This window comes from Alnus glutinosa, chromosome 5 (genome assembly GCF_958979055.1).
Source record: "Alnus glutinosa chromosome 5, dhAlnGlut1.1, whole genome shotgun sequence".
Lineage (NCBI taxonomy): Eukaryota > Viridiplantae > Streptophyta > Magnoliopsida > Fagales > Betulaceae > Alnus > Alnus glutinosa.
The window spans coordinates 3873206-3939593 of NC_084890.1; the positions used below are offsets into that span (position 1 = coordinate 3873206).

At 36.6% G+C, this 66388-nt stretch overlaps 6 protein-coding genes and 2 pseudogenes across 6 annotated transcripts; all 8 read left to right on the plus strand.

Moving 5' to 3' along the window:
- The first annotated feature begins 10687 nt into the window (after positions 1-10687).
- On the plus strand, positions 10688-15623 carry LOC133867960 (cysteine-rich receptor-like protein kinase 10). The gene is made up of 7 exons (XM_062304749.1): positions 10688-11488; positions 12873-13010; positions 13163-13278; positions 13603-13813; positions 14130-14367; positions 15030-15180; positions 15274-15623. Exons 1-7 carry the CDS (start codon positions 10705-10707, stop codon positions 15583-15585), a joined length of 1950 nt encoding a protein of 649 aa, XP_062160733.1. The 5' UTR covers positions 10688-10704; the 3' UTR covers positions 15586-15623.
- A 1680-nt stretch (positions 15624-17303) lies between these two features.
- On the plus strand, positions 17304-18219 carry LOC133868271 (putative cysteine-rich receptor-like protein kinase 9). Its single transcript, XM_062305084.1, has 2 exons — positions 17304-17387; positions 17509-18219. The coding sequence occupies exons 1-2, from the start codon at positions 17304-17306 to the stop codon at positions 18217-18219; spliced, it is 795 nt and encodes a 264-aa protein (XP_062161068.1).
- Positions 18220-18688: 469 nt separating this feature from the next.
- LOC133868062 (cysteine-rich receptor-like protein kinase 10) lies at positions 18689-29736 on the plus strand. Its single transcript, XM_062304864.1, has 7 exons — positions 18689-19477; positions 27828-27965; positions 28076-28195; positions 28280-28492; positions 28623-28860; positions 29174-29324; positions 29419-29736. The coding sequence occupies exons 1-7, from the start codon at positions 18700-18702 to the stop codon at positions 29734-29736; spliced, it is 1956 nt and encodes a 651-aa protein (XP_062160848.1). The 5' UTR covers positions 18689-18699.
- A 1907-nt stretch (positions 29737-31643) lies between these two features.
- Positions 31644-35411, plus strand: LOC133868064 (cysteine-rich receptor-like protein kinase 10). The gene is made up of 7 exons (XM_062304867.1): positions 31644-32539; positions 33399-33536; positions 33633-33754; positions 33840-34050; positions 34236-34473; positions 34678-34828; positions 34931-35411. The coding sequence occupies exons 1-7, from the start codon at positions 31693-31695 to the stop codon at positions 35264-35266; spliced, it is 2043 nt and encodes a 680-aa protein (XP_062160851.1). The 5' UTR covers positions 31644-31692; the 3' UTR covers positions 35267-35411.
- Positions 35412-37334: 1923 nt separating this feature from the next.
- LOC133868272 (cysteine-rich receptor-like protein kinase 25) lies at positions 37335-40312 on the plus strand (annotated as a pseudogene).
- A 1224-nt stretch (positions 40313-41536) lies between these two features.
- On the plus strand, positions 41537-44307 carry LOC133868273 (cysteine-rich receptor-like protein kinase 10; annotated as a pseudogene).
- A 915-nt stretch (positions 44308-45222) lies between these two features.
- Positions 45223-46512, plus strand: LOC133868274 (cysteine-rich receptor-like protein kinase 25). Its single transcript, XM_062305086.1, has 2 exons — positions 45223-46242; positions 46434-46512. The coding sequence occupies exons 1-2, from the start codon at positions 45404-45406 to the stop codon at positions 46510-46512; spliced, it is 918 nt and encodes a 305-aa protein (XP_062161070.1). The 5' UTR covers positions 45223-45403.
- A 408-nt stretch (positions 46513-46920) lies between these two features.
- On the plus strand, positions 46921-48267 carry LOC133868063 (PR5-like receptor kinase). Its single transcript, XM_062304866.1, has 2 exons — positions 46921-46951; positions 47061-48267. The coding sequence occupies exon 2, from the start codon at positions 47198-47200 to the stop codon at positions 48209-48211; it is 1014 nt and encodes a 337-aa protein (XP_062160850.1). The 5' UTR covers positions 46921-46951; positions 47061-47197; the 3' UTR covers positions 48212-48267.
- Positions 48268-66388: the final 18121 nt, after the last annotated feature.

Genomic DNA, 66388 nt, shown 5'->3' on the forward strand with positions numbered 1-66388 from the left:
AACTGGGCAGTAACTGGGCAGTATCAACGTATATGGAGGCTGGGCTGGGCTAAAATGGGCTTGGCTGGGTTTTTATAGAAATAGAAATGGGTCCACTAATAACATAACTGAATTTTCGTCCTATTCAGAGGTATAATTTTTCGTGGATGTTTTTATACTCTTCATGAAGTCTAAAAATTATAAAATTCGGAGGGTAGTTAGAGAACTTCGAGACGAGCGTTCTGGATTTTGAATCGACGAAAACGGAGTTCGTTTGACCCTATTTTCGTTATTCCAAAGTTTAAGGTTCGTTTGAGTTTTTATCAATTTAAAACTATAAATGCTTCTAAATGAATATTTTATTTCATAAATATTCATATATATATTCTTTTACCTTATTGTTAGGTTTTAAACATATTTTAAGATATTTTATTTAATATCTTAAAATACAGGGCATTACAATAACGATGCCAAATGGTAATTTTATATATATATATATATATATATATATATATATATATATAAGGAAAAGTACACATATCCTAATTAAAGTACTACTCAATTGTCAATGTGCTCTCCTAAATTACATAAAAATGTCAATATCCCTCCTAAAGCCAACAAAAAGACAAAAATAACCCTAAAAAAGTTTCAACAAGACAAATATATATATATATATATATATATATATATATATATATATATATATATATAAAACTAAAACTAAAAACCAAACAACTTTTTTTTAAAGAAAAAAAAAATTGATTTTTTTAGAAAAATAAAAATTATAAAACGAAAAAAATGAAAAAAAATCCAAGGGGGTGGCCAAAATTATATAAAACAAAATCTAAAAAAAAAATATTGTAAAACCTTGGTTTATATTTTTTATATTTTCGTTTTGTTTTTAAATATTTAATTTATTTTTTTTAAAAAAAAAAAATTGTTTTAAAATAATTTTAAGAATTTGATAATTTTATGAAGGGTATTTTTGTCATTGAGGGGACATTGACATTGTTTGGTAGTTTAGGAGGGGACATTGACACAATTGGTAGTTTAAGGTCACATAGACAATTGGGTGGTAGTTTAAAAGGGGTATATGAACTTTTCACAAACTACTCTCAAATCAATAGACTAGGTAAAAGCATAAACTTGATACACCAAATATTTTATGTTGAATATTTCTCTTGATTCTCTTTGCACGTTCTTGTGCCTTTCACAAAAATATTTATAAAACTTGAGTCTCGCAGTTTTTCAACTTACGAATTGGTGAATTCTATCAAATATCAATCAATCAACGTGTCATTTATGCTTCACTATGGTCCTTTATTTACACACTTGGATTTACAATTATAATTGGAGTAGGAGATAAACTACATTTGTAGTAGAACTAGGACTGGAGTCATAGTAGAATTAAGATTGGAGCCATAGTAAAACTAGGACAGGCCGGAGTCATAAAAGAACTAGGACACCTAGTCCTAACCCTATGGTGCATGACCAAGGGGAGAAAATTGAAAAAATAAAGATTCCTTTGTACGTGTGTGATCAACCAACCAACCAAAATATAAAATGTAGAAAGTAAATAACAAGTTATTTAGGTGATGAAGTGGAAATTCTTTGTACCAGTGAGAAAAACCCACTCCGAGGCAGCTAAACCCAGGAAATTCACTATTCAGAAGAAAAAGCTAGTTACAAAGCAGACGTACTCACATACCCCTGATGCAGTAATCGTACCTTTAAATCTGATACATATTTATACGTCAACGCCTCTCAACCAGACCTCCTATTTGAAGGGTTCTTCAATGGACTCCTTTAGCTTAGAGTTCATCTTTAAGATAGACTTCAAAAGGTTGATCAAATCACACAAATACTCTAAGAGAGTTAATACATCTAACAATATTTTCCTAAACACCCTCTCTTAGCACACATGAATTCTATACTGAATTCTTACAAATACACTGCTTCCAAGCCTCTTTAAATAGTCTTCAAAAATCATAATTCTATACAAACTTGGATTTCCATAAGCGGCGTCCGGACAGTGCTTGTGGTGTCCGAACCTTTATTTGAATCTTCAGTAAGTTTTTGATGCGTGTCCGGATCAGTAACCTTGGCGTCCGGACGATATCATGAAAACCCTTTCTTTGTCCGAAGTCATCGCATTTCGTTTGGGCCCTGTACAAACGGAGACTTACTAACTTCAGCGTCTGCTGGGCCGTCCGGACCTCTTCCGGACCTTGAGCTAGTGACTCCACAGTCTACTGTAGCATTCGGACCCTGATTGGACACTGAGTTTCTGACTAGGGCGTCCGGACCATGGCAACTAGGCTTCCGAACGATCTACTGGGAAAACCGACTTTCTGAGCTGTAAATCTTCCAAATTCTTTCCTTCACCAAGATATTTCATTCTTAGTGAAATTATGTGCAGATTACTTCATTGTTCAGCCCTTTCCATCTTGTAACAATTCTTCTGGAGTCCTCTTGCATTACGATGTCTCTATTTTGGAAGTCCCTGATATGGAAATCCAAGATATAGAGGCATTTTTGTCAACCAAAATTTAGGCAACAAAAATAAACTAACAAATTCCCCTTTTGGCCATTTTGGGACAAAAAATGACTTATACCAAAAATAAAGATTACCCTCCTTTTTTTTCTCAAAAGGACAAAGGGTAAACAGAGTAATAAGTCAGAAAAAAAAAATTAAAAAAAAAAAACCACAAAAGGTTGAAAAATACTAAAAATAAAAAAACTGAAAAACAAAGTGTAAGTGACACAACACTTAATTTTCCTCATCATCAGATTCCAAATATTGAAGGCACTGCTCCACATTGATGTTGACCTGATCCACTTTTGAATCCAACACTTGGTACTGCTCACGCTAATAGGTGTCCATGGACTCTATACGCCTTGAGATCCGGTCTATTGCACTCAAGATGGCATCACTGGGAGGAGTTGCCTGAGAGGAAGATGTTGATGGCTCTGGTTGAACTGGACGAGGTGGAGGAGCTGGCTCCTTAGGCTCCCAGTCTATCAGAAGCTGAGCATCAGACTTCATTACTGTCTTCTTGCTGAAAGGTCCTTCTGGTTTGTCTTCAGGCTCATAAGATGGAATGTCTGTCACAAACCGTTTGCAGATTGTAGTAACTAGTCCTCCAAAAGGTAATGCAGATTGATTATCCTCTTGTGATTCCATCATTGTCTGGATGATATGCTTGCATAAACAGAAGGGGATACCATTGACAATGGCAAACAAAAGTCTGGCTCTTTTGAGAGTGAGGCTAGAGTGATGAGAGAGAGGCCAGATGTTCTGGAGCAGTATGCGAGCCGTATGTCGCTGTGGATAAGGCAGCCAGCCAATAGGAAGATATGTCTGATTGGGTCCCCAGAGTTGTGCTCCAGAAGGAACAAGGAATGCTAGCAATTCTTCTTAGGAGGGGGCATTAGCAAGACTTGGGAAGGGACTCCTAATAGGATGCACCAGAGGGATGCCAGTTAGAGCTGATGAGATCAGGATCAATCCGAATTTCTACTCCCTGAACAGTAGTCTTAAGCATCAGCCACTGCTGTAGAATATCAACTGTCTCCAAGTGAAGATAGAACTCACGAACTCTTTGGATAAGTTTTGGTGGATGTGAACAGGTTCGTCCACTCATTATCTCTGAAGATCTGATGAATAAAGTCAATTGGAGCCACCATCACATCTTGTTGAACAATTGCCCGCTTTATTACAATGCCTTTTTTCTCCATCCTTGCCTTGGCAGCAGCAAGTTTAGTCCTTGATCTCTTGCGGGATCGGCCCTAGGAGTCGGTATAAGACATTTTCCTGAAAAAGAAACATAGAAATATCCAAGAAAAAAAAAAAACCGAAATATCCAAAACACATGTTAGATAATCCAGTAATATGCCAAAAAGAAATCAGCATTATAATAGCTATAAAATGCATGCTTTTTCAAAACAAAATTGCCCATGCAAAAACTAATGTAGGATAAGAATAACATATGCATGCATGCAATAAAAAGCCAATTTAAGCATGTCATAAATAATGCCCAAAAAAAAATTCCAATCCTAGTAAACAGCAAGAATATTCCCCATGCAGACATTATCTCAAACAAATATCTCAATAAATTCCAATAACCTCATAAGTTCGTAACCCTATTTTCTAGAAAGATGTTAAGCCAAATAAAATATAAGTAGAGATAAAGGACATACCTGGAATAAAAAAGAAGATGAGATAAGGCACTAAAAGTCGAAAAGTATCCAAAATCACGAGAGAAATCGAGAGAAAACAAGAGAAAATCAAAACAAAAATCTCAAGTCAAGGAAAAAAAATGCGGCAAGCAGCGCAGGGAGAACAATATAAAACCCTAAGGTCGTGCGTCCGGACGGCAATCTCTCAGACTGACTGTCCCATGCGTGTCCGGATGCTTAGCCACAGCCATCCGAACGTTCCACACAAAAAAGCTGAAAAAAGAAAAAGAAAAAATAGCAGGCAAATGAATTTTTCCCTAAAATTAGCTTAAAAACACGCATATATTTAAAACTGATAACACAGTCAAATAGAAAATCAAAAATATGCAAACATATAATTGAGAGTCAAGTAATTAATGAGCCAAAAATTCTCTGCAGATGAAAAATTTAAATATTTTACTCAACTCATGCTTTGCGTATCGTGTGTGAAAGATTTCTCAGTAAGGTAATGTGTTCAATGATAAGGTTTAAAACAACTGAATTTTCTAAATGAGAGAAAATTTCAAGTTTGATGAGTCAAAAGTCAAATCTTATCTTACTAAGGCTTAGTCACCCTTATCTGATACACTCCCCCTAAGAATCAACACTTTTTCTTTTACTTAGTCCGTTAGTGGTCATCTATTTCCGCAATGATTTGGTCACTGACTCTTTCTATATGGACAAATGCAAGAATTTATTTAACAGCACACTCAGTTGTGGATCTTTTTCTATCCAAATTTTCTGAGAATTTTAATACTTTTATTGTTTGTGCTGTAACCTAGAAAGAATGTCAGAATTTTTATGTTATAGGTTCAACTTGCAAGTTGGTCAATTTGACCATCTTTGCAAAAAAAAAAAAAAAAAAAATCTCTCACAAGAATTTCCAGAAGTTAAAAATTAGAGATAAAAAATTTACCTGAGGGGAGCTTTGGATAATGCATAATTTCATCACATGAGAGGAATAGACTATCTAGCATTTAGATGCGCGCAGCAAAGAAACTCAATAGATGTCAGACTAAAATCTCAATTATATATAAGCATAGTTAATCAACACACAATAAACTGAGATATCAGGTAAAAATACATGAGATATCTGAAAAGCTAAACAAAAAGAAAAATAACTTTTGTTACTACATCTCCCCCCCCCCCCCCCCCCACCCCCTTTTTCTTATTTTGTTGAAAAAAAAAATTACAAAAACAACAAAAACATGCCTTTGAGAGAATAAGACAAAATCTAATTCTAGCATGTTATGTAAAGACAAACCTGTCCTCATAGAGAGGTTTGAAATTACCAAGACAAAAAAGCAGCAGCACGATGTGCTTTTTCTGTCATCTTTATGAAGACTTGCAGAAGATTCTCTTAAAACAACAAGAGAAGAATGAGGATAAAATGAATAGTTCCAATCAGAGATGCATAACATACGCAATATATGACAATGAAATCAAGATGCAATGCATAAATTCGACATACTCTAGGATTAGGAACCATGATCCTAGACATGCCATGTACGCACCTACTAGGTGAGTCCACTTCCCCTCAAGGGGTGAATGGTTTCATCTTTCCTTACCCATAACTTCTTGACTTTTGGGGCAAGAATGTGAGCCTTGTCCAGTGTGTCCAATCTGCTTAGGACACTCTTGGGCTCACGAGGCTTTGTCTTGAAACACTGGGATTTGTTGTGTCCAGTCTTACCATACTGACAGCAAGTATGAACAAATCTTTGGGGATGTGGCCGCCGATACTGAGGAGCATGATGTGCGTTGGGTGCTTTGGAGCCTGATTTTGCTTTCTTGGGTTCTTGCTTCTTGACCTTAGGCTTCTGAGCACGGAGCTGTGGACAATGAGGTCAGATGTGACCGTTGATGCCACAATGATGACAGATGGGTTGACTTCTTTTGTTGGGAGGCTTCTTGACTGGCTCTGTATGAGCTTTAGTTTCATCACCAACTATGCCCTTACCCTTATCCATACAGGCATTCTGAGGCTTGTCAACTTTAGGCTTCACAAACAAAGTTTTTGAAGACGAGACAATGTTGGAGACATCAGAAGTAGTAGCGACAAAGCCTAGACTAGTCTTGTTTGATAAACACTTTTGTTCTGACAACATCTGGGCTAGCTTGTTGTCTATGAATTTGTCCAACATCAACTGAGCTTCTACCAATTCATCATCCAAGTCCTTGATCTTCCGTAGTAATGTGCTTTTCTTTGTCTTTAACATGTTCAGCTCTAACACATTCTTTTGGTGTCTCTCTCTCAGTTTGACAAACTTGACAAACAGAGTCTTGTAAGCCTCCTTAAGTTCTTCCTCATCATTACTCTCAGAGTAATAAGACTTGGACTCCTCATGATCATTATGTGAAGCTATAAAGGCTAGAAATTTCATATCCTTGCCTAGAGTCTCTTTTTCTTCCTCTGAAGCATCGCTGAGAGTGACATTGAGAGCCTGTCCTTTTGCATGCTTGAGATTCCTGCAATCTGCCCGCATGTGACCATAGCCTGAACATTCATAACATCTAGGGTCTCTAGGATCCTTCTTATCGGCTTCATCTTGAATTTCTTATTCTTCATTAATTTTCTGAAATTTTTGGCAAGCATGGAAAATCCCTCCTCTTCATCTGTTTCTTCATTTGAAGAACTTTTGCTTTTGCTTTTTGATGCTTTGAGTGCTATGGACTTGGCCTACTTGACAGGGGGCAGGGAAAACTCATAGGTTTGAAGAGACCCTACGAGCTCCGCGATCTTCATGGCATCAAGATCCTTGCTTTCTTCAATTGTGGTCGCCTTTATTCTGAAATGCTCAGGTAAAGATATGGGAATCTTTTTAATGAACTTTGCATCCGAGATCTTTTTACCAAGACTTACTATGGAATTTCTCAAATCACAGATCTTGATATAAAATTCATTAAAAGATTTGTCTTCTAACATCTTAATTCCTTTAAATTGGGAAACCAACATTTAAAGTTTGACAAATTTAACAATTTTTGTGTCTTCATATGTGGTTTCCAATATTTCCCATGTTTCCCAAACAGTTTCACAATGTGAGATTCGTGAGAATTCAGATCGTGAAAGAGCTTGGCAAAGGACATTTAAGGCTTTATCATTGGAAAGCCGAGCATTGGTTTGAATGATAGTCCATTCAGCAGTTGTTGCATCCGGTGGTGTCCATCCATATTCAACAATGTGCCAAACGTCTATAGATTTTAAAAAGAAACTCATCCTTGCTTTCCAATAGCCATAATTTATGCCATCAAAGACAAGAACGAAATTAAGATTTAAAGATATGTTAGAACAGAAACTGAGTTTAGGATAGCACTCAGGAAATTAATTCAAACACGAGTGAACCCGCTCTGATACCAATTAAAAAAAAAATAAAGATTCATTTGTGTGTGTGTGATCAACCAATCAACCAAAATATAAAATGCGGAAAGTAAATGACACAGATATTTTGGTGACGAAGTGGAAACTCTTTGTACCAAAGAGAAAAACCACTTTGGGGCAGCTAAACCCAGGAAATCCACTATTCAAAACAAAAGGCTAGTTACAAAGCAGTCGTACTCGCATACCCCTTATGCAATAGTTGTTCCTTTAACTCTGACACGTACCTATATGTGAACGCCTCTTAACCAGACCTCCTGTTTGAAGAATTTTTTAATGGACTCCTTTAACTTAGAGCTCATCTCTAAGATAGATTTCAAAAGGTTGATCAAATCACACAAATAATCTAAGCGAGTTAGCACATCTAACAATATCTACCTAAACACTCTTTCTTAGCACGCATGAATTCTATACTGAATTCTTACAAATACATAGCCTGCAAATCTCTTTAAATAGGCTCCAGAAATCCTAATTCTACACAAACTCGGATTTCCATAGGCGGTATCCAGACAATGCTTGTGGTGTCCGGACCTTCACTTGAATCTTTAGTAAGTTTCTATCACGTGTCCGGACCAGTAACCTTGGCGTCTGGACAATATCATGAAAACCCTTTCTTCGTCCGCAATCATCACATTTTCGTCCGGATCCTGTGCGAACGGAGACTTACTGACTTTAGCGTCTACTGGGCCGTCTGAACCTCTTCTGGACCTTGAGCTACTAACTCCACAGTCTACTGTAGCGTTCGGACCTTGATCGGACACGGAGTTTCTGATTAGGGCGTTTGGATGGTTTGTAGGGAAAGCCGATTTTCTCAGCTGTAAATCTTCTAGATTCTTTCCTTCACCAGGGTATTTCATTCTTAGTGAAATTCTGTGCAGATTACTTCTTTGTTCAGCCTTTTTCATCTTGGAATAAAATATTCTACAACAATTCTTCTGAGTCCTCTGGAAAGGGTTTTAACCCTAGCCCAGTACTAGTCACTCTTAAGCATGGGCTTGAGTTTTATCCCTTAGACTCAATACTTATTTAACTCCACTTAAGCCTTTTGGAATAAATTCCAAGAGTCAAAAACTCTTTAATTGCTTAAACCATTAGGAAATAAATTTCTAAGACCAATTATCTCTAAGTAATTAGTCACTTAGGAATTAAATTCATTTGGCCATGTTTTATCAAATAAAACAATCAAATAAATAAATGCATAACCGAGGCTCAAATCAAATATTCAATTTATATCACCTCAACGAGGGACCTAAAAGGAAAAATACAATTAGCTTCAATAGGTTTGTGACAATATCACATGATACTATTAATTACAATTGATACCACTAAACAAACGTGACTGCACTTTAATATGTATTTTTGATTTAATGAATTAATCATTGTTATGTACTTATTTATTACATATTACCCCTTAATGGAATCATTCCCTAGCTAAACCAATGTCAATCTGTTGCTTTGTTCACTACATTTTTTTTCTTGATAACCTGATTTAATTATATGATTTTCCTTTTTGTACCCTATGAGATTTTATCTCACCTTGCACAAAATAAAGTTTTAGTATATCCCACCGAAACACTTTGGCTTGAGCTTAATGATAGTCATTTTTATTAAATATACATCAAAGGGAATATTCATTATTACTTTGTTCTTATCAAATAATTTAGTTTCCTTTTCGAAAATGGTGTTCCCATACTGCTATATGCGATCACCCTATGCATAGATATGTTGACCATAGATTGATCTCACTCATGGTACATCAAAATGACCTACACTTTACATCTGAGTTCACAATCATCTTAGAATTTTGAGTAATTATTATATGTCAAGGGAAATATTCCTTATTACTTTGTTCTTATCAAATAATTTAGTTTCCTTTTTGAAAAGGGTGTTCCCATACTGGTATATGCGATCACCCTATGCACAGATATGTTGACCATAGATTGATCTCACTCGTGATACATCAAAATGGCCTACACTTCACATTTGAGTTTACAATCATCTTAGAATTTTGAGTAACTATTATTTGTCATCATGCTTGTACATCCTTCTTTAAAATATTGCTCTAGCCTTTCAGACATAATATCCTTGGGCAACGAACAACTAGCTACACAACTTGTAGCGGTCGAATTTTAAAGCAATGTATATAAATAAGATGGTTGGGACGGGCAGCAACCGGGCCTAATGAGAAGTCTCTTGGTGTGACGCTATTGCAACCTTTTCGGGTTGGGAATGCAATCGAGGCTCGTGGGAGGTCTCTTATTGGTGCTTGGCCGCAGCCCAATTCAACGAGAATGTGATCGAGAGTCTCAGTGGCTCAATTAGTAGCACTCGATTGCAATCGCGTTCAGATAGTGCTGCGACCAGTCGTACCGCCCTCCAATCTTATTCAAAGGTCCAATTATATCACGGTTTATAAATTATTATGTGTTTTTTTTAGGATATACAAAATACATATTTTTTTAATAATTTAAATATATAAACTTTGTGCTTCTCATGTAGTGTAGTAAAAGATTAAGAGATACCTTGTATCAAGATTTGGTGTAAAACTCATATTTTACAGATCCAATAAGTGGTTGACACGTCGGTTTAAAAACAAAAAATTCAATCAAGTAATGATTCTTGCACAATTTTTACACAACTCTAATTAATTTTATTTATTTATTATTTATTTTATGATAAACCATTAGATTTATTTTCCTATATGTGGACCCTAAATATTCAATGGTTGATCTTAAAAAAAAAATTGTTAGAATTATGTAAGAGTTGTGCAAAAAAATTACTCAATTCAATATAAATGAAAACACCAGATTTATAAATGTAAATTTTATAAACTCCAATTAATTCTCCTGCCCCATTTAGATTTGGATGTTGTAAGAGCAACTTCTTCCGTCCACCCTGGTCCCTGGCGTATCTTTTAGGTTTGGAAAAAAGATCTCTCCGAGTCTCCGTCTACCTAGAGGAAAGCAAAATAATCAAAGCTGCTTTTGTTGACCATAGTCAAAAGGCCCCAATTGCATCTCTGATCACCACCCGTGTCCTCGTCAAATCTGCATCTCATTGATGAAACAAACATGGAATGGAAGAGACTGCAGAGATCGATCGATTAACTGATGAACGAACCCTGCCCAAAAATGCCTTCTTTCAAATTTCTTATATTCCTTTCGTCTCTCTTGGTGATTTCGTTGCTTAGCCTTGCCAGTGGCAATGAAGCAGCACCCACTTACAGCTATCACTCTTGCTCAGGCACAGCCTTCACCGACAACAGCACCTACCAATCCAATCTCGACCTCGTCCTCTCTTCTCTTTCCTCTAACGCCACTCTGGTCACTGGGTTCTCCAACGCCTCCGCTAGCGAGGTCTCCGGGCTATTTTTGTGCCGTGGCAACGTCAACACCACAGTCTGTCAAGACTGCGTCGCCAACGCAGCCAAAGAGATACTACGACGCTGCCCCTTTCAGATTGGGGCTACAATATGGTACGACGAGTGCTTGTTACGTTACTCCAACGAATCCATCTTCGCCACCATTAACGACGGGCCCAGGACATCCCTTTCCCTGCTGAACACGCGGTTTATCCTAGACACAGAGATAGGCCGCCGCTTCAACGACTTGCTGGTCAGGACAATGAATTCGTTGGCGACTCTTGTGTCGAATTCTTTGACGGGAAAGAAGTTTGCGACGGAGAAAGAGGAATTCAACAGTTCACAGACGCTTTACAGCCTTGTGCAGTGCACGCCGGACCTGACTGCGTCCGATTGCAATATATGTCTCCAAAGCGCCATAGGAGATCTTCCTTCGTGCTGTTATAGAAAACAAGGCGGAAGGGTTCTGCTACCAAGTTGTAATATTAGATATGAAGTGTTCCCATTTTACAACTTCACAGCTGCTTCGCCTGCATTTCCTCCTCTTCCTCCAGGTATGAAAAGAGATTGTCCGTGATCCACTCAATTATCTCGATCTCTAGGTTATTAGTAAGAGATCGATATGATACCTTTACATTAAGACGTAACCATGTATATGCCTAAATAAATTTTTTTTAAGTAACCATTAGAACAAGTAAATTACGATGGATCCTTATCCATAAAAAAAAAATCTAATTCTCAATGGCCTTTTTTTCCAAATCTTTGAGTTTTAAAAATATTGTATTATTTAAAAAATAGGGAAAACCACACTCCCTTTAGCTATCAACAAATTTGTAATGTCCCTTCCAATTTAATTTTTACTATGTCTTCCAATTTATCATCTATAATGTTTTCATGCGTGTTCAAAGTGATAAAAATAATACTGTTTAAAAAAAAAGTAATATTTGTTGGATAACTTTTATACAGCTCTAATAAATTTTTTTAAATATCAACCATTGAATATTTAGGGTCCACATGTAGGAAAATAAATTCAATGGTTAATCATAAAAAAAAAAAAAGTAGTTAGAATTGTGTAAAAGTTGTGTAAGAATTGTGTAAGAAACATTACTTGTATTTTTATTTTATTTTTGTATTTTTTTATAAATTGTCTTTTTTTTATTATTATTAAATATGTTTTTGTCAAAATGTATCAAAAGGAGACATATATTAGAACCAATGATAAATTGAGAAATATTGCAAAAATTAAAATTGGGAGGCATTACAAATTTGTTAGTAGTTAAAAAGAGAAAATATAGGCTCTCCTAAAAATTGGAAAAAAAAAAATAGTTTCTCCTAAAAAAAAAAAAAAATTTAATAATCAATAATACATGGGGTTTTTTGGTTTTTCAATTGAAAGAGAGTCACGTCACGTCTATTTCTCGTTTACCTTTGAAGAGTACGTCCTTAAAGACAAAAAAGTTGAAATCATATTTAATTTTTGTAGAATTACACTTATTTCTTCAATCTAATAATATTAATTTACGGAGTAATTCTATTTACCACTCTTTGCTCTTATGAAAGAATATGTAGCATGATTTTCTAATAAAAAATCAATTTTCATACTCCAAATGTTAAAAAAAATCAGATGTACGTATAACATTACTTCAATTTATAATTTCTCCTGATATTTTAATTTAATTAATATATCTTACTATCGATATTTTGAGATTATTAATATATATATATATATATATATATACACACTTCCAAAGTATCCTTTGCCTCCACAGTATAAACTGTAGCTCTTCAAGCCAATTTACAAACCACAAACCACAGCTCTTAGGCTCTTGCGCCGCCATTCTCCCATTCCCTTGCTTTAGAATTTATTCCCAATCAAAAGTCCATTAGACTTTCTTCGTTAATCTGTAGCATGCCAATGATGCATATTGTTGTATGCAGGAGGAAGCAAAATGTCGTCGCTGACAATTGTCGCCATTGTTATCCCAATTGCTGTCTCTGTGGTTCTTTTCTTCATTGCCTATTCCTTACTTCGGAGGAGACCAAGGAAGAAACACTACACTTTATCCGAAGAAAATGGTGAAGGAAAAAAAAAAAATCTTTGATCACGAAATAATTAATTTTATTTTATTTTATTTAAAAAAAAAAGTCTTTGTGGTGTCAAAAATTTGCAATTGAAATCTTTTCATTTTAAGAATTATTGTATTTACTGTTTGGATGTTTAGTTGGAGATGAAATTACAACCATAGAGTCCTTGCAATTTGATTTGGATATAATTGAAGCTGCCACGGACAAGTTCTCAGATGATAACAAGATTGGTGAAGGAGGATTTGGCGTGGTTTATAAGGTAAGAATTATTTAGCATGCTAAGTTTAGATAGCTTCATATGCACCCTACAGAGGTTAAAGTATATTTTCAAGGTGTTAAAAAAGCTTAATTATTTAATTTATATTTTAATACTCTCACTTATGTGTGGCATTAAACTCCTCCTTAATATATAAGTGAGGCCAATGCGTAAAATATTTAATTAAAATAAGAGGTGAATTATATATAGAAATATGGTTCGAACTCATGACTTTCGCTTCGATACCATATGTTCAGCTCTTATCCCAAAAACTGAAGTTGATAGGAAGAAAATGAATTTAATCATTTAATTTATATTTTAACACAGGGTACCTTTTTTAATGGACAACAAATTGCCGTGAAAAGGCTATCCGAAAGACACGGACAAGGTGCAACAGAATTCAAGAATGAGGTTGTATTGATAGCCAAGCTTCATCACAGAAATCTAGTGAGGCTACTAGGATTTTGCGAGGAAGGAAAAGAAAAGTTACTTGTCTATGAATACGTGCCCAACAAAAGCCTTGATTACTTTCTATTCGGTTGGGTCAATCTGAACTTATGTCCACTTCTTTTCCTTTTTTACCATTTATTTTATGTCTATATGAATGCATGCATGAATAGCCGTTGAAGAATACATGATATTAATGACTTGCAAATCCTTCAATAATTCATTTACCATGAACTTTTCACAAACTGAATCAAAGCTAAGGAGCTGAAGCTCTATGAAATAATGAGAGACTAAAGTTTTTTATTTTTTTGAAATACTTTTCATTAAGGGATTTGAACTTACATTTTCTTAATCTGTTGAATTTCGCTCCTTTAATTCTTACTTGAGTAATTTTGACAAAATAATAGATCCCGTAAACCGAAGACAATTGGATTGGTCAAGACGTTACAAGATTATTGAAGGAATAACCCGTGGGATTCTTTATCTTCATGAAGATTCTCGGATTAGAATTATTCATCGTGATCTCAAAGTTAGCAATATTTTGTTAGATGACAATATGAATCCAAAGATTTCAGATTTTGGCTTGGCAAGGATATTTGTAGCAGATCAAACTCAAGCAAATACAAGAAAAATTGTTGGAACATAGTAAGTTTTTATATATGTTTATTTCATCTTTGCATAATAATCTAGATCAACAAAACTCTATTATCTTTCCGTTGGGGAGAGAAACATTAGGGAGTCTAACAAGAGTAAGTTAACATACATATACTAAGACACTACTTCTAACCCAAAAGCCTAAGCTAATGGGTTTAGGTACACTTAAGTATATTAACTATTGTTTTTCTTTGTACTTTCTTAATGTGGGATACGACAAGCACAAGTGCACACACAACATTTTTGCATGTGAGAATTACCGAAAAGGAAAATGTATGGTTATTGTAGTCCACAAAAACACATTAATCTACATTTTTAGACATCACTCCATATCAAAAGCTTATTCTAATAAGTTTGGTTTCACTTATGTATATTAACTACTAATACTCTATATGTCTTTACCCAACGTGGGATTCATCACTTACTCGTATACTCACAATACATTATCCTAGGAGATCATTTAGCTTGAGATAAACTAAATTCTAAAACTAATATGATACTATGAACAAACCTTGGATAATTTTTGTCTCATCTTTTTATTTCAGTTGTTGCTCTGATAGGATTCTACTAATATGGTACTATGAACAACCTTGGATAATTTTTATCTCATCTTTTTACTTCAATTGTTGTTTTGATGGGGTATTGGTTTGTAGTGGTTACATGCCTCCAGAATATGCTATGCATGACCGATACTCCGTAAAGTCAGATGTTTTTAGCTTCGGAGTCTTAGTGCTAGAGATTATAAGTGGGAAGAAGAACAACCGTTCTTATCAATCAGAACTTGCTGAGGACCTGCTGAGTTATGTGAGTATGGATCCTATAATTTCAATATTTGTGTTGCTTTTATGAAAATAAAGTAAATAACATATGGTGCTTATTTTGAATGAACGAATGCAGGCTTGGAAACAATGGAGGAGTGGTACACCCTTGGAATTGTTGGATCCCACTGTGAGACATTCTTGTTCAAGAAATGAGGTCCTGAGGTGCATCCAAATGGGCTTATTGTGCGTTCAGGAAGATCCAGCAAACCGACCAACAATGGCGACAATAGTTCTCATGCTTAACAATTACTCTGCAATTACGCTGCCATTACCTAACCAGCCAGCATTTTTACTTCAAAGTAGAACCATGCCGAACAAGGCAGTGGACAATTCATCAGTTTCGTTGTCAGTTAATGAAGCATCATTTACTGAAATATACCCTCGATAGTTTGCTGTTCTTTGAAATCACTATATGTTAGTAAGTTGTGGAACTCTTAACATATTTTTTTTATATGTAATCTGTATTATGAATGGATACAGAGTATGAATTATTGTGGAATGTAATAAACGTATGAAGTGATTGAGATGGAAATGTATGGAATTGAATGAATGAAAGATATAAATGATAAGGCTATTCGTGGTGCTTGGCCTCCAAAGGAAAACAATACAACTTCCTACTAATTTCTTCAGTCCCCTATTACCTATTGGGTCTCCCTTTTACGGACCCAATCGGCTAATCAAGTGGACCCCTTCTAATCCACTAATCCAAACTTCAACCCCCTAACTCACACTACTAATATGTCCCTTACATTTCTCACTCTTTTGAAGTATGAGTATGAAAAGAAAAGCCTACTTTAAAACTATTACGTGAATGATTTCCCAAACACGCAACGAGATAGGTTTTAGGTTCTTAGAAAACCTTGGAAATTCCATGCTTTATTCACGCCTATCTTCCTTTTTTGATTTTAGGGGTGTGCAAATTATCAGAATATCGACTACCGAAAATCCTTCGACTGCCACTAAACAACCTTTGACCGCCTACCATATAATTTAAAATTTGAAAATCGGAATAAAAATAATTTTCAAAATTGTTGTCCGTCGGTAATCGGTGAGAAGTTGTTTTTCGTCGGCTATCGACCCGACCCGAGTACCAAAACGATTTTGTTTTACTCGTTATCAAGACGACTTTGTTTTGATAACGAGTAAAACGACGCCGTTTTGGTAGTTTATATTCGATTTTTTCCCCAAACCACACCATTTGCTATTGAATGTCCACACACACACGATTTCGATTAACCTAACCCTAGATCACTCCCTCCCCGCCGCTCACACCTCACACCCATCTACTTCCCTTGCTCAACCGGCCATGACCCACGCCCAGCCCCCCAGCTACCCATCTTTCTCTCTCTCTCTAACCTCAGTCAGTGTTGTCTGTGGAGTTAGAGGGCGGTGAGGTCATTTGGTCAGGTCAAGGTGGTTGGGTGGCCGAGTCTCTGGTAATCATCCACTTATCCACTCTCTTTCTTTGGAGTTTGCGTTTTTGTGTCTCTGAATTTTGGGAATTTTTTTTTTTTTTTTTTAACATCAATATGTATCCCCTCGTGCAATTCTAAGGTTCCTTCCTCTCTCTTCATTCTCTTGTGACCTTGTTTGTGTTGTTGAATTTTGTTACTTATTAGATCTTTGATGCACTTTAGGATCTTTCATGTGATTTTAATTTCCTAGAAAGTGGTCGTTTCTCGCTCTCTCAGATTCCATATAATGATTTCATTCCTTTTTCTTTCCTTTTCATTTTCTATGCAATTACCAATTTACCCAACTGACAATTACCAATTTATTCAAATTTTTCAAAAATATTGTTCCACCAACAAAAGTCAAGTAATTACTCGATTTTATCGACAATTTTGGTCAGGAGTCAAAAATGGTGTTTCCGACACCGATATACCCGACACCCATCCCTATCTGATCTTGACCGCCTCTCTTCTAACAGGGCCTGTATATTGGTGTTGATCTCAACCAATTGTTGCTTCATTTCTGTGAACTGACCCAAATGCTGCTTCACGGAATCCATTTGTAAGGAATATATATTAGTAGCGTGGGTTAGAAGTCAGTAAGGTGAAAAATTTACCATACGAATATGTAATACTCCAAACTACATACGTCTTGATGGCTACTAAAAAACCAAAAAAAGACGCACGAAGTGGAAGAAAGATCGGTAAAGTGAAGCTGAAGACACTTGCAAATTTGCAAGTAACAGAGTGATCAGTCAGAATAATCACCAACATGGCCGGCGCTGCTTCCTTCAAATTTCCCATATGCCTTGTGATCACTCTCTCCCTCTTAACCTTGCTTAGCCTAATTACCACCGAAGCATGCTGCACCTACTTACGCCGATCACACTGGCTCAAATTCAAGCTTTTTTACTCCCAACAGCACCTACCAAGCCAACCTCAACCTCCTCCTCTCCGCTCTTTACTCTAACGCCACCCGCCCCAACGGCTTCTACACAACCAAGGCCGGCCAGGCCCCTCCCGACGTCGTCATCGGCCGTTTGCTCTGCCGGGCTGATCTAACCCCTGATCTTTGTCAAAACTGCATCTCTACTGCCATGACGGATATAAGAAATCGCTGCCCCCCCGACAAGGTGGGGCTAATCTGGTACGACGAGTGCGCGTTACAGTACTCCAACGAGTCCTACCTGAACGACCAGGTGCCTTTCGAGAACTTGCCGACCAGTACCCAGAACGTCCTGGAGCTGGACCGCTTCAACGCATTGTTGTCAACCACAATGAAGTCGCTGGCGACTCGATTCGCTAATTCTCAATCGGACAAGAAATTTGGGTCGGCCGAAGTAAAATTTACGGGCTCACAGACGCTATACTGCATGGTGCAGTGCTCGCCGGAGATGAGCGCGGATCTGTGTATGCGTTGCTTGGAAATCGCCGTAGGCTCTCTTCCTCAGTGCTGCTCGGGAAAACAAGGCGGAAAGGTTCTGCTTCCGAGTTCTAATATTAGATACGAGTTGTATCCATTTTACAATCTGACGGCAGTATCTCCTTCTCTTCCTCCTGGTACGTTATAAAAAGCATGGGTATGTAATTTGCTCGGTAAAAATTAATTTTAGTTCCTTCAAATTGAACAGAAGAACTTCCTTTAATTTTAGTTCCTCTACTTTTAGTCTATAAAATTGTTATCTATTCTTTTAGTATGCTTTTTAAATGTATTAAAAAAGTTTGGCAAAACTCTCTTTAAAAAAATAAAATGTGATTTTGTCAGTTCTCACCTGCTACATCAATGTCACTAATAATATATAGAAAGTTTGAATAAAAGTTGGATCGAGTTATGACTTTGACGACACGTAATATTGTAATTTCCTTTTCAAACTAAAAGCAAAAAAAAAGGTCAAAGCTGCTTTTGTTGACCAGATTCACCACACGTGTCCTCGTCGTAACTGCGTCTCATTGACGAACTTATTACGCAACCAAAACAAAAGATGAAACAAACATGGAATGGAAGAGACAAGAGATATTGATTAACAGAGATGAACGAACCCTGCCCAAAAATGGCTTCTTTCAAATTTCTTATATTCCTTTCGTCTCTCTTCGTGATTTTGTTGCTTAGCCTTACCAGTGGCAATGAAGCAGCACCCACTTACAACTCTCATATTTGCTCAAACTCAACCTTCTTCACCGCCAACAGCACCTACCAATCCAATCTCGACATCGTCCTCTCTTCTCTTTCCTCTAACGCCACACGGGCCACTGGGTTCTCCAACGCCTCCGCTGGCGAGGTCTCCGGGCTCTTTTTGTGCCGTGGCGATGTCAACACCACTGCCTGTCAAGACTGCGTTGCCAACGCAACCAAAGAGATACTAGGACGCTGCCCCTTAGACAAAGTGGCTATAATATGGTACGACGAGTACTTGTTACGTTACTCCAACCAACCCATCTTCGCCACCGTAACCGTAGTGCCCGCGGTATCCATGTCGAGCACGCAGGTTATCCTAGAGGCAGAGAGTGACCGCTTCAACGAGTTGTTGGCCAGGACAATGAATTCGCTGGCGACCCTTGCGTCCAATTCCTTGACGGCCAAGAAGTTTGCGACGGAGGAAGAGGCGTTCAACAGTTCCCAGAAGCTGTACAGCCTCGTGCAGTGCACGCCGGACCTGACTCTGTCCGATTGCGAATTATGTTTCCAAAGCGCCATAGGAGGTCTGCCTATGTGCTGTGGTGGAAAACAAGGCGGAAGGGTTCTGCTACCAAGTTGTAATATTAGATATGAATTTTACCCATTTTATAACTTCACAGCTACATCGCCTGCATTTCCTCCTCCTGCTCCAGGTATGAAAAATACTCTGATTCTCTATAACAGCATCAATTTGTTGTAAAAATTGGATTTTTTTTTTCCCCCAAATCTGGGATTTTTAAGAATTTTTGTACTCTGACCTCTTTTCACCAAGGTCTCTAACCATAAATGTGAACTTAAAAACTAATCGCAACGGAGATGACTCTACCATGTGATATATTATGGTTCTGGCCTGTAGCTTTTGAGGTTGGGCCACCACTGCTGTATAATCTGTCTGATATTGCTATTTACGCAGGAAAGCAGTAGTTCTGACAATGGACTACTGTTGGGTGGTCCCTCCTACGTGGGGGACCAACCCTTGAGCCAAAAGAAACAGAGGCTGCGCCTCTGTTTCTGTTGGCCAGGAACAGGTCACGCACAATGCGTGACCTGCGTCCAAAATGAAAAAAAAAAAAAAAAAAGGAGAAAAGAAAGGAAGGCTGGCTGGTTTTACAGCCGTGTGAGGGAGAAAAGAAACAGTTTTGGAGGGAGTGAGCTTCGTCCAAAAACAGAGAGGGAGGAGAGAAATATGTGATTTTTCACATAGCCATTTCCATTAGAGATTAGAGAGTCATCTATGGTCCGATCTTGATGAAATTTCAGTATGTTGTTCTTGACAACGAGGGCTACGCATTGACTGGTGTCGATCGTTGGACTTTCTCTCTAGTTACTCGGTTGTTCATCCCCACTTGGTGAGACCTTTCTTTGTTGTTGGAATCCACTTTTATAGTGATGAATTTATGTTTTAATCCAAGAATGTGTTGTAATATATATTATATTTATGTAGTATATATTATTATTCCTTTTTGGTTGTGGCCTTTATATCACATTTACGGTGTCTATTATGTTTATTATTTTAATAATAAACATATACGGTATTAAAGATATTTCTATTAATTAAGATTACCGTAAATATAGAATCGGTATTATGGTTAATTCTATTTATTTAGATTACCGTAAATATGGAATCGGTTAATTGATTTTAAAATCAATTAACGATATTGTTTCCTTGATGGAAGGAGACAATTAAGGTGTTTACCATTTTGAGGGTCCCTGACCTAGCCTATAAATAGAGTGCCTGTGTACACCATCAGTATAGCTATCAAGTAATAGGCATAGGTTAGAAGATCTCTCATATTTGTTCCTAGAAGTTCTGAAGAAAGTGCTTGAGCAACAATGGCCGGAGGTATGCCGAAACTCTTCTATGTATTTTATTTTTCCGCTGCGCATGTTAGGTTAAAATAATTTCATGTTTAAATTATTTCTAACATGTGGTATCAGAGCCTGCCTCTGTGCTATTTTGCTTAGCATATATGTTTACTATGCGTTATCAATATTGAATCAAATATTTTTTGTTGTCAATATTGAATAAGTTTTATTATTATTTGTTATTATTCATCATTTTTGTTCACACAATATTGCAATTCAGAATATTGTGTATACTGTGATACTGTGATGAAACGCATGATTTCTGTGATTTACTGTTCATTGTTTTAATATTACAGTTTTGCCCCAAAAAATCTGGTTTGCCGTTCGGGTGCCCCTACAAAAAAAAAAAAAAAAGTGGCGACCCTTGGGTCGCCAATCCGGTACCACAAGGCCGCTGCTTCTACAGTGAAACGGCGACCCTTGGGTCGCCGTTCCAGCACCCGAGCAGCGGCCCTTTGGCCGCTGCCTCTGCGATAAACGGCGACCCTTGGGTCGCCGTTCCAGCACCCGGGCAGCGGCTCCTCGGCCGCTGCCACTGCGGGAAACGGCGACCCTTGGGTCGCCGTTTCGGCATCCTGGGCAGCGGCCTTTCGGCCGCTGCTTGTGCAGTGAACGGCGACCTTTGGGTCGCCGTTCCTGCTGTCCCAGACAGCAGCGGCCCTTTGGCCGCTGCGTCTTCAGTTCACGGCGACCCACAAGGGTCGCCGTGGTCATCAAGGGCGGCGGCCTCTCTTGGCCGCCGCATAAGGGGCGGCAGAAAGGGGCGACGGCGGGAGAGGACAAGGGCGGCGGCTGGGTCTTTTTCTAGCCTTAGGGTTTTCTCAACCCATCTTGAAAAAGACGGGTCGGGTCGGGTCGTTAATCGGGTAGGGTTTAAAACCCAATCCTACATCAAGTGGGCTGACCCGTATCCAGAACCCAACCTGACATTAAGTGGGCTGACCCGTGGGTCAGCCCAATCCAGAATTGGGCCTGTTCAACAAAAAAAAAAAAAAAAAAGGGGCTTTGTGGGGTTTAGAACTTGGGTTCACTTAGTGTAAAAGGGCCTAAAGCCACATTCTAAACCATTAGGCTAGGCTATAAGCTTAGTGTGTTATCTTAATATCTTTTATTAGGGTTGAGGTTTAAATTATTATGTATTGAAATAATTTGTTTAATACATAATTGTATATTTATAAATTGTTTGATGCCTAGACCTAAGGGATAATTAACAAAACCTAATATGTCAGTGTGGGTTTATGACGCTATCTGAGAATGCAATGTCGGGGAAAGTTCTGGCAAGGAAAGTCTTGGGATTTAAGTGTGTCCGATGTGACCCCCCTCACTTTCCTGGGAGCTCATCTGCTTGCACCTTGGAGAATGTTGTTTACCTCATTTACATGTTGGTTTGTTTTGTTCCTAGGGTCATTTGTGGGCATCTATAAAGTTATTAGATGTTAATGAAGTCGCAATTATTATGATAATTTGAGAGAGCCAAAGCATCTCAATTTTGAATAATAATTGCATCAAGTTTAATTATATGAACTTCATATGGAAAAATTAACATCGTATTGTAATTAACTCATAAATTTAATTACCTATCCCCAAAGGGATGGTTTTTATTTTTTTGACTTAATTAGAATAAGATAATAAATTTAGTATTAAAAATAAAAATTATCTCGGTTGCCCAAAGGTACGGGGAATTTTTATTTATTAATATTTTAAATTTATTGGTCTTATTAATAAGGAGTAAATTTCATGCGTGTTACAACCTTTGCCCAAAGGTAGGTTGAAATTTACTATTTAAATTAGCATTGGCTGATTTAAATTAAAGTAACTTCATAGCACTTAAGTAGTTTTGTTTTTCCTTGGTTCTTGCAGCTATACCTGCTGGATTATTTGACGGTACTTTTCATGTTCCAAAACTCAATGGCAATAATTTTGCTGAATGGAAAGAGAACTTACTCTTTACATTAGGGTGTTTGGAATTAGACATGGCACTCCGGACGGATGAACCACCCGCTTTAACGGATACTAGTACTACACTAGAGATGGCTAAACATGAAAGGTGGGAGCGATCCAATCGCCTCAGCTTAATGTTTATGAAATCTCACATTGCCAAAGGCATTCGGGGTTCTATCCCCGAATGTTCTAAGGCTAAGGATTTTTTGAAAGCCGTTGAAGCACAGTTTGTGAGTTCAACTAAAGCCATGGCCAGCACTCTAATGAAGAGACTATCAAGTCAAGCCTTCGACAGTTCCAAAGGTGTGCGTGAGCACATCATGGAAATGAGGGATATAGCAGCTCAATTAAAGTCCCTTGAGGTTGAGATTTCCGAATCCTTCTTGGTCCATTTGGTTCTCAACTCTCTTCCTCCTCAGTATGGTCCCTTTAAGATTTCATACAACACACATAAGGATAACTGGTCAATTAATGAACTCTTGACCATGTGTGTTCAAGAGGAAGAGAGATTGAAACACGAGAAACCGGAAAGTGTTCACTTGGTTGCTCGTACTAAAGCAAAGACTAAGAAAGGCAAGGCTGCCCACCACTCCAAGAAAGGAAACAAGCTGTCAGTCAAAGGCAATAAGGATGCTTGTTACTTTTGCAAGAAGGAGGGGCACATGAAGAAAGAATGCCAGAAATACATTAAATGGCTGGAAAAGAAAGGTAATCTCATCTCTTTTGTATGCCATGAATCTTTTTTTGTTGAGGCTCCTTGCAATACATGGTGGATTGATTCTGGTTCTACAATCCACATTGTGAATACATTGCAGGGATTTCTCAAAACAAGGAAGCCGATAAGAAGTGAGCAACGTGTTTACTCAGGAAATAAATTGTTCTCACCGGTCGTAGCAGTTGGGACCTACAGACTTATTTTGAAAACTGGATATGTACTAGACCTTGAGAATGTTTTTTATATTCCATCATTTTCTAGAAATTTAATTTCTATTTCAAAACTTGATGTATTTGGATACGGTTTTTGGTTTATTAACTCAATTTTCAGTATTTTTAGAAATAATAATTTTGTTGGTGGTGGAATAAAAATTGATGGTCTATACAAACTTTCTTTAGATCCCAACTTTGAGAACAATTATTTATCGTTGCATACTGATATTGGCATAAAGAGAAACCTTGTAGATGAGAACTCCGCTTGGCTATGGCACAGGAGATTGGGACATATCTCCATAGAGAGAATCAAAAGATTAGTAAGCGATGGAGTTTTACAAACTCTTGACTTTACTAATTTTGGTACTTGTGTGGATTGCATAAAGGGAAAGCAAACCAACAAGACCACTAAAGGTGCCAGAAGGAGTTCTGAGATTCTAGAAATCATACACACAGACATCTGTGGACCTTTTTCTACTCCTTGCCTCAATGGTCAAAGATATTTCATATCTTTTATTGATGACCATACGAGATATATGTATCTCTACTTCCTAAATGACAAGGCTGAAGCGCTCAATGCCTTCAAAACCTATAAGGTGGAAGTGGAGAAACAAAGGGAAAAGAGAATCAAGATCGTAAGATCTGATAGAGGCGGAGAGTACTACGGTAGGTACACAGAAAAGGGACAAATGATCGGTCCATTTGCGCGATTCCTTCAAGAAGAAGGTATTGTTGCCCAATACACAATGCCTGGCACACCACAACAAAATGGTGTTGCAGAAAGAAGGAATCGCACACTTATGGACATGGTCAGAAGCATGCTTAGTAATTCTGAATTACCTTTGTTTTTGTGGAGTGAAGCCTTAAAGACTGCCGTGTATGTATTAAACCGAGTTCCATCCAAGGCTGTCCCCAAGACACCTTTTGAATTATGGACTGGATGGAAACCAAGTTTAAATCACGTACACATATGGGGTTGTCCTGCTGAAGTGAGGATTTACAATCCGAACATGAAGAAACTTGACCCAAGGACAACCAGCGGTTATTTTATTGGCTATGCAGAAAACTCAAAAGGATTCAGGTTTTACTGTCCTTCTCACAGTACTAGGATTGTTGAGTCTATAAATGCTAAGTTTCTAGAGGATGCTGAACCTAGTGGGAGTGCTCATCCACAAAGGATAGAATTAGTGGAAGCACGAGAGTTGGCCAAATCTCCTCCTCTCAGAGGAAGATTGATTGTATTCAGGGAAAATCAGATTGATTATCCTGAGCTACAATCAGTTCTAGAACAACCGGCTCATGAAGAACAAGGAGATCAATTTGATCCTCCTGAGCCACAACCAGTTCTAGAACAACCAACTCATACAGAACAGGTTCATAATGAATCTACTCTCCCATTGCAAAATGCAGAGGAAGTAGAATTAAGAAGGTCCTCTAGAATAAGGAGACCAGCAATCTCTACAGATTATGTTGTATACCTCCAAGAGTCTGACTTTGATGTTGGACCTAAGGCTGATCCAAGTATGTTTTCACAAGCCATGAGTGGGGATAACTCCACACTATGGTACGATGCCATGAAGGAAGAGATGGAATCCATGGCCAAAAACCAAGTCTGGGATCTCGTTGACTTACCAAAAGAAGCTAAAGCCATAGGCTGCAAATGGGTTTACAAAACCAAAAGGGATGCTTCTGGTAATGTTGAACGATATAAGGCTAGACTTGTGGCCAAGGGTTTCACTCAAAAGGAAGGCATTGATTACCATGAAACCTTCTCTCCAGTATCAAAGAAGGATTCATTTAGAATAATCATGGCATTAGTAGCTCATTTTGACTTAGAGTTACACCAGATGGATGTGAAAACAGCATTCCTGAATGGGGATCTTGATGAAGAGGTTTATATGAAACAACCTGAAGGCTTCGATGATGATAGCAAGAAAGCTTGCAAGTTAAAGAAGTCTATATATAGACTAAAACAGGCCTCCCGTCAATGGTATATTAAGTTTCACAAGGTTATTACCTCATTTGGATTTACTGAGAACCTTGTTGATCAATGTATATACCTTAAGGTCAGTGGGAGTAAAGTGATATTTCTAGTCCTGTATGTAGATGATATTCTACTTGCAAGCAATGATTTAGGTTTGCTACATGAAACTAAGCAGTTACTCTCTCAAAGCTTTGAAATGAAGGATTTGGGTGAAGCCTCTTATGTCATTGGCATAGAGATTCACAGAGACAGACAACAGAAAGTTTTAAGACTGTCTCAGAGGGCCTACATTGAAAAGGTTTTAGAGAGATTCAAGATGAGTGACTGTAAGTCTAGTGTGGCACCTATTTCTAAAGGAGAAAGATTCAGTAAAGACCAGTGTCCCAAAAATGAGTTGGAACAACAGCAGATGAAAAGTATCCCATATGCATCTGCAGTGGGAAGCCTGATGTATGCTCAAGTCTGCACCAGACCTGATATTGCATTAGCGGTTGGAATACTGGGACGGTACCAAAGTAATCCGGGATTAGAGCATTGGAAAGCTGCCAAGAGGGTCATGAGATACTTGCAAGGAACCAAGGGTTACAGTTTGACTTTCAAACAAGTTGATAGTTTGGAGGTCTTTGGATATACAGATTCAGACTTTGCTGGATGTGTAGATAGCAGAAAGTCTACTTCAGGATATATCTTTCTTCTAGCTGGAGGAGCTATATCTTGGAAAAGCAGCAAGCAAACTATAGTTGCTACATCTACCATGGAGGCAGAGTTCATTGCATGCTATGAAGCCACTACACAGGCATTGTGGTTAAGAGACTTCATTGGTGGACTAAAGGTTGTCGATTCAATAGCAAGACCCATTAAGATCTTTTGCGATAATTCTGCTGCAGTTTTCTTCTCTAAGAATAACAAAAGTAGAAGCAGAAGTAAGCACATCGACATCAAGTATCTTAGTGTTAGGGATAACATTAAGAGACATGAAGTTTCTATTGAGCATATTAGTACAGAATCAATGGTTGCGGACCCCATGACAAAAGGTTTACCGGTAAAACAGTTTAAAGGTCATGTGGACCATATGGGACTTGTTGATTCACTTTGTACTCCTTTTTGATCTATAGACATAAAGTTAATGAAATAAAGTTTATTGTGCACATTTGTTTTTTATCCATGAGGATAAATAAAGTTGGACCCGAATGACTTATAGGAAGTTCATTCATAAAGCTTGATTATCCATAAGGTACTCATGTAAGGAGTGGTTTACATTGTGATACATGGAAGGGACGACCTACTTTTATAATGGTTTTACCGCCATGATTCGTGTGAAACACTTCTTAACTGAGTTGGAGGATTCCATAAAAGGATTAGCCAAAACTAAAGAACCTAATACCATATGGTCATGTGTTATAAAGTCCAAGTGGGAGAATGTAATATATATTATATTTATGTAGTATATATTATTATTCCTTTTTGGTTGTGGCCTTTATATCACATTTACGGTGTCTATTATGTTTATTATTTTAATAATAAACATATACGGTATTAAAGATATTTCTATTAATTAAGATTACCGTAAATATAGAATCGGTATTATGGTTAATTCTATTTATTTAGATTACCGTAAATATGGAATCGGTTAATTGATTTTAAAATCAATTAACGATATTGTTTCCTTGATGGAAGGAGACAATTAAGGTGTTTACCATTTTGAGGGTCCCTGACCTAGCCTATAAATAGAGTGCCTGTGTACACCATCAGTATAGCTATCAAGCAATAGGCATAGGTTAGAAGATCTCTCATATTTGTTCCTAGAAGTTCTGAAGAAAGTGCTTGAGCAACAATGGCCGGAGGTATGCCGAAACTCTTCTATGTATTTTATTTTTCCGCTGCGCATGTTAGGTTAAAATAATTTCATGTTTAAATTATTTCTAACATGTGTGTATTCTTGATGTGGTGATAACCTCTAGATATTGTTCTAGAGAAGACAATTTGTAAGCCTATTATTGTTGATAGTGGAAGTTTTAACTGGACTAGGTCCCGTGGTTTTTCCCTTCACACCGGAGGGTTTTCCACGTACAAATATTGGTGTCTTGCTTGTGGTGATTGCTGGATTTATTTTTCTGCATTGTCTTTGGATGAATTGATATTATGATGCTAGCTAGATTGACTATTTAATTTGCACAATGAGGGGTAGATAATTTCCGCTGTGATTTTTTTATTGACATTCACCCCAACAACTACCTTAATCGATCTGTAGCATGTCGATTAATGATACATATTGTTGTATGCAGGAGGAAGCAAAATGTCGTCCCTGACAATTGTTGCCATTGTTATCCCAATTTCTGTCTCTGTGGTTCTTTTCTTCATTGCCTATTGCTTCCTTCGGAGGAGAGCAAGGAAGAAATGCTACACTTTATTCGAAGAAAATGGTGAAGATAAAACAAATTCTTTGATAACGAAATCTAATTAATTGTTTTTTTTTTAAGTCTTGAAACTTTTTCATTTTAAGAATGATTCTATTTACTATTTGGCTGTGTAGCTGGAGTTGAAATTACAACTATAGAGTCCTTGCAATTTGATTTGGATACGATTGAAGCTGTCACGGACAAGTTCTCGGATGATAACAAGATTGGTGAAGGAGGATTTGGCACGGTTTATAAGGTAGGAATTATTTAGTATGTTAAGTTAGGAGAGATTCATATGCACACTAAAGACTGTTTTAACGTTGTTCGAGTATATTTTCAAGGCACCCTTCCTGATGGACAACAAATCGCTGTGAAGAGGCTATCTGGAATATATGGGCAAGCTGCAATAGAACTCAAGAATGAGGTTGGATTGGTAGCCAAGCTTCATCACAGAAATCTAGTGAGGCTACTAGGATTTTGTATGGAAGGAAAAGAGAAGTTGCTTGTTTATGAATACGTGCCCAACAAAAGTCTTGATTACTTTCTATTTGGTTTGTCCACTTCTTTTCTTTTTCACCTTTCATTTTATGTCTAAATGAATGCATGATTAGCTGAAGAACTTTTCACAAATTAAATGGTATTCATTTAATCCTAACTTGACTTATTTTGACAAAATAATAGATCCGATAAACAGAAGACAATTAGATTGGTCAACACGTTACAAGATTATTGGAGGAATAGCTCGAGGGATTCTTTATCTTCATGAAGATTCTCGGATTAGAATTATCCATCGTAATCTCAAAGCTAGCAATATTTTGTTAGATGGCAATATGAATCCAAAGATTGCAGATTTTGGCTTGGCGAGGATATTTGTAGTGGATCAAACTCAAGGAAGTACAAGTCAAATTGTTGGAACATAGTAAGCTTTTATCTTTGCATAATCTTGATTAATAGAAACTCTGTTGTGTTTTTTCATGTCAGAATTACGGGAAAGGAAAATGTAAGATTATGGAATAGTCCACAAGGAACACATTAATATACTTGTTTAGATATCACTCCAAAGTTTGGTGCCACTTATATATATTAACTACTCCTTCGATTTATTTTTGCTCAATGTGAGGCTTAACACTAGATTCTACTAATACGCATATGATACTATGAGCAACCTTGGATAATTTTCTTTCTCATCTTTTTACTCCAATTGTTGTTTTGATGGGGGTATTGGTTTGTAGTGGTTACATGCCTCCAGAATACGCTATGCATGGCCGATACTCTGTAAAGTCTGATGTTTTTAGCTTCGGAGTCCTAGTGCTAGAGATTATAAGTGGGAGGAATAACAGCTGTGTCTCTGAATCAGAACATGCGGAGGACCTACTGAGTTATGTGAGTATGGATCGGATAATTTCAATTTTTGTGTTGCTTTTATGAAAATAAAATAAAATAAGGGGGCTTATATTGAATGAATGAATGAATGCAGGCTTGGAAACAATGGAGGAGTGGGACACCCATGGACTTGTTGGATCCCACTGTGAGACATTCTTGTTCAAGAAATGAGGTCGCCAGTTGCATCCAAATGGGCTTATTGTGCGTTCAGGAAGATCCGGCAAACCGACCAACAATGGCGACAATAGTTCTCATGCTTAACAGTTACTCTGTTACGCTGCCATTACCAAAGCAGCCAGCATTTTTAAATCGAAGAGGAGCAAAGCCGAACAAGCCAGTGGACCTGCAGTCTGATCAATCTACAAGTCCATCAGTTAATGAAGCATCATTTACTGAAATATACCCTCGATAGTTTGCTGTTCTGCAGAAAATTGAGCAAACCAGAGGAGGAAAGCAGAACAAAAAACAGGGGAGGGAAAGAAAGATTTTCTGAACATGTTGACTTTTTCTTTTCTCGGCTCTTCCATTTTGTTTCTTTCTTTTTATTTTCAACACCCGTACATAGTTTTCCAGTAGCTTTTACATACAAAACAAAGAGAAGCCTTTTTACAAACAAGTTTCTAGAAGACTACGTAGATTCAGAACACTCATTTTCAGCTACTACAAGCTAAGGTTTAATAAAATACAACAAAAGTAAAAAAATAACTAGTCAAAACACATTAATTGGTAACAGGTTCAGTATAGTATAGGTGTAATGTGTGGGATACGGTGTAGTAGAATGTTAAAATACAAATATTTTTATTCATTTATTTAGATATTTAGCAATACACAAACGCAATCTTAGAATAAAAGAAGAAAAAAAAAACACCTAACCCCACTCAAGCAGCCTATTGCGTGAAAAGTAATTGCACAATTAAGCTCACTTCATAAAGAATAACTCTTACTGCATTTATCTATTAAAAAAAAAAAAAAAAAACTCCTGCACTATTGATCAAACAACTTTCACCTGCCACGTGGCAAGCATTAAGATACCATATTCAGGAGATTTTTTAAGTAAAAAAGAGTATCTCTCAAAAAAATAGAAAGCAGCTTTGGTACTCTCTAGACTTTTTTTTTTTTCTTTCATTTATTTTGTCAAATAATATACTGATTTAAGCATTAAAGTGTTCTCGGTCCATCAGAGATTAGCCGACAAATTTTCAATAACCATTTTTTATATTTTGCAGATGGCGCATCGTCAATTCGGCAGTAAATAAAATTTTTTTTTTTAAAAAAAAAAAAAAAAATCCATCAAGAGAAACAGTCAAACTGTTAATAGGAAAAAAAAAGAAGGAAGAAGCAAAAAGGAAAAAAGAGGAGGCTAGGAGGGATTAACATCGCTAATGGAGACTACCACCACAGGTCAAGGATGCAATGAGAATGCTTTTGTTTTGATTAGCAAAGACAGCCAAACTAACTAGATTTTGCGCAGAATAGAGCTAGTTACGTACCTAATATTCCAACTAATGTTTTTTGAGTGGTCGATTTTATTACGCTCTAATATTCCAACTATAAAAGTCAAATAATGATTGATGGTTATCCATGCTATGGCGGCAAATAACAGTGGATGCCAGCAATATTACATTTGTATTGCATCACTAATTCTTAGAGTTATCCTAAATTATACATCATTTTATATGGTAAATAAAGTTCACAACGGGTTCGTGTGATAAATTATAATTATAAATAATTCATTAAACTTCTTTTTTTTCTACTAAATTAAAAGATTTTGTCAGTTTACCACGTTATAGCTAATAGAAAATCGACACGTGGTCAATCCAAACATAGAGAAGGCCTTGTGCCACCCTCAGAAGTAGTCAGGCCACCCTTGACAATTACTCATTTGCTATTTTTTATTTTTTTTAAAAGAATAAAATAACTTTTAAGTTTTATTTATATATATATATATATATATATATATATATATTTTATAATGGACACGTATCGATTTTTTATTGAGTATGACGTGACAAACTAATAAAATCTGTTAATTTGATAAATAAAAAATAAATTTATTTGTAATTATAGTTTACTACATAAACTTTCTATAAATTTTTTATACCACCAAAAATAATTTGTAGTTTAGGCTAATTCAAAAGAAAAATAGTACAATTATCCTTTTATTTTATCGCATATAATTTACAGTAGCTTTGACCTTCTTTTTTGACTAACGCTCGTGAATCATCCCTTCACGTTCGGGGCCCCAGTCTTATTTACTAGAGCAGTGACTTAATTCAACGGCCCTCACCCCAAGAAAAAGCCATTGATGCTGATCAAATTTTCAATCGCATACCTGCAAAGGCCAAAAGCAAGTGGTCCGTCGATAACAATGGGCTTGCCTAGCTTCAACCTCTGCGCGACGACCACCCTTTTGCTCCTCCCCTTCCTAATTAGCTTCCTTAGCCAAACCGGAACTGAAGCTGCTGCAACTTACCTCTACCATGTCTGCCCAAACACAACCACTTTCACGGCCAACAGCACCTACCAATCCAACCTCAATAGCCTCCTTACTTCCCTCACCTCCAACGCCACAAGCAGCACGGGGTTCTACAACACCACCGCGTCGGCCGGGAACTCAGTCGACACGGTCTACGGCCTCTTCCTCTGCCGGGGTGATCTCTCGGCCGACGCTTGCCGAGACTGCGCTGCCGACGCAACCAAAGACGTGGTCGATCGCTGCCCCAATGAGAAAGTGGCCGTCGCTTGGTACGACGAGTGCATGTTACGCTACTCAAATCAGTATATCTTCTCCCAAATGGTCACCGACCCTAACGTTATCCTGTCGAACACACAGAATATATCGGAGCAAAACCGGTTTGACCTGCTGGTGAGGACAACGATGAACGTCTTGGCAAGTGGGGTTTCAAATGTTGGGTCTGGGGCCAAGAAGTTTGGGACGAAAGAAGCCAATTTCACAGCGTTGCAAACGCTGTACACCCTTGCCCAATGCACGGTGGACCTGTCGGGTTCCGATTGCAATAGCTGCCTCCAGATAGCGATAGCAAATCTGCCGGGTTGTTGTGGGGGAAAGCAATGGGCCAGAGTTCTGTTTCCTAGTTGTGCCGTTCGGTATGAAGTTTACCCGTTTTACCTGTCAGTAGCAACTTTTCCTCCACCTCCGGGATCGGTGGTAGCGCCTGTACCTCCACCTCCTGGATCAGTAACAACACCCAAAGGTAAGTTTTTCCCTTTTCGTTTCTTTTTTCTTTTTGGGTTGGGTGTAGATGGGAAAAGCCTCTTATCCATCAAGATTGCACAGCACATATGCACGATACAAAATATTTGGTATGGGATATGTGTGCTAAACACATATTCACCTCATGAATACCACCCTATATGGCTTGTCTTGTGTATGTTATCTGCAACGAATATCATATGGGCTCTATCTCATATATTTTGTATTATGCATGTATTATGTAACCTTATTGTGCAAGATTGTGCACCAATTACAACCCGGGGTAAATACTGGATTCAAAGAAGTTGATGTAATTTTACTGCTTTCTCGATCTCCTCGCTTTTTATTAAATTTGGGGACTTCTTTTGTGTTTTTTCTTTTCTTCTCTCTCTTTAAGATTTTGGTTGATGAAAGTATGGCTGCTCTTGAATTTTATTGAATAGAAAAATGCAAAACTAATTAGTCTCGATCTCTATTTGCAAATATATTCGAGTCCTGACCCAACTTCCGTCAAATATTTTGACCCAATACATTAATGTGCCATGTCACCCTCCACCAAGAGGTACACGTGACTTATTTGATTACTCATAAGCGACAAGACATGTTGGACTTGACATTAAGTTAAACTTCTAAATATGTTGGTTTATTTATTACTTTTAAATTAATCTTTAGAATATAGGAGATAGTGTTCTGCCCAATAGTTTAAAGGTTGTCTCTCACACCTAATTAATCAAGACTGTCTACCGTATAGACGTATATATTCTATTCAACAATGGTTGTTATCTTTAGAAAGCAACTCTAATTATAAACCATTCTGGTAACCTTTAGCTTATGAATGCAAGTGAATATTGTTTATGCAGGAAAAGATCAAATCTCACCGCTGACAATTATTGCCATTGTCGTTCCGATTTCTGTCACTGTTGTTCTATTCGTGATGGGATACTACTTCCTTAGTAGGAGAGCAAGAAAAAAGTACAATGCTGTACGGGAAGAAAATGGTAAACAATAATTAATTTGATTTTGTGCATTCTAATATTCATTTCCAAATGTTATATATACTTTTAGCTACTTACACTTACTGTTTTGTTGTGCAGCTGATAATGATATCACAACTGTAGAGTCCTTGCAATTTAATCTTGCTACAATTGAAACTGCCACCAACATGTTTTCAGATGATAATAAGCTTGGTAAAGGCGGATTTGGTGTGGTTTACAAGGTAATTAGAGGATTTTTATTATGCAATTAGTGCATGCAAAATCTGTCGACAGTGTTGAAGATTTTGATCATGTTTGCATTTTCAGGGTACCATTCTTGATGGACATGAAATAGCTGTAAAGAGACTATCGAAGAGTTCTAGACAAGGGACTGGAGAGTTTAAAAATGAGGTAGAATTGGTAGCCAAGCTTCAACACAGAAATCTTGTAAGATTATTGGGATTTTGCTTGGCAGGAGAAGAAAAGATACTTGTCTATGAATTTATACCCAACAAAAGCCTTGACTACTTTCTATATGGTTTGTTTCTTATAAATATACATTTAATTTTCTTGTATGTTCTTAACCTTACAAGAGTTAAATTACCTTTCTGTATTATTCTCTTGACTTTATTTGTTTTTCCCTTAGCTAATTGAATATATATATATATATGAGACTTTAGTTGATTATTCTAATACGAATATTAAATTTTGATGCATGTATAGATCCCGCAAGAAAAGGACAATTGGATTGGTCAAGACGTTACAAAACTATTAGAGGAATTGCTCGAGGGATTCTTTATCTTCACGAAGATTCTCAGCTTAGAATCATACATCGTGATCTTAAAGCAAGTAACATTTTGTTAGATAAAGATATAAATCCAAAAATTTCAGATTTTGGGATAGCAAAGATTTTTGGAGTTGATCAAACTCAAGGAAATGCCAGTAGGATTGTCGGCACATTGTAAGTTCTTAATGTTTGCCAATTTTTGCACAAAAATAAATAAATAAATAAATAAAATAGCTTGGATTCTAGAGTACTACTAGTGATCGAATTCAGTTTATTATTTATAATTATAGTTTATATTTAATGTTGTTAAATATGTTATGTGAATTACATTGTCTTATAATTAACTAACATCATTGTATCAATGATGCCGATTTGCAGTGGTTATATGGCTCCAGAATATGCTATGCATGGACAATTTTCTGTAAAATCTGATGTGTATAGTTTTGGTGTTCTTGTTCTTGAGATTATAACGGGCAAAAAGATCAGTTCTTTTTATCAATCAGACGAGGATGGAGACCTTCTGAGCTATGTGAGTAGTATGAACCAAATGTTGTTTTTCTATATATGTTAATTCAAACATCATAACATCCGTATGCGTAACACTGTTACATTACTTGACCAATTGTTGCAGGCTTGGAAACACTGGAGGGATGGAACATCCATGGAATGGTTGGATCCAAATTTGGAAGATTCTTACTCAAGAAATGAAGTCACCAGATGTCTCCATATTGGCTTACTGTCTGTACAGGACAATCCAGCCGACAGACCCACCATGGCATCCATAGTTGTCATGCTTAACAGCTACTCAGTTACATTGGCATCACCTCAACAACCAGCATCTTTCCTTAGTACTCGAACAGAGCAAAGCATGCCATCGAAGGAGTGGGCCTCCTCACATCAATCTACAAGCAAATCAACGCCATGGTCTGTCAATGAAGCATCGATTACTGAAGTATACCCTCGATAGAACCGTACTGAGTTGTATATATATGATCGAGTATTGTTTAAGAATTCAGAGTTCATACACGATAATAAGCTTGCATATCCAATATGTATAATTTTCAGGAAAATTTATTCTTCAAAGAGTTCTTGAAATGAGACCATGATGCTAATGGGTTTGCATCGAATTATGTTTCACAATTATGGTATCTTTTCATGTTTTATTGTTTTTCACTTATCGGTAGATGTTTAACAATGTCTTCCTCACTTGCGAGTTCATTACCGTATTTATTACAATTATTTTACTAATAAAATGTAGGAATAATAATTTATGTTTGCATGTCAGTGCGAGTCGTGTTGAAATATGGATATAAAATTATATTGGTCAACTTTAACCCTAACCTGTTTAATTAAACGAGTCAAACTACTCAACCTTAACTCATTAATTTTGTGTTACGTTCATATCGGTTCACAAATCCTGTGAAAAATTTTCAGTCCTAAATGTCACGTGTTGAATTTGGGTTATGTTGAAGTATAGATATAAGATGAAAGTTAATCTTACACTTCGTGTCATATCACACGGCTCAGTGTCTCGCTCATGACATTCAACCTCATACTTCTTTCACTTGACCGTTGACGCATGATTATCGTATAGCTTTTTTCTCTGTTAATATGATAATATTATTTATTTATGTTAATTTTATTCTATAATAACATTTTAGAGGACTAATAGCAGTTTTCTAAATCTTCACTCTTCTTTTTCTTTTCTTTTTTACTTTCATTAAATTAAGGAAATAACCAAAGAATCAAAAGTTATACCCCTAATATAGGGAAGCAAAAGTACTTCATTTAACATTATTTAATATAAAAAAAATTTCTTTTATCTTTTATTTATCTAGCATTTATTTCAAACAATATTTAAATGATTTTTTTTTTCTCTAATTATTTAATTTAAAAAACATTCAAATGGTATAGAAAAATGATAAGAGAAGTTATTGTGAAATGCATTTTAATAAGAAAATAAAAAGTGATTTAATTCTTTAAATTGAATTAAAGAAAAAAATTATTTAATAAGAAAATAATAAGGATATATAACCTGGGATCTGTTAATTAGTGTACTTTTTTTTTTTTTTTTTTTGTGTGTGTGTTTAATATATACAAATGCTCTGAGGTAAAAGTTGAAGTTGAAACTGCTATTAATCCTCCAAAAAAAAAAAAAAAAAAAGAGGTTAAAACTATGAAACTGTCTTGTTTTGTTGGGCGGCATTAGGTGACTTGGTGCTCGGTGGGTTCACCTTTTGGTGTGAAGGTGGGACATGAACAGTAAAACCCATAAGCTTACCTTGCAAATAAAATAATGAAATCAAGTACATAATTCTAAATAAACACGAACTTAAGAAAATCCCAGGTTATATATATATATTTATATATATATATATATATATATATATATATATATATATATATATATATATATATATATATATATATATATATATATATATATATATATATATAAATTATGATCTTATAAACTGAGCATCTAGGAAAGGAATTGTCTGCTTTTATTTTACATAAACACGTTTTTACACCTGCGTTCGGACCCTCACAAAATATTTTGATTCCTCTCCTGAGTGGACAGTCATGAGTTGTCTTTTTTCTTTTTCTTTTTTAAGTATGTCATGAGTCGTTGATATTAAATATTTGGATAGTTACGTACAGTTTCAGCCAATTATACACCGTCCAAATCCATTATTGCAGGGGACCTCAATCCCTTTGCTCTCTTCTGCAACTGGGATCATCTCCCTATACTTTTCTAGGGTAGGCAAATCCGCACTGGCTTGACTTCTGTTACAGTCGAGATTAATTTCTAATTAAATCATTCGAAATTACAAAAACTTTCCACCCATCCAAATTATTTTATTTAAAAATTATGCTAATATTATAGTAGAAGTCATGTAGATGCCATTTGATTAGCTATAATATAATAGTTGATTTGTAATAGTTTCTAAATCTAAGAGACAGATTAATTACAACTCCCAAGTATTAATGATCCTGAGCGAGAGCAAGATATTGATCACAAGAGAATATTGGCCATGCCTTCTTTCAATGTCTCCATCGTCCCTCTGCTCCTTTCCTTGCTCTGCTTGCTTAGCTTCACCGGTGAAGCAGCTGACCGCGTGCACAAGTGTTTCAACCAAATCACTTCCACCCCCAACAGCACCTACCGGAGTAACCTCAACCAGCTGCTCTCTTCCCTTTCCTCCAACGCCACGAGTGAAAGTGGGTTCTACAACACCAACGCCGGCCAAAACCCCGAGACCTCAATTTACGGCCTCTTCCTCTGCCGTGGTGACATCGCCACCTATGACTGTCAAGACTGCGTGGCAACCGCAACCAAAGAGGTTGTTCAGCAGTACTGCCCCTCCGAACAAGCGGCCGTGACATGGTACGAAAAATGCATGTTACGCTACTCCAACGGGCCCTCGTTCTTCTGCACCATGGACGAAGCGCATAGATTTTCTATGGGGGACGGGTATAATGCAACAGACCCAGATAGCTTCCAGCAGCTGGTGGCAACCACAATGAATGAGCTGGTTGCTCGCGCCGCAAATGCTCCGTCCGGTGCTAAAAAGTTTGCTACGAAAGAAGCCATTTTCAATGAATCGCAAACGATATACAGCCTTGTCCAGTGCATTCCTGACCTTTCCAGGTCTGGTTGCAATAGTTGTCTTCAGGCACTCGTAGCAAACCTGGCGGTGTGTTGTGGCGGACAGCTTGGAGGCACATTTATGGATCCTAGTTGTAACCTCAGGTACGAAATATACCAGTTTTATCAGAAACAAGCCGTCGGGGAACTGGCTCCGACACCGGTGCTTTTTCCTCCTCCAGCTCCAGGTGATCAAGGCACGAAACCAAAAGGTAAAGTGAAAACTTGCTACACGCTGTTTTTACTATGTTTCAAACATAATTTTCAACAATTATACTGCTTAGCATGCATGCTCATGAAACAATTTATTGTTTATGTAGGAAAAAGCCTAATCCCATTGCTAGGAATTGTAGCCATCGTTGCTTTAATTGCTGTCTCTCTGGTGCTATTTGCTATGAGCTACTACTTACTACGAAGGAGAGCAAGAAAGAAGTTAAATTCTCTACTGGATGAAAATGGTAAAATATATATTTGTAATTCATAGTTTTTGATATTTTAACAAAGATCGTATTTCTTCTTTTTTATATGCTTCCACACTCCAAATTTTCAAACAACGTTTGCCCTATTTGTGTGCATAGCAGCCAATGAAATTACAAGTATAGAGTCCTTGCAATTTGATTTGGCTACAGTCAAAGCTGCTACAAACCAGTTCTCAGAAGATAACAAGGTGGGAAGTGGTGGATTTGGTGAGGTTTACAAGGTATGGAATGGCTACTCTTCTTCTTTGATTGTTATTCTTTATTGTTTTTTTGTTGGGAATTCATAAATTTTATAAAGTAAATTGTATTAACTGCTGGTCAAACTAATTCTCAGGGTATACTTCCCAATAGACAAGAAATAGCTGTGAAAAGACCCTCAAGAAACTCTGGACAAGGTGCAGAAGAATTTAAGAATGAGGTTGTCTTGATAGCAAAGCTTCAACACCGAAATCTTGTGAGACTCTTGGGATTTTGCTTAGAAGGAGAGGAAAAGATACTTATCTACGAGTTTGTCCCCAACAAAAGCCTTGACTATTTTCTATTTGGTTTGTCCTAATTTTTAGTCATATCCCCAATTCCCGTGTTTGTCTTGCAAATGCGTGGATTGAGATTACATTTCAATTTTTGTTTTTGTTGAGTCTTATCATATCTCCTAGGATCAAGTTCATTAAGGAAGGGCTCATTTTTGCAAGAGACAGAGTATATGCATGTGCTATTGAAATGAATGCAGTAGTTAAATATGTATTTTACTTTGATTCGTATATTTAAATATTTAATTTCGTTTGCAGATCTAGAGAAGCAAATACTATTGGATTGGTCAAGACGATACAATATTATTAGAGGAATTGCTCGAGGGATCCTTTATCTTCATGAAGATTCTCGGCTTAGAATTATACATCGTGATCTTAAAGCCAGCAACATTCTATTAGATGAGAGCATGAATCCAAAAATTTTCTGATTTTGGAATGGCAAGGATTTTTGGAGTTGATCAAACTCAAGCAAACACCAATAGAATTGTTGGGACATAGTAAGTTAATTACGAATATTTTAAAAAGAAAAGTTCTTAATCATTACTACATACATTTTAAAGGTTTCATATTCTTTTTAGTGACATCATTGAATTGATTTGCAGTGGTTATATGTCTCCAGAATATGTAATACACGGGCAATTTTGTGTGAAGTCCGATGTGCATAGTTTTGGTGTCTTAATACTAGAGATTTTAAGTGGCAAGAAGAACGATTCTTTCTGTACGTCAGAAACTATTGACAACCTCTTGAGCCAGGTGAGTACCCAACAAATACTGCAAGCTTTTGTTTCTTTTGTAATGCCTGCATCATCACCACTGAGGGAGAGGCTATAAGAATATTTGAACAATTGATGCAGGCTTGGAGACATTGGAGGCGTGGAACATCCTTGGAGTTGTTGGACCCGAGTTTGAGAGATTCTTATTCAAGAAATGAAGTTGACAGATGCATCCATATTGGCTTACTGTGTGTTCAGGAAAATCCAGCAGAAAGACCAACAATGGCGTCAATAGTTGTCATGCTAAGCAGTTACTCTGTTACTCTATCATCGCCTCAACGGCCAGGGTTTTTCCTTCATAGTAGAACAGAGTCAAATGCACCAACAAGTGGGCTGGAGGCAGATCAATCTACAAGCAATTCAGAGCCATTGCCCGAAGCATCAATTACACACCCTCGGTAGTATACTTGAACAATGTGTTATCCAGTATATGTTATTGGAACCTCCTCAATCTACAATCCATTCAATTGCACCTCTTTTTCTTCAACCCTCCCTAGCCCCTGTTTTTCTCCTTTCCCCTGTTTTTCTTCTGTCTCTTAGGCCTGAATATGCATGTTCAGATAATTTATCTCTAACGTTACTCCTTACACCTATTTATTATACTCATTCATATACATATATAGAGGCCCGGTACACTCACGAACTTACTATGAGACCCAAGATCAGGGATAGCAAACAGCCCTCATAATGACTTTTGACTTTAATTTGTCTAAACTTTTTCAATGTAGTTCATTTTATCATGGGCGTCTAAGTTTGTTCTCACTAAATGAATTAGTTCTTTTCTACGTATTGGCTAGGTTCCAGCAGGTGTTTAGGAGTTTGGCTTGGAACTAGACCCGTTGAAATTGTGATAAGAGTCGCATAACAGAACACAAGGAACTTGTGTCCTAACTAAAATGGGTCCAGGTTCAATTATATTAATTGACATACTACATGGATGGATTTTGTATAAGGAGATACTCAAACAATGCCCAAGCAAAAAACAAACATCTCCTCAGTAAGATGTGGGGTAAAAGAATATGTAAGTTTACTCTGATTCAACCTATTAAATTAAACCGGATACTCTTCAACTCTTATCTATTAATTTTGTATTGGGTTCGTGTAAAAAATTGTTAGCTTTAATGTCCTACGTCGTGTTCGGATTGTGTCGAGATATAGGTATAAGATTATATAGGTTAATTATAATCTCGATTTATTTAATTATACGGATTAGACCTTTCAATTTTAACTTTTTAATTTTGTACTGAATTCGTATTAGAATTTTCACATGGTATCAAAAATTGTCAATCATAATCCCCAACCCTTAAGGAGATTTGGATACTAGGAAGAAAAAAAAAAAACGAAAGAAAAAAAATACACCTGAGGAGGACGGGCATGGTTTGTGAGAGTGAGAAGATATATATATTTATTAAAAATAAAATAAAAAAAAAAATCTGGAAAATTGGGGCTGCCAGATGAGGCCCTTCCGCGTGGGCCAATGTGGTTCGGGCACGGCTCTTTTGAGGCCACTCGCCTGAGTCTATTCGGAAGGAGTCAATTCAAGGAATCAAATTTTCGGGCAAAAATTTGAGTGACGCGTTTTATTTTGTTGAAAAATGTCAAAATTGGCGTCTTTTCCAAAAATCAAAATATGAAATTTCCTACTTCCACAGTTCTACTGTTGAGGTACGTTCCCAACTTTGACTGAGATCTGCGTTACCGCGAGTTCGGTGGCTTGACTAAGTTGACTTGCTTCATCACTAGCTTCGAGTCTAACTCCACCGGCCACCATATCTTCTCAATCCCGGAGCCGCCTTGCTCACGATCATGGGCTTGCTGATCAACTTCAACCTCTGCGTGACGACCCTTTTTGTCCTCTCCTTGCTGATCGCCTTTCTTAGCCAAACCAGAACTGAAGCTGCTGCAACTCGCCTCAACACTGCCTGCCCAAACACAACCACTTTCACAGCCAACAGCACCTACCAAGCCAACCTCAAGCACCTCCTCGCTACCTCTCCTCCAACGCCACCAGCAACCTGGAATTCTACAACGCCTCAGCCGGAAACTCTGTTGACACGGTTTACGGCCTATTCCTTTGCCGCGAGAAAGAAGTACAATGCCATACAGGAAGGTGGTGGTAAAGAATAAACGATGTCGTTTTATATGCATTCCTATATATTTCCTAAGTTACACTTGTGGTGTTGCTTACATTTACTGTTTTGTTGTGCAGCGGCTAATGGTATTACAAGTACTGTAGAGTCATTGCAATTTAATTTTGCTACAATTGAAGCTGCCACCAACAACTTCTCAAATGATAACAAGCTAGGTGAAGGCGGATTTGGTGCGGTTTACAAGGTAAATTATTAGGCAATATTGTTTACGATTTTGTTTTCAAGTAAAAAATATATATATTAACAAACAATTCAAACCATAAAATACTCATTTGAGTATAGCGTATCTAGCAATGCAAACTCTGGCAATGCTTAAGCTTTTGTTGCTGGCATTATAGGAATTGTAAGTACCTAGTAAATTGTTCTAACAACTTAATTTGCATTCTCAGGGAATACTTTCTAATGGACAAGAAATAGCTGTAAAGAGGTTATCAAAAAGTTCTGGACAAGGAGTAGGAGAATTTGAAAATGAGGTTATAGTGGTTGCAAAACTTGAACACAGAAATCTTGCAAGGCTATTGGGATTTTGCTTAAAAAGAGAGGAAAAGATACTTGTTTATGAATTTGTGCAGAACAAAAGTCTCGACTACTTTCTATATGGTTTGTCATCTGAGATTTCATTTTAAGTAGGAAACAAATTAATTCTTTCAAGAAGGGCTCAGTTTACAATTCGTGCGATCAACGACTATTAAAAAATTGAATCAATTTGGTATATATACATGACTTTATTTCATTATTCTAACCCGAATTCTTCATTTTGGTGAATATATAGACATTGAAAGACAAAGACAACTGGATTGGTCAACACGTTATAAAATCATTGAAGGGATTGCTCGAGGGATTCTTTATCTTCACGAAGATTCTCGCCTTAGAATTATACATCGTGATCTTAAAGCCAGTAATGTTTTATTGGATGGGGATATGAATCCAAAAGTTTCAGACTTTGGCATGGCAAAGATTTTTGGAATTGATCAAACTCAAGGAAACACTCGTAGGATTGCCGGCACATTGTAAGTATTCTTGAAAGCTTGCCTATTTCCGTAATCTAAATTAATAATAATAATAATAAGGAAAATCTTCACTTACCATTCCTAATATTTTATTACTTTTGTAATCATATCCTTAAATTTTAAAAAGTGTTAATTTAGTGTATTTATCTTTCAATTTCAATCATTCATTAGGATTTTCTGTTAATCTTATCAAAATTTTCAAAATATCACTGTTTTTTTTTTTTTTTTTTTTTTTTTTTTTTTTAAGATTCCGGCGTGGGTATTTTTGCAAATTCTGTTAAATCTTGACCAATACCTAAATTTTTGCAATTTTTTCTCTTTTTTCTTTTCCTAAAAAAATATGGTAATTTGAAAATTTTGACACCCCATCCGTTAACGGAAAATCCAAATGGATGGTTGAAAATGAAAAAATTAAAGATGAATACACTAAATTAACACTTTTTAAAGTTTAAGCGTATGATTGCAAAATTGATGAAAGATCATGGGTGATAAGTTAAGTTTTTCCTAATAATAATCTAAAATCAAGATTTGTGAATTCATTATATCATGCTAATTAACAAATTAACTACTATATTTTAAGGGAGAAAAATAGTAAGCAAGGGTATTCTAATATACCATAGAAGTTCGCTTACAAGTTTGAGATACATATCATGTGCACTACATTGTTTATGTAACACAAGTGAGCATGCATGTCTTGTAGCTGACTATTATTAATGTTGGTTTTGTAGTGGTTACATGTCTCCAGAGTATGCTATGCATGGACATTTCTCGGTAAAATCGGATGTATATAGTTTTGGTGTCCTAATTCTTGAGATTATAAGTGGAAAGAAGATAAGTTCTTTCAATCAATCAGATGGCACTACTAGACACCTTTTGAGCTATGTGAGTAGTATGAACCAAAAATTCTAATTTTGTTTTCCTATATATGTTGATACAAACCATATTATTTAACCATTTGATGCAGGCATGGAGACTTTGGAGGGATGGAACACCCTTGGATTTGTTGGATCCATCATTGGGAAACTCTTACTCGAGAAATGAAGTCATCAAATGTCTCCATATTGGATTACTATGTGTACATGATGATCCAATTGAGAGGCCAACAATAGCATCCATAATTCTCATGCTAAACAGTTACTCGGTTACTCTACCGTCACCTCAACAACCAGCATATTTCTTTAGTAGTGGAGCAGAGCAAAACATGCAATTAAGGGAGTCAGGCTCAGATCAATCTAGTAGAACCAAATCGCTGCTCTGATCTGTCGATGAAGCATCAATTACTCAAGTATACCCTCGGTAGTGTGAGTGGGAAGTGCTTCACAAGAGTTAGCAAGTTGCATATGACCATTATTTAAGATTAATTGAGATTTCTGAACCCTACTTACTTAAGACCATCATTAGTATTTTTATTGGGTAATTATGAGTTTGGTATCACACTAAACGTTAGTTAAGAAGATGATATCTCTACTGTATAATATTTAATAACAAAATTATCAAAGAAATTCAATAGTGAGCACAATAAAATAATGACTTATCCTCATCATCAACTTTAATATCAATATTTTTCAAATTGAAAATAATTTTATTAAAGTCATTAAGATGATTATAAAGAGATGTACATTCTTTCATCTTTATAACCGTTGCTTCAAACATAGATTAGCGAGGGACTTCTTAATGTGGAAGCAACAACAAAATTGTAGCTTGAATAGCAATGATGGAGATACTCAAACAATACCCAAGCTAAAAACAAATTAAACATCTCCCCAGTAGCAATCGATCGGCTCAATTAGAACAACGCTTATATGGATATGCATTCTAGGAAAAAAGGAAAAATAAATAAATAAGTAAATAAATAAACCCCGAGGAGAAAATGGGGATAGAAAATATGGGAAAGTTGGGGATGCGCGCCTGGTCAAGCCAATCCGCGTGGACCAAAGGGGCCACTTGCCCAGTCTATACTCAATACTCATAGTGAGAATTAAGTGCGTTTACATACGAATTTCCTCGTTGACTTGACTTTGCTTCATTACTATCGTCATAGAAAATTGACTAGTCTAAAATATTCTTAGAAAATTGATTCCATCATATCTTCTCAATTCCAGAACCGCCAAGAGCAAGAGGTTGGTCACGACCATGGGCCTCTGCATGATGAGGCCCTTCCGCGTGGGCCAATGTAGTTCGGGCAAGGCTCTTTTGAGGCCACTCGCCTGAGTCTATACGGAGGAGTCAATTAAAGGAATCAAATTTTCCGACAAAAATTTGAGGAGTGACGCGTTTTATTTTGTTGAAAAATGTCTAAATATAATTGGCGTCCTTTTCCAAAAATCAAAATATGAAATTTCCTACTTCCACAGTTCTACTGCTGAGGTACGTTCCCAACTTTGACTGATCGAGATCTGCGTTACCGCGAGCTCGGGGGACTTGACTAAGTTGACTTGCTTCATTACTAGCTTCGATTCTAGCTCCACCGGCCACCATATCTTCTCAATCCCGGAGCCGCCTTGCTCACGATCATGGGCTTGCTGATCAGCTTCAACCTCTGCATGACGACCCTTTTTGTCCTCTCCTTGCTGATCGCCTTTCTTAGCCAAACCAGAACTGAAGCTGCTGCTACCCACCTCAACACTGCCTGCCCAAACACAACCACTTTCACAGCCAACAGCACCTACCATGCCAACCTCAAGCACCTCCTCGCTTACCTCTCCTCCAACGCCACTAGCAACCTGGAATTCTACAACGCCTCAGCCGGAAACTCCGTTGACACGGTTTACGGCCTATTCCTTTGCCGCGGCGACATCCCTGCCGAAGCCTGCCGAGACTGTGTTTCCGTGGCAACCAAAGAGGTTGTCGACAGCTGCCCCGAGGAGAAAATGGCAGTGACTTGGTACGATGTGTGCATGTTACGCTACTCTAACCGGTATATCTTCTCCACCATGGTCCCCGACCCTACCTATTCTTTTTCTACCCAACAGAGAGTTCCGGAGCCTAACCGGTTTGACGAGCTAGTGATGGCAACAATGAATGATTTGGCAAGCCGCGTTTCAAATGTTGGGTTTGGAGCCAAGAAGTTTGGGATGAAAGAAGCGAAATTCACAGCGTCACAAACGCTGTACACCTTTGTGCAGTGCACGCCAGACCTGTCGGGTTCCGATTGCAATAGGTGTCTTCGGATAGCGATGACGAATCTTCCGGGTTGCTGTGGTGGAAAGGAAAGCGGCGTAGTTTTGTTTCCGAGTTGCGTTGTTGCGTATTCTGTGGACCCGTTTTACCTGCCGGTAAACAAATCGGCGTCAACGCCAAATCCAGCACCTGTTCTTCCACCTCCTAGGCCTGGTGATTTTTTTTTTTCCTTGTTTCTTTTCTCTTTCTTTTTTTTTTTTTTTGGGGGGGGGGGGGGGGGGGGAGAATCAATCTGTTCCAGCAATATTAATTTACATTTCACTACAAAAGGCAAAATTGCTAACTGGTGACTGTGTTTTGAGGGAAAAGAAACGGCGAACGTAAACTTATTTTGATGATTTCCCTCATTCAAATTTGATTAAGTTACTTCGTATCATCCCAAACTTCTAAGATATTGAAGAAAACATTGCTCGACTCTAAGATGTGTGGTTGGTTCCCTTAATAATAATAATAATAAAAAAAAAAAAAAAAAAAAAAAGAAGAAGAAAGAAAGAAAGAAAAGAAAAAAGAAAGATTTGTGGTTGGTCTTTTTATGGCTACTTTTAGCTCAACTTTTTTTTTTTCTTTAAAAAAGAAAAAAAAAAAAGTACTTTTAGAACTTAAGAAGATAGGTTGAGCTAAAAGTACTTCTTTTAAAAAAAAAAAATTTAAAAAGAAAAAGAGAAAAAAGAAGAAGATAGGTTACTATTCTGGCCAATAGATTTAAGATTTTGTCACGACTAATTAATCAATATTTCCAACTAGTCAATAAAAATTATTGTAATTAGTATCTATAAAGATGTTCCTGTATAAAATATCTTTCGTCCTCATTTGACTGACATTTCTCCATCTTTTGACTGTCACAGGCAAGTCTAAGAGTATTACTCTAACCCTTGCACTAGGTAATGTGTTATATATGAAGTTACAAGTTACAACCGTTGTGCATCTTTTCATTGAGTTGGGTATTATTAGAGAGGAGATAATTTATCCAACTCTTGTTTCCGTCTTCAGGCATTGCCATAGTACGTGCGGGCATTGTTGCCATTTTTCTAGGTTGTTTGGTGATCTTTTCGATCAGACAGCGGAAGAAAAAAAGACTTGCCAAGGAATCTCAAAGGATTAAGAGAGGATACTTTACAAGTAATTTAATGGTCTGCTGGAAAAGAGATGCAAAGAATGATCGCTTTAAAACTGAGGAAATCATAAAGAAGTATGGATCAATGGCCCCAAAGCGATATACTTATTCAGATGTGAAGAAATTGACCAACTCATTGAAAGAAAAAGTTGGACAAGGAGGATATGGTGTTGTATACAAAGGGAAGCTACCTGATGGGCGTATGGTGGCAGTAAAAATCCTAAGCGCATCCAAAGGTAATGGAGAAGAATTTATCAACGAAGTGGCTAGCATTAGTGGAACATCCCATGTTAATATAGTCACTCTTTTAGGTTTTTGCTACGAGAGGACTAAAAGAGCTCTAATCTATGAATTCATGCCAAATGGATCTCTTGATAAGTTCATATATGATAAAGGATCTCCAATTACAAATTGTTACTTAGACAGCAAGACTATGTTCCAAATTGCGGTTGGCATTGCTCGAGGACTAGAATACTTGCACCGTGGATGTAACACAAGGATCTTACATTTTGACATAAAACCACATAATATACTTTTGGATGAGGATTTGTGCCCAAAAATCTCTGATTTTGGCCTTGCTAAATTATGCAAAACAAAAGAGAGTATTGTGTCAATGACGGGCATGAGAGGGACTGCAGGATTTATTGCACCAGAAGTATTTAGTCGAAGCTTTGGTGGAGTCTCTCACAAGTCTGACGTTTACAGTTACGGAATGTTGGTTCTTGAAATGGTTAAAGGAAGGGAAAATTTTGATGGTGAACTCTCTCATACCAGAGAGACATATTTTCCACATTGGATTTATACGAAACTTGAACAGGGCAAAAATTCTAATACTTTTGAGAATATAATAGAAGTGGCAGAAGATGAGACAACAAAAAAGATGATAATAGTTAGTTTGTGGTGCATTCAGACCAATCCTTCAAATCGGCCATCAATTGGTAAGGCAATAGAGATGTTAGAAGGATCCCTTCAAGCCTTACCATTTCCACCAAAGCCTTTCTTGGATTCACCTACCAGGTCACCTTAAGATTCTTTCGTGACTTGATAGTCGTAAAAATCCAACATTTCAAATCTGTCCAATTGTATCTAAAATTCAAAGAAGAATAGATGATCTTGTTGCTGTGTTTTGCTTGCTCACACAATGTTGTATATATACAATTTTACATCGAGACAAATCGCTCGGAACTTGGAGAGAAAATTTCAATTTTGTGTTCAGTTATGGAAGGAAGAGTAGAGTGGCTAGCTAATTACAAGGTTAACTCCGCCCCCTTTGTTTGTGGTGGTGGCTGCAGTTGGGGATGACCCCACCCCATGTTGGGGAGTAGCCAAGTCATCCATTATTTTTTTTTTTTTTGGAAAAATAATATAATTGTAATATATTATTTATAAATTCCGCAGAAATAGATAGATTTTTTTATGAAATTAGACAAAAAGATGAATTTAATAACGGAGAGAAAGTTCCCTTGAAAAATGCTACACCATATATATCTTATACGATGTGGTGAAAGACATTCCTCTAGGCTTACATAGTGACATAAGGTTGGACTATTGTATTCCAGTCTTAACTTATGAATATTTAGAGATTGATTGTAATTGTTTTTTTCTTGCGATCGTTCACCTGTACAAAAAATGTGGGACCATTTTTTTTTTCCTGTGTCACTGCATTTGGATATGGTGAATTTGCCGCATAGTTTGAGGGTTGGAATAATTGGTTAAAGTATGTGTAGTGAACATACCTAAACAATTGTTGCATCTGCATCAAGATTAGTTGCATCAATCTCGACTTTTGAAGATTCGGGTGTCCCCGATGATAGTGGAACAATTTTTCTGCTCTTGATGTATATGTATCAAACCAGTTGCGTCTCCTCCATCCCACCATTGAAATTTCACCTTTATAAGTGAGAATTAACCCTTGATCATGATCATCATGAGGACGTGTTCTTGGTGGAATTGAATCTGACTTGCAACTGATTCATAAGTATGTTCTTGATCACGTTAATTTGCTGAAGGCTTGACTGATGTAGTCGTTCCATGAACTCCTTCAAGTAGTGATCAAAGATGTTGGATTGTTGGGTAATTATTCGACCCCAACTCGAAAATGGGTCTTCGAGTGGTCCATCTCAACCAGGCCCAATAGGTTGGCCCAATCAATTTGACAAGTCTTCCTCGGGTAGTGAATCCATGTTCGGCTGGTGAAGGCTTCTTTGAACGATGAGGTTCTTGTTCGGATGACCAGAATCTCATAGTTGTGTCGAGGACACCTCGGCACCAAATTACGTAAAGCGCGCGCTTCATGAACAACTGACGAAGAGCCCGAGATGAAAGCTTCCCACATTTATTAGGATCTTTAGGCATTTATTAGACAAAAGATTAGATGGTCAAATTGAGTCAGAAGGCAAGATGGACACCAGCATCACACGCCGCTCCTCAGGCCGACTCATTATGCCAAACGGTCAAAACGTCATAAATGGCCGTCAATTATGTCATTTTCAGTCACTATTCATCCACACCAAGTGGACATCAATCTAAAGATGGTGAAAGCTCATATGTGCAAATTCGAGCAAACGAGGGTGATATAAATAGCAGCAATAAATTTGGTAACACCTTAACTTCTTTAATAGCAATTATGCTCTTCCTCAAAAACTCTCACTGACTTAACTATCGGAGGAGGTGCCACCAACCAACCCCCGGCAAGCCTTTGCTGTCTTGCATAACGTAGCGTTCTCTAGCGAAGACCCAATCAACGACCAACATGTCACCATACGGAAACTATCATCAACAAAAGAAATTTGATTCATAAGGTTTTTTGGTGCATTTGTTATTAAAAGGGTTAATTAAAAAATAAAAGACAAAAGGATCTTCAGGGTTGGCCTAAATTACGAATCACTCCATGTGGTATAAAAAGTTCATGAAGGGTCTTTGTGGTAAACTATAATTACGAATCACTCCTTAAACCCGTTTTTCGTCCACTAAGTTAACAGAGTCTGTTAGTTTGCCACGTCATACCAAGTAGGAAATCGACACGTGTCCATCTCAGCTAGGAGGAAAAAGTTAATCTAGCAGTGAGATTGAGTGAAACAACCTATTTTTTCTATCATCTCCAAAAACAATTCATTATAACAACTTAGAAGCAGGAAATAAAACATGAAGTAAAAAAATACAGTACTTACATGAACAACAAAATATCATATCAGGTAACCAAATATGCTTTTCAACTATAAACATAACAAAGTAATAAAATTCACTTTTAACTTAATTCAGGATCAATCATGGCAATATTTCTGCATATAGGTTACAATCAATAAACTTATTCATCATTGCCAACATCATAAAACATCAACTTCAGGCCTTGGCGTATTCTCATGGTCTTTTTTTGAATTACGAATCCCAATGTAAGGTATTTTTTCTTGGTTTTGTGTATATTTTTGGTTTGTATGATGATGGATGAATGAATGTTTAGAAATTATAGATGGAATGTTTTTGATGTTTATGGAAATATACTGAGTAAAGTTATATTGAAAAGATATGAACAATTTGAGATGCTCAATCTCCAAGATTACAACCAATTCCACAAATATTCTTAGCTACTTTCTCCCTACCGATTGCAAAGAATATTATAGAGCCTATTCCGTTGCAACGGCCATTCAGGTGGATCAGCTAATCTACTACAGCCAAAACGCAAACAACAACAAATAAAACACAGAAAATAAAGGGAATACAAAACGCAATCCCATAACACATTAAACGCAGAAATTAAAGATAGTTGAAGACAGCTGGCTTCTCAATTCTTCCGCTCCTACACGCGTATCTTGGAAAACGCGCGTTACTTGAATTTCGCCTGAATTCCTGCCATTGAGTAACACAACTGTGCCCACCGTCCATCACTCCAGTTTCAAGACTTGTCTCTCTTGACTGGTCTTCCTCCATAGCCAAACATTTTAGCCTTCTAACCTTAACCAGTCTCTCCATTAACGTCCTTAACACCCAATTTCATTTTCAAACTATCGATTTGGATATTTGACATCTCTTCGAACCTTAACTTCACCTTAATCCAAAACCCTAGTTTCCCATTTTTATCAAATTTATCATATCCAACCTAAATTAAATATTCAAGCAAGCAATTTACTCCTCTAATAACACAATGGAACTATCAATTTGAAACAATTAACTCCAAGAGCCGAAATCCTTACTTTTCATGCATAAACAACCCTGATATTAAAATTTCTCAAATTTATCATAACCCAATACAATGTGGATGATCCAATACATGATTCTGACACCTATTAACATAAACGAACCATCAACTCCAATAAATGAAAACCGAATCATAAAAAGCCTAACATTTGACCTTTTAGAAAACTAAGTTCAAAGACTTCCAAATTTCACAACAAACTAATACATATTTCCTTAAATTGACACCACAAAATGAAAGACTAGATCAGTTTTTTGTACCTCCATATAATCAATTGAAGAAAAACATGCAATTTGGATCTTGTTGGATCACGGGTCGCCACTGGTTTGGTCGGAAATTTAAGTTTTTGGCGGTTTTTGGGTCGAAAGACGACGGTTTCAAGGCTAGAGAAGGCGGACCAAGGAGTTGGATTGAATCGGGCAAAGATCCAAACAATTTTGCGAGATTTGGCCAAGGAAAGTTCAACTCTCGCTCCTCTTCGGCGGCAACGGTGAGGGAGAGGGGCAACAACAGCTCACCCCCGCCTCTCTCTCTCTCTCCCTCTCCATCTCTTTCTCCCTCCCTCTCTTTCATTCTTTGCTGGCCTTGCCAGCAATACATAGGGGTTTTCACTAAACAGTGCTGCGTCCCCCTTCTTCTTTTTCTAAAATAAACAAAAACTTTATGACAATTGCAATGTTGTCCCTCCATTTCTCTTAATCTCAAATGTAGCCCTTGTTATCTTTAATTAGCAATCAATTCATGAATAAAAATATGAGAAGAAAGTTTAGAGTTTTTTTGGGGGAGTTTGATTTCATTAATAAAAGATAAAAAATAAAATAGAAAATAAAAAATAAAAAAAAAATAAAAAAATAAAAAAGAAAGAAAAATACAAAGAGAAGAAAGTTTGGGGTTTTTACAGTAAGGTTTTAGTTTTCTCATGCCTGCAAATTGTTCTTGTGGTGTACTCCTTACGTTTATACCATTCCTATGCATGGCAGCCAGCACAATTACAACCATAAAATCCTTGAAATTTGATTTGGCTACGATAGAAGCTGCCACACACAAATTCTCATATGACAACAAGCTGGGTGGAGGTGGATTTGGTGAGGTTTATCAGGTATGGAATTAGTATTTATTGTTTTTTTTCTTTCTTTCTTTTTCTCTTTTGTTTTTCATAAAAAATCAGTAGGTGTGCTTGCACCGATTCTAGAGTTTAAATAGTGGCTTAAAACTCCTTATGATAAGTAAAATTGACAAATCATTCTCTAACCCAAACTTTGGTTTGAAATATTTGACGGAAACTATCACAGTGCTACATCAACACCAATAATGTGATATGTGTCCCCCAAAACTACCATTCAACACCAAAAATAGGAAAAAGTATACATACCCCCTTCTAACTACCATTTAATTGTCAATGTACGTCACCCTCAAACTACCAAAAGAATGTCAATATCCCCTCATGGCTAACCAAAAAACAAAAATTGTTTTAAAAGTCGTCAATAAAACAAAAATATCTTTATAAATTTGAAAAAAAAACTAAAAATAATGAAAAATAATAAATAAAATAAATAAAAAAATTAATTAATTAATTGTTTTAAAAAATAAATTCAAGTGCACGGTCAGACCACCCCTATATTGGCCAAATGGGGTGGCCGAACTATCCCAATCACATCTTAAATTTCTTTTTTCATATTTATATTTTTTTTTTCTTTTTATATTTTGTATTATATTGGACACATGTTATATTATTATTAGTGTTATCGTATCACTCTGACAGTTTAAGTTAAAATTTCAAACCGAAGTTTGAGGTAGGCCAGGAGCGATTTATTATTTTTGCTTATCACAATTTAACTTTTAAGCCACTTTGAAAACCCTAAATAGCTAATTGCAAATCGATGCAATCACATGGATTGGTTTTTGCATTTTTTCCTTTATTATTATTTTTTCAAGAGAATAGTACCCGTGTAAGTATAATGAATTTAATGCATGCAAAATCTCAAAAATTCAAAATTTAGAAGCTTCGAATTTATATATAAAGTAAACTGTTCTAACTCCGGGTTGAAATATCTTTTTAGGGTATGTTACCCAACAGACAAAAAATAGCTGTGAAGAGGCTCTCAATGAATTCAATACAAGTTTCAGACTCAATGGAATTTAAGAATGAGGTTATTTCGGCAGCCAAGCTTCAACATCGAAATCTCGTGAGGTTTTTGGGATTTTGTTTGGAAGCAAAGGAAAAGATACTTGTCTATGAATTTGTGCCCAACATAAGCCTTAACTATCTTCTATTTGGTCCGTCCTTTCTAAGCATATGTCCATGTCATTGTTTATCATATGAAATGCTTGGATCCTATTTACAGCTCAATTTTTAGTCAACTTTTATCATCTCTTCTCTTCAACCAACTAATTCTGATTAATTTATTCTAAGTGGATATTGGATTTTGATGAATGTGTAGACTTTAAGAAGCAACGACTATTAGACTGGTCAAAACGACACAAGATTATTGAAGGAATTGCTTGATGAATCCTTTATCTCCATGAAGATTCACAGCTTAGAGTTATACATCATGATCTAAAAGCTAGCAACATACTTTTAGACGAGAACATGAATCCAAAAATTTTAAATTTTGGTGTGGCAAAGATTTTTAGAGTTGATCAAACCGAAGGAAATACTAGTATAATTGTTGGGATGTAGTAAGTGTTGACTATATAATATCTATATATATGTGATTAAAATCTAAGAAAAATGTTATTCATGATTAATGATTTTACTAATTTGTTCATACTAAAAATCTAATCCTAGGAAAAGAAGGAAAAATAAATGTCATTCTAACCTGAAGAAATTAACATCTTGTCATTGATAGATATAATTCTAAGGTTTCATAGTTGTTTAGTGACGTCGTTGATCAATTGATAATGTTGGGTTGCAGTGGTTACATTTCTCCAGAATATGCAATACATGGCCAGTTCTCTGTAAAGTCCGATGTATATAGTTTTAGTGTCTTAATACTAGAGATTTTAAGTGGCAACAACATCTCATCTTTCTCTTAATCAGACACTGCTACAGACTTGTTGACCCATGTGAGTATGAAAAACGTACATATTATGATTTTTTTTTTTTTTTTTTTTTTTTGGGTATTATAGTATATCTCTTCAAACTAGAACATCATTTTCAATTACACCTCTAAAATACAACTAACTACAAATAGGACTTACAACTACCAAAATAGTTTGAGTTACGTTCTGTGCCAAATTTGACTGTTATTTTGGATGGAAACTGTTTGTGTCTAGCACATTTTTGGATGACTAATTTCCTATTATTTTGTATAGAAACACATAGTATTTGTAACACCCCCTGGGATATTTATAATGTTTACGATATCTTTGTGATGCTACTGCTACCCTCTTTACTAAAAACTTGCCGCTTAGCCACCCGCATCTCAACATATAGGTAGTCGTCCAACAACCCCCATTTGTTTTGATGGTGCTATGAGTGGCTGCACAACTACTCCTTTACTTTCGTTATTTTTTTTTTTTAAAAAAACAAAAAAAAAAAAAAAAAAAAAAAAAAAAAAAAAAAATCACCGTTATAAGACAAAACATGTGTACAATAGTAACGCAAAAACAACTTTTGCATGTGTGAATGCTAGTCACGTGTGACGTTTTCCATCCGAACTATCAGAGTATAGCTAGAAGTCACTTTTTTGTCACTCTCTTGTCACTCTCGTGTCCTTTGAAGAATGATGTGGCTTTTAAAATCACCATTAAACTTGTGATTGATCACTATTAAATTTTGATCAAGTGTTGATTTTAAAAGCTACATCATTTTTAGAAGGACACAAGAATGACACAGAGTTAATTCAAGAATTACTCCAACTAACATCTAATCTGACACAAATAGTTTAAAAGTACATATAATACAACCTAGATAATAGTTCCAGAGTGTAATTTACCTTCCTTTTCTTTTGTAACATCACCTCCAAGTGAAACGTATAGAAGGGTGACACTAAAAGAATATTGACCAATCGATCCAGGTTTGGAAACATTGGAGCAGTGGAACATCCTTGAAGTTGTTGGATCCGAGTCTGAGAGATTCTTACTCAACAAATGAAGTCATCCGCTGTATCCATATTGGCTTGCTATGTGTTCAAGAAAATCCAGCCGATAGACCCACAATGGCATCAATAAATCTCATGCTCAACAGTGACACTATTACTCTATCATCACCTCAAAAGCCAATGTTTTTCTGTCACAGAGAAACAGAGCCAAACATGCCATAAAGGAGCAGGAGTCAGCTCAATCTACAAGCAATTAGTCAATGCCATTGTTTGCCAATGAAGCATCGACAATGTCAGTAGCAAGGGTATCTTAAAAATGAGGTATCTCTTTTATTTGTCATGAAAAGCAAACACTACGTGCCATTCGACCGTTCTTTAATTAACTTGTCATGAACCAAAGACAAGAAAGAAAAATAATGGGGAAAATATGCCCCAATTCATTTTCCATGAGCTTGGTTGTTTTATATATCACACGTACAATTCATCGATATTGACTCACACGATCTGTCCTCGTACACGACTCTTTGAGAAGGAGTAAGAGATCAGAGAGATCTAGATGCACACAAACTATTTTGTTATATTTTAAGTAAAATATAACATTATCTTCTTTATAATTCCCTATGACAATACTATCATCATTTGAATCCTCATTGTGACAATCAAAATCTTCGTCACGAATGATTAATTCATGAATAAGACCATTATCAGTAATGTGATCATCACGAACAATATGATCATCAATTGCTTGAGACCCTGCCTCCGAATGATTAGAAATAGAATGGAGAATATCAACAATACAACCCCCTTCTTGACCAGAACCTTGATCAAGGGTATCATTAGCAAATACACCTTGATCTACAGAGATTTCCGGTACTAGACTATTTACAGGGATACTCTTACCAATTACTACAGTCAGATTACCTCTCCCCCGCCTTTTACCCCTGGTTGATTTTCTTACCATTTACTCAAACCCCTCTAAATCTCACCGCCAGAAGCAAAAATAAACCAACCAAATTGTGAAGACCAAAAAAATAAATAGAGAATTTAGCAATTCAATAAATTATGTTTATTAAATGGATGAGATTAGTAATTATATTCTAGATAATCATAATCATGTTATGAAAATAAAATACAATAGAGTTATGATGGATAATTATTATAGTATGTCATAATTAAATAAATAATTAAATACATTGATTAAAGTTTAGTTTAAAGATATGCGGGGTCAAATGTTAATCAATAAATAATATGATTTTAATAAAACGGGATCCTTCTTTAATTTATATAGATTGGAGGCTTTTTTTTTTTTTTTTTTTTTTTTTTTTTTTTTGGAAAGGAACTTGTGATAATATTAGATAGATAACTGAAGATCAGCATTTACAATTCCCTCAAGACATGAAGGACATGAATCGACCCAAATCTTGTTCAACCGCTTAGAACAAGCTAGATTCGCAAGATGATGGGCCGCTCCATTCCTCCCTCTCGGTACATAACAAATATCCCAAGCATGAACATACTTAAGAATCTCCTTGGCATCAACAATGAAGCTGCCAAAAGAACAACAGCCACCATCTTCTCGACGCATCCTCCGGACTACCTTCTGCGAATCACCCTCCAAAGCAATGGAAGAGAAACCCATAAAACGAGCAAATTCAGCCCCCAGTCTTGCACCAAACGCATCTGCTTCAGTTGGATCTAGAACATATTTTTGAAGATAGCACATAGTCGCCTTGACACATCCCTCCTCATCACGGGCAATAAGTCCCACCCCCATCAAATCTTGATGCCGATCTAAACCAGCATCCCAATTCACCTTAATCCAACCACGAGATGGAGCGCACCATGATGCTGCCTGAAAACCATGAACCAGAGTAGGAATACCCGGTGCCTGAGAGCTTGTTTGGTAAGTGATTGTGAATTGAAATATTTATTTGAATAGTAATAAGAAATGATTGATGTGAAATAAAATATGAGAATGTTTTATAGAAAAGTGAAAAAGTTTTGTTTTGTAGTGGGTTTTTTTGGTTGAATAATAATAATAAAATTATTGATGTGATGTAAAAAGTGTAAAAAAGTAAGAATGTTTTTGATTTGATATTTTTGGGAGAAGTAAAATGAAAATGAAAATTTTGTGAATGAGTTACCAAAAAAGCTCTCAGAGTATTTGCAAGATGATATTCCTCCACAACTTCACTCACACATTTCAGTAGACAATTGGGGGGCTCAATTTTCCTTTCAAATATATAGCTATTCCGCCGAAGCCATATATGATACGCCACCATCGCCATAAATCCCAATTCTGGTAAGTCAAATCTGGTGCTCAAAGACTCAAAAGTAGCGAGAAAATCAGAGGCTGTATGGATACATTTACTTATCCTCCGAGGACAAACCGCCCAAATATCTTTAGCGGCATCACAATTTCACAAAGCATGCCCAGAGTCCTCCCCATCCTTTCCACACATGGGACACAGAGGGTCTTCTACAATCTTCCGTCGATACAATTTTGCCATGGTAGGCAAAATGTTACTGCAAGCTCGCCACAAGAACAACTGCACAGCACGAGGAATATCAAGCATCCATATAATTTGCCAAACAGAACTCAAAGAAGGGCAAATAGAGCTACAAGCCAGAGCACGAGAACGCTTCTCTAACTCCAAAAAATATGCGCTACGCATAGAAAAAAGACTAGAAGATCTAGCACTCCAGATCCTAGTATCCATCAAAGATCATGGGGCAATAGGAATACGACAGATTTGCTGAGCCGTTTCTGGAGGGAATAAATCCTCTATCAATGGTATGTTTGATAAGAATGTAAAATGTCGTATTTTTCCCCTTAATATTTAATCTCTTATACTTATTTAATGCCTAAATATACTTATTATTCTTATATTTTGATTTAGGATACAAATTGAGGCATTAAATGCAAAACAAAGCAAATTAGGCGATTTTGGACAGTTTCAACATCAATTCGTAATCTGGTCATAACTCTCTCATAAAATCTCCGATTGAGATGATTCAAGATGCTGTGGAACACCAAGAAAAAGATCTACAACTTTTATGTTTTGTGTTTTGAGAGATACCGGATGAATCAAGGTCGAAATCGGGCTTGAAGTTGACGTTCTGATGCGGTTTAATTGCGGAAGTTTTCAGATATGGAAATTTCTTTACTTTGAGACTTTTCATAATCATCCAATCAATTCCAGCCAAGCCAAGCAATAAATACAAAGTCAAGCAAAAGGAAGAAAAGGAAGGAAAAGATGTGTAGAGGATCAAGAAAATAAAGAAGAGATTTGTGGGGACCACGTGGAAGAAGACAACATAAAAGGAGCATCTCTTTCCATGACAAGGCAATTTGATTTCTCTCCATACTTGGCTGATTTGTGGGGACTTAAACAAGGAAAGAATCGATAAAGTATATGGCAACAAAAGTCCACATTGAAATCATCACCTTCCTAGTTATCCTAGCCTTTATTTTATGTTTAATACTTTCCTTAATAAATTAGATTTGTGTATTGTTATTTTAGGATAGTATTTCTTTAGGAGATTTCCTAGGCTTCTAACATATGGGATGAAACGTGTATAAAAAGGGGGAACCATGACACACAAGACATCTTCTATCTTCCATCTTCTCCCCTCTTCTCTAAATTTTAGTCATGGCCCTGCGTGGCTAAACTTTCATAATTGGTCGAAGGAAACGGAAGCCTCGGAATCAATAAAACTGTGAGATCTAATTTGTTTTCATTGTTCGATTTATGCTTTGAGTATCAAATGTTCTTCTATACTTATTTTTATGATTGTCTCGTTTAATGACTAAGATTTAATGATTTGACTGAGTTTCTGCGCTGGCGATCATTAAATCCTAGGAAGCCCACTAGTAGCCAACTAGTTTATTTAATGATTTGACTGAGTTTCCGCGCTGGCGATCATTAAATGCTAGGAAGTCTACTAGTTTGTTATTCGTTGCAATCTATTGCTGGGTTGGATATCAAATCCGTAATTGTTTGATCCCTACAATCTATGAAGCAACTAAGATTTAATGATTTGCTGCTTCTCAGTGATTATTAAATCTTAGGAAGAACATTTGACGAAATTAAATGCAACCGCTTGTGCTTGTGTTGTTTCGCTTCATCGATCTCTCTAATTCTTAAGGCTGCTACTAGATCGATTAAACCTATAGCGCTTGTCTTAGGTTGTTTAGTAGTTAGGGTTAATTAGAGCGCTTGTCTACTAATTAACTACGACTAAGGAGAGATAGGAAAATAGTTCCAACGGTGAATATTCAAGCATGAGTTGATATATATTTGCATCGATGATCAGTTGCCAGATTCCGATGGTGGAAGTTGACTTAGACCAATGTTTCTTTACTTGATTAATATTTTAATTTGAATTGTTTCTTAGTTATTTTTCTTAAAATTATTTTTATACTCAAAACCCCCCCCCCCCCCATCCTTGTTCACGTAGCATAAAACTCGGCTAATTACTCTCCGTGGGATCGACCCTTACTTCCACTGCTATATATATATTTTCACAAGTAAGGTTTTATTTTTGGGTGCCTGCGACAGCACACCAATGTTCCACCAATTCGCATCATGATTTATAATCTCATTAATTGTAGCATCAGCATTCAAAACATTGACTAGAGCTAGGATTTTATGAGACTGAGTAGAAGGAACCCATTTATCCTTCCATATCCGAACTTGAGAGCCATCCCCAATACGCCACCGCATACCTTCTTTAAGAAGTGACCTAGCATTCCATAAACTCTCCTAGCCCTCTTCTTAACCACACACAAGAAGGATGAAGGTGAATTAAACTGAATAGCTACAGAGAACGAGAGATTCGGTACATCCAAACCATCCTTCAACAGGGGAGCCTCCACAGGCACACTAGTACAATTTAGATTCAACCTTGGGGAGCAATGAGAGGGACCCAAAGCAAGTCCTTCCACCACATGAGAATCCAGAATACCCGAATCCCCATATGGCAACTCCGCTGGAACAGGTATTGCTGTCGAAGATCCGACACACTCAGACTGAACCGCCACCCCACCCCACCATGGGCTGGGGGTGGCTCGCAAGCTACCCCTAAAGGGGTGGCCGATAGGCAGCCACCCCTTCCTCTTTTCCTTTTTTTTTTTTTTTTTAAAAATAATTTTTTTTAGTCTTATATATTTATATTTTTATTAAAGTGACACGTGTCGCGTTTTTATTGGTCTACCGTGGCAACCTAACGGTTTTTGTTAAGTTTCTGGAGGGAAATTGATTTCAAAAAGTAAATTGTTTTATTGCATACACACGGACCTCTAAGTTAATTTTTATACTACAGAGACCAATAGTGCGATTCATTTCTTTTTTTTTTTTTAAAAAAAAAAAAAAAACTACAAATTAATTATTATTTATTTATTTTTTTTAAAAAAAGTCAAAATACATTGCTGGAACATGGGGTGCCCGAATTAGGGGTTAGTTCGACCACCCCCTTTGGCTAACCACAATGGCTATAGAGGTGGTTCAACCACCTCCAGATATGGCCAGAGGGGATGGGTGCCCCAATGACCTTAGGTGTGATACAACCATTCCCATTTGGCCTCAGTCATTTTTCATTTGGTCAAGAAGATGGCTCGTTCATTATTATTCTTTTGGGTTAAATATAATTTAGCATTCCAAACTACCACCCTTTCTCCAAATGGCCCTCCGAATTATCAAGACTTGCACTCTGACCCCCCAAGCTACCAATTACTTGTTTTTTGGCCACTTCCGTCAGTTTATGCCGTCTAAGTGGATGTTAACCATCTACATAGACGTCCAAATTAGAGACGTCTAAATTACATTTTGTTAACCACTCTCAGGACGATCGTCTTCTTCTTCTCATGCGTGTGCTTGTATGGCACGTGCACAAAGCTTCCTGCAAACGCCGTCTTGTCTGGCCTGCTGGGAGTGTCTTTATCATCATCATTAATATAAATGTCAAACTTCACCGCCGTAGCTTTCTCCAACTCGATGCCTTCAATCACCAGAACCTCTTCCTCTTCTTCCTTCTGACCTTTACTTCTCGATTTGTTGGGCCTAGCGACCACAGTGCTTATCACCTTGTCCAAAACAACTGGAAATGCAAGGCTTGCAGATGATTCAGCCGCAAGCGCCACACCCCCACGTCCTGAAGGAAAAAGCGTTGCTACTTTCTTGACCTTAGATTTGCGAGGAGTTGGCTTAGTTTTCAAAGCTTTTTAGTTTCAAGGCAGTCCTTAACATAAACACGAACAGGCTGAGCATTTTCATCGTGGAAGATGAAGCTGGAGTTTAACCAATCTGGGTCTTTGAAATCTTTTCGTTTCCCTCCTAGCGTCTTCCATATGGTCCACATTCGAGTGGTGAGCGTAAAAGAGTGGATCTCTACCATCGGAGTAAAAGTTCCCCATGTCCTCCAAATTAGGCATGGTCGAGTCACCGCACCATAAGTGGATAAGTGGATGTTATTGTGAGGACTGCTCTCGAGTGAGCCAGCACCCGGGTCAGGGTCATCCCCGGCACAGTAAGCACTGCCGTGGAATAGCTGAGCGTTCTTGCTGTTGGACACCATTTGCCGGTACATACAGAACCTGCCGACAGCCACCAAGAAGCTGAACCCACCGCAAACGAGTTGGCCGATAGTCACCTCCCAATGACTGCCACCAAGAATCTCCAAGATTGAGGAGATTGAGGAGGCCGAACTGACCTGACCTCCCGTGCCGACACCCTTCATAAGATATGAGAAGGGCATTTTTGAGTTTTTTTAGCCTTTAACGTCAAGTCCTATGCACATGTAGTGTTTCCATCAATTTAGACGGTATAAACTGACGGAGAGGCAAAAAAAAAAGCAATTGATTGTTTAAAGGGTCAGAGTGTAAGTTTTGATAGTTCAGAAAACCATTCAAATAAATTGTAGTAATTTGAGAAGCTAAATTGTATTAATTCTATTTTATTTTAGTGAGACCTAATAGATAAAGTATTTAATTTAAAGATAACTTTTTTTTTTATATATTTAAATAAGAGAAAAAGATTTTATATTTACATTACAACGTAACTAAAAAATAAAAAATATCTTCTAAAAAGTTTTATCTAATGAGCCCAATCATGGAAGAAGAAAAAAGTACAAGAGAAAACAATGAAAGAAAAAGGTCAAAAAGAAAATGATGGATATGAAATGAAGAAAAGCAATAAGAGGCCCCACCCCAACCCAATGTGTTTTAGGTATTGCATTTATTGTGCACTATGAGTGTATAGTTCATTCCCAAGACAAAAGCATCATGGAAGAAAGAGCAAGAGAAAAGCGATGGGTTAAGGTATGTTGTTTTGGTTTTTATACTATATTAAATTATTATTTGTTCAAAATTTTAGACTTATAGAATAAATAAATTTAATAATTTAATTAATATTTCAACACAAACAAAAAAAAAAATAAAAAATAAGGTGAGAAGAAACATGGAAGGAAAAGTATAATAGAAACTGATACATATGAAATGGTGAAAAGCAATTCGTTTGGTAAATCTTTTTAGGACAATTATTTTATTTTTAAATAAAAAAAAATCACATTTATGATACATCACATTTACAAACCTCTAAAAAGTTTTATCAAATGTGCCTAATCGTAGAAGAAAACGTAAGAGATAAAATGATAAAAGAAAAAAAAAAGAAAAGAAAGTACATATACTCCATTATACTATCATCTAATTGTTAATGTGTCCTCTAAATTATTAAACAATGTCAATGTTCTCCAATGACAAAAATACTCTTTATAAAATTATAATTTTTTAAAAAAAATTATATTAAAAAAATAATTTTTAAAATTTGTATTTTTCTTTGAGATTTTGTTTTATATAATTCTCAGTTTGGACCACCATCCCTTACATTTTCATTTTTCTCATTTATTTTTATTTTTTTAAAAATTTTTTTGAAAAGAAATTGTTTTTTTCTTTTCTTGAATTTGTAAGGATATACTTGTCTTATTGAAAGTTTTTAAAGGTTATTTTTGTTTTTTTGATAACTTTAAGGATGATATTGATATTTTCTTTTTTTTTTTTCTTTTTTTTTTTAATAGTTTATAGGGGATAGTTTGGGAAGAATGTGTATTTTTTTTCGAAATAAAATTATGGATGTGAAATGACGAAAAGCTGATTGAGATGGGTAGGTAAGGTCGTTTATTGTAAAACGAGTCAAGTCAGCGCATATGAAAAAGACCAAACAAGTCAAATGTGCAGGGTTACAAAGAATCCCCAATACACCAAGTCAGAGACACCGCAGTGAGAGTTTCCTACACCCAGGCCAAATAGACGAAGACCATTACAAAATACAGCCACTCAAAAACCTAAAAAACAGAAAGATACCTCTACATAACATATACCGCTGCTAGATCTAGGAGAGGGCTTTTGCAGACCAGGTTTTGATCTTATACAAACAACACAGTAGCCGCATTAACAACAACCAGACACAATCAAAGATAAAGAAAAAACTACAAATGTACAAGTCGGACTATTCCCCACTTTCCCATTTTGCTCGACGGTTTGCAGATTTCGGAAAATTCGAAAAACCGCTCCTGGAAGGACGCCTTGATTACCCATAAAGCCACGCCCGGAAAAAGCGTCTGAATCACCGTTACAGCACCGCCGAAGCTGAAGAATCAGGAAACGCCGAAATCGCCAAACCCCTTTTCGCCCTAAAACCGTCGTTCCAATGGAAATCCCTAAACCGGCACTGTTGCAAACAACCACGAAACAGAATAGAGCGAGGGATTTCGTCTCCAGTGTGGCCATCTAAACCAGCAGCGGCCGAACAAAGCCTCCTATTCAAAATCAAAAACCGTCAAGCCAGAATATCCATAGAAGAAACCAAAATCTCGGACCAGTACGATTTCGTCATTGGCGTGGCCATTCAAAACAGAAATGGCTTTTCCGAACTCCTCGTAGAAATCAAACACCGTGCGCCACGAATCGGGAGAAGAAACCGCCTTGACATCCTACCAAACGTAAAACCACATCTCCATCCCTGACTAGGACGAGACAAAAACAGCCCTTCAACCCTTTCAGTTGCCGACGACGCCCAAAAAGAGAAGGAAAATTATTTACAAACAAGAAAAATACCACAGCCTACTAGGGAGGAGGGAAACAGAAGGCTCCCCTCCATTTTCACACTGAAAAGAGGTTTTTTCTGCAAAGAGGAAAAATCGCCTTGGGGAGAGAGAAGAGAGTGGTTTTTTGGACAACTACAGTTAGACACAGATTCACTCTTAGACCAAACTACACGTTCACAAAGTCATTCAACACGTTCATTAATTAGGTAAACCCTTTTTTTTTTTTTTTAGATAATTAGGTGAACCTTTTTGAGTGAGGGTTTGAAGACTTGGACTATCGATGAGGGTAGTCTGAGTCTCCCTTGGACTTAAAAAACTAGATCTTTAAAGTTTAGTCTCTCTCAAGCACAATATGCAGACTTATCTATCGTCTGCTGTTTATGCATTTTGTCAAGGGAGAAACATAAGAATTTTCGAGGATAACTCTTAAAATGTTGTAATGTTCTTTAGATATTATGTTTTGGGTCAGCCTTTAACCGTCTTAATTTCAGAAAAATTGATGATCGTAAAAATTATAGTAATACTACTCTTCAAACCCATTTATTACTATAATTTCATACTGATTGACATAATGAGTTTTAAATAACTTCTCAAATTAACCACTTAAAAAATAACAAAAGAAAATTCACCGTCATAATGTATGTCAAATATACCAACCTAACAAAGCATGGAACGCATTTTCTCTACCCATCTCATTTTTAATTTCATCATTAGATTTATGTAATTCAATGTGAATCATACAAATTCAATAATACATTTTAAGCTTAATTGTATAGAATTAAGTAGGAGATTTACAGAAAATATATATATAATTTCTCTTAAAAAAGAAAAACAAAAAAAGAATAAGTCCACGCACTTTGCTTTTCGAATTCTATACTATTTGAAAGACTTTCTCATGCCTTGTTTTTTATATAGGAAAATGACATTTACATAATTTTTACACTACCCCTCTCATATAGGGTAGGACTCATGTGATGGTAGGCTCCGCCTCATGTGAAAGGAGTTGTGTAATAATTATGTAAAAAAATTGTATTTGTATCACTCCCCACGTACAGATTCCTTTCATTGACTGGGGTCAACAATTATAGTACATACGCGTCCAGATTCCTTTTATCTGTTTATTGACAAGCATTTTCTAAGAAAAATAAGAAAATTTGAGACCTCTTCCAGAATCCAACATACCTGTTGACAAAAAAAATACGTGCATGCCTTCTTTCAATGTCTCCATGTCTGATCCTTGCAATACTTTCCTTGCTCAGCTTCCTTAGCCTCACCGGTGCACAAGTCCCAAATTACCGCTACCATTTCTGCTCGAATGGAACGACCATGACTTTTGTTGGGGAAATATCTCTCGTGTATAAGAAAAGACACTAACACCCTCGCTATTCGGACATGCCAGACTGCTGACTCATTACTTGGGCCAATGGGTACCCCCCCCCCCCCCCCAAAATGATTCAGGCTCGCACACGTGCGAGTCCCGTGGACAAACATGACCAAAATGGTTATATTATCATGTTTGTATCGTGTAAAAAATGTAAGTATTTAAAATATATATATATATATATATATATATATATCACTCAAGTACTCGTAGTGTATCTTATATATATACATGATAGATGACATAGTAAATCTACTATAGTATCCAAAGGCATTGAAAACACTTTACGACGAAATGGATATATTTTGGGATGTTATGACTAATGGTAAAAAAAATCAAATTTCATAGATACCATAAAGCTTAATAATGTCCAATGATCAAAACCGTTAACTAGTTAAAGCTGATTTCTCTTATTAAAGCCAATGACTATTTCCATTTGTTAAAGACAATAAAAAACCGTATAAGAACAAGATTTTGTAGAAAACC

Bases quoted from the DNA above. Each gene is read 5' to 3' on its own strand.
- LOC133868064 (XM_062304867.1), top strand. From the start codon at position 31,693: ATGGGCTTGCCTAGCTTCAACCTCTGCGCGACGACCACCCTTTTGCTC. The intron at 33,755-33,839 runs GTAATTAGAGGA...TTGCATTTTCAG, and splicing joins GATTTGGTGTGGTTTACAAG to GGTACCATTCTTGATGGACA. The intron at 34,051-34,235 runs GTTTGTTTCTTA...ATGCATGTATAG, and splicing joins CCTTGACTACTTTCTATATG to ATCCCGCAAGAAAAGGACAA.
- LOC133868062 (XM_062304864.1), top strand. From the start codon at position 18,700: ATGGCTTCTTTCAAATTTCTTATATTCCTTTCGTCTCTCTTCGTGATT. The intron at 28,196-28,279 runs AGGTAGGAATTA...GAGTATATTTTC, and splicing joins AGGATTTGGCACGGTTTATA to AAGGCACCCTTCCTGATGGA. The intron at 28,861-29,173 runs GTAAGCTTTTAT...ATTGGTTTGTAG, and splicing joins AGTCAAATTGTTGGAACATA to TGGTTACATGCCTCCAGAAT.
- LOC133868271 (XM_062305084.1), top strand. From the start codon at position 17,304: ATGGCTACTAAAAAACCAAAAAAAGACGCACGAAGTGGAAGAAAGATC. The intron at 17,388-17,508 runs GTAACAGAGTGA...TTACCACCGAAG, and splicing joins AGACACTTGCAAATTTGCAA to CATGCTGCACCTACTTACGC.
- LOC133868063 (XM_062304866.1), top strand. From the start codon at position 47,198: ATGGTCTGCTGGAAAAGAGATGCAAAGAATGATCGCTTTAAAACTGAG.
- LOC133868274 (XM_062305086.1), top strand. From the start codon at position 45,404: ATGGGCTTGCTGATCAGCTTCAACCTCTGCATGACGACCCTTTTTGTC. The intron at 46,243-46,433 runs GTTTCTTTTCTC...AATTTGATTAAG, and splicing joins GGTGATTTTTTTTTTTCCTT to TTACTTCGTATCATCCCAAA.
- LOC133867960 (XM_062304749.1), top strand. From the start codon at position 10,705: ATGCCTTCTTTCAAATTTCTTATATTCCTTTCGTCTCTCTTGGTGATT. The intron at 13,011-13,162 runs GTGAAGGAAAAA...GTTTAGTTGGAG, and splicing joins CACTTTATCCGAAGAAAATG to ATGAAATTACAACCATAGAG. The intron at 14,368-15,029 runs GTAAGTTTTTAT...ATTGGTTTGTAG, and splicing joins AGAAAAATTGTTGGAACATA to TGGTTACATGCCTCCAGAAT.